Genomic DNA, 72,089 nt, shown 5'->3' with positions numbered 1-72,089 from the left:
ACCCCGGTTCCATTGCTAATCAAAACAAAAATTTCAACCGTCGAAGTCATCACATTATTAAGCACTAACAATTTGGCATGTATAGCTAGACTCACACGCTATGGTAGTCCTAGAACCGACTAAACCATAGCTCGATACCAATTAAATGTAACACCCGAACCCGTGACCGGCGCCGTGTCGGACACGAGGGTTAATGGGCCAAATCTTCTCAAGGTACCAACCAATTTGGCATTTCCAGACAGGCTGGAAAACTGCGTCACTGTCGCCATAAAAATCATATCTCGAGTTTCGAAACTCGGAAACTGATTCCATAAATTTTCCCTGAATTTAGACTCATATATTTATCCATGGATTTATTTCTAGAATTTTTGGTTGGGCCAATTGGTACAGTTTATTAGTTAAAGTCACCAATGTTACAGAAGTGGACTACACTGACCTTCGCGCGTTAAAACTTGAATATCTCTCTGTACAGGGCTTTAATACTGGTGCCGTTTGTTTCTAATGAAACTAGACTCAAAATGGAATCTGCAAATATAAGGTATGACTTCTAATTCTTTCTGGATAATTTATAGTAAATTTTCAAAGTCACGACAGGGGACCCAGAAACCGTTCTGGCCCTGTCTCACGAGAACTTTAATATCTCTCAATATACTGCTCATATGGTCGTTTCGTTCCATCCATATTAAACTAGATTCATCAAGGTTCAATTGCATAATTTAGTCACTATTTAATTCTACTTCTACTATTTTTAGAGATTTTTCAATCTCACCTCACTGCTGCTGTCCGCAACAGTTACTGCAGTAGACTATGCCAATTTCATGAATCTTTCCTTGGCCTTAATCATCCATCAAACATGACACAAATTATGGCCACCTTATCAAAATTAAAGTTTCTAAGACTCGTGGCTATAGGTTCTAGCATCCCACTCGACGACCACATAGGCCATTTTCACATGGCTTAAAGTTTACAACCCACAGTTCAACAAAATATAATAGCCTATACATGCCAAATGTTCTTCAACAACGAAGACAATACCAAAATATTTCAGCCGGTGTGATGACTTCAACGACGGTTCCGAACCGCACGCAACAATACGAGTCCAAGAGACCTAAAATGGGTGACAAGAAAACACCGAGTGAGTTTATAACTCAGTAAGTCATAAGCACTTTACAATTATCCATTAGCTAAATTCATCACAAAGTGAAACAATGAAACAAGGCTAGGTACTTCATCCATATCGGAACTATACCATAATTCCTCGGACCTTTCGGTTCAATCTCATACCAAGCCATACATCCACATTTCATATTTATACGATAAGATATTTGAGGCATTTTCACACACTAACTCATTTTCACCACAATCACACAATTGCAATCATCACATAGATTTAAAGCTTACCAAGCTCAACCCCGAGCATGAACATATTGCCTATTCGTCATGAGCTCAAGGTACTTACCCGATTCGCTGTCCGGGATTAACTCGATAATGTCGCACACTCAGTGCCGATTGTAATACAAGAGCATATAGTGAATCCGCACACTTAGTGCTATATATTTTCAGCTCGCACACTTAGTGCTATAGAATCAAACTCGCACACTTAGTGTGCTGTACAATTTTAAACCCGCACACTTAGTGCCAATCTTGTCACCGTGTCCATTTATACCCGCACACTTAGTACCGTGACCAATACCTTATGCATTTTGCTGCCTTTATACATTCAACAATGGCATCATTCCATACACATACATTTTCATTTACACATCAATTCATTAAACACAATTGCATATATATTATGATCATTTAAATCAATACCAAATATATGCTTAATGACTTACCTCGGATGTTGTCGCATCGTTTTCAATGGCTATTCAATTACTTTGTCTTTCCCTTGTCCAACTTTGATCCTTTGAGTTCTTGAGCTAGTTCACACAAATTTAACTTATTAAAACCTCATTATGCTAGCTTATGGCGAATATGACAAGGAGTTTAAATGGTCATATGGCCACCCTTTTGCTTGGATACACATTGGTCATGCACATTTTATATTACATCAAGCAATTCAATACAATTCATTCAAGCATCAAGGAAAAGCTAAGGCCCTCAATAGGCTACCTAAGGCGAATATACACATCAACATATGTATTCGTTCATGTGGCCGAACATACACGTTCATGTTAAGGCCGATTTCCACACTTGATACATTCAACAAGTAAGGTCGCTTGTATCGACTTAACACCAATTTGATTCAAGTTCACAACTAGGCTAGTATGCATATATACACTAGTAAATCAAACACTAACATTTGTACTTCACCTTACTAGCACTTCTCATTCAAATGACATGAACAACGAACATAGTTTCCTTTTATTTCCTACCATGGCCAAATGCCATACAACACCATACCATGCATCATTACAAGCTTTACCTTTAGCATGCAAATAACATCCACAAATCCACCTTAGTTGAACCTTAACTCATCTTCATGCCTCACCACCACAACATCAAACATCAAACATCAATGATACCAAGAAGACAACACCCATGGCCGAATATCATCCCCATTTCATGGTAAAGGTTTAGACCATGGGTTAGGTGGAACTCAAACTATCAACCAAAAACATGCATAAATCTCATGGATAACATCAACATACCTTAGTCTAGCAAACTCCCATGGCTGATTTTCTCAAGCTTCCCCCCCTTTCTTCTTAGTACATTCGGCCAAGCAAGGAGAAAATGAGAGAATGAACATTTTTTTTTCTTTCTTTCTTTGTTTTGTTTCTCTCATGTACGGCAAGGGGGAAAGCATCCACACTCTTTTTTTTTTATCATCATTTTCTTTTTCCATTTCTTTAATGCTAACTTTCTTAATTTATTGTTTCCTACATGCATCACTAGTCTAACATGTTGGAGACATGTTTCCACCCATAGTATGGCCGGCCATCATACTTCATTTTGGCTAATTTGACATGCAAGGACAACACTTTCCCACATGTATTAATAGGCCACCTTACATTTGCCTAGCACATTTCTAAATTTTCTCACAGAAGTCCTATTTGATAAAAATTCACTTACAATTAACAAAATCCAAACATGAAATTTTCACACATGCATATATACATATAATGAGCATCAATTATGATGGTTAATTATTATTATGACTCGGTTTAGTGGTCCCGAAACCACTTTCCGACTAGGGTCAATTTAGGGATGTCACAACTCTCCCCCACTTAAGAAATTTTCGTCCCCGAAAATCTTACCGGTAAATAGGCTCGGGTGTCGCTCTTTCATAGAGTCCTCAAGTTCCCAAGTGGCTTCTTCCATTCCGTGTTTATGCCACAACACCTTCACTAACGGGATTTTCCTATTGCGCAACTCTTTTACTTCACGCCTCATAATGCGAACCGGTTCCTCTTCATAGCTCAAATTAGGTGAATCTCAATCTCGGATGGAGCAATTACGTGCGATGGATCGAGACCTATATCGTCAAGCATCGAGACATGAAAACGTTGTGAATCCTTTCGAGCTCGGGGCAAAATTAATCGATATGCGATCGCCCAACTCGTTCGGATACTTCATATGGCCCGATGAACCTCGGACTCAATTTGCCCTTACGACCAAATCTAAGCACCTTCTTCCAAGGTGAAACTTTGAGAAAGACCTTGTCTCCAACACGATATTCAATATCTTTTCTTTTCAAATCCGCATATGACTTTTGGCGATCCGGCGACTTTCAAACTTTCACGAATTACTCGAACTCTTTGCTCGGCATCCTTAACCAAATCAACCTCAAGAATTTACCTTCACTAAGTTCACCCGAAATAATGGGGTACGACATTTACGATCGTATAAAGCCTCGTAAGCGCCATCTTAATACTTGATTGAAAGCTATTGTTGTGTTTAATTCAATCAAAGGCGATCTGCTCCATGAACCACTAAACTCAAGGATACAACATCTCAACATATCCTCGAGTATTTGAATTATCCGTTCGGATTGACCATCGGTTTGGGGGTGAAAGGCGGTCTTTGAAATGCAACTTGGTACCCAAAGCTTCTTGCAACTTCTTCCAAAATCGCGAGGTAAATCTCGGATCTCTATCCGACACGATGGAAATAGGCACCCGTGTAATCTCACAACGAGAAACGTACAATTCGGCTAGTTTGTCCATTGAAAAATCCGTGCGTCGGGGATAAAGTGAGCCGACTTAGTCGATCTATCGACAACGACCCAAATCGCATCCTTCTTACTCACCGACAATGGCGGTCCGGATACAAAGTCCATTGTGACTCGATCCCATTTCCACTCGGGTATCGTGATCGGTGAAGTAATCCTCAAGGCACTTGATGTTCCTTTCACTTGTTGACATATTAAACATCTCGAAACAAAATCGAGATGTCTCGTTTCATACCATGCCACCAAAACCGACGTTTCAAATCGTTGTACATCTTCGTACTCCGGGTGGATTGCCATTCGGCTACAATGGGCTTCGTTCAAAATTATTGGAATAAGTTCAATTCTTTGGAACACACAGACGACTTCGAACCTCAAACAATCGTCATCATCGATTTGAAATTCGAGTCCTTGTTCTAACACACTCATCCCGCTTTTGCAACCAACTCATCGTCGACTTTACGAGCTTCACGAATTTGACGTATCAATAATGGTTTGGCTTTCAATTCAGCTACTAACACATTGTCGGGTAGGCTAGACAAGTGTACATTCATCGCTCGCAAAGCAAACAGTGATTTCCGGCTTAAGGCATCCGCAACCACATTAGCCCTTCCCGGGTGATAATCAATGACGAGCTCATAATCTTTTAACAACTCGAGCCATTGCCTTTGTCGCAGATTTAAGTCTCTTTGGGTCATCAAATATTTGAGACTTTTGTGATCCGAATACACATGGCACTTCTCACCAAATAAGTAATGTCGCCATATCTTTAAAGGCGAATACGATGGCGACCAATTCGAGATCATGGGTCGGATAATTTTTCTCATGTGGCTTTAATTTCCTCGACGATAGGCCACAACTCGCCCTTCTTGCATCAATACGCAACCCAACCCAAGTAGGGATGCGTCACTATAAATGACAAACTCTTTGCCCGATTCGGGTTGCACTAGAATTGGGGCTTCGATCAAATAAGCTTTCATTGATCGAAACTTTTCGACATTTCTCCGTCCATTCGAACTTAACATCCTTTTGGAGTAGCCGTCATTGGCGTGGCTATCGTCGAGAAACCTTTACAAATCGTCGGTAATAACCGGCAAGCCCCAAAAGCTCCTAACTTCGGTAACATTCCTTGGTGGTTTCCAATCGACTATGGCGAAATTTTGTTCGGGTCCACCTCGACACCGTCACGGACACCACGTGCCCCAAAAGCTAACCTCTTTCAACCAAAATTCACATTCTTGAACTTTGCGTATAACGCTTATCTCGTAAGATTTGCAACACTAGCCTCGGTGTTCAAGCATGTTCGTTTCATCTCTCGAATAGACCAAAATGTCATCGATAAATACAACTACGAACCGATCCAAGTATGGCCTGAAAATTCTATTCATTAAATCCATAAACACCGCAGGGCATTAGTGAGCCCAAACGGCATCACCAAGAATTCAGAGTGACCGTACCTCGTTCTAAAAGCGGTTTTGGGTATGTCCGATTCTCGGACCCTCAACCGATAGTACCCGACCTCAAATCTATCTTTGAAAACACCGAGGCTCCTTTAATTGATCAAACAAATCGTCAATTCGTGGCAATGGATATTTATTCTTTATCGTCACTTTATTGAGTTGACGATAGTCGATGCACAACCTCATGGTTCCGTCCTTCTTCTTCACAAACAATACAAAGCGCCCCATGGAGAAAAACTCGGTCGAGCGAAACCTCTATCCGTCAATTCTTGCAATTGAACCTTCAATTCCTTTAATTCGTTAATGCCATACGATACGGGGCTATTGAAATCGGCGTAGTACCCGGTACAACCGATGCGAATTCCACTTCTCGAACCGGTGGCAATCCGGTAACTCCTCGGAAAAACATCGAATACTCACAAACCACTCGTACCGATTCGAGTTTCCTTCCGTCTCTTTACTTCCAAACACATACGCAAGGTATGTTTCACACCCTTTTCACATACCTCCGGCGGTCATAGAAGATATTATCATTGGCGCGCCTTTTAAATCGATGAGACTCGACTCGGACTACCTCATTATTTGCACTCCTCAAATCAATGGTTTTCCTTTTGCGATCCACCATTTGCATCATGTACGGTCACCAATCCATACCAAGAATAACATCGAATTCATGAAATGGTAGAAGCATCGGATCGGTAGGAAAACAGATTCTCGAATTATTAGGGGCATCTCTTGCACACTTTATCAACGAGCACGTATTGACCCAAAGGGTTTGACACTCGAATTACGAACTCGAGAGACTCAACGTGTGAGTCTTCTTTGGATGCTAAGGTTTCACATACATATGGGTGAGTAGAGCCGGGGTCAATCAATGCAATCACAATAGTATCAAAGAGAGTAAAAGTACCAGTGATAACGTCAGGGGAGGATGCCTCCTCTCGTGCGCGGATGGCATATGCTCTAGCAGGAGCACGGGTCTCGGATCGGACGGCCGTATTAGAGGCTCCTCTCGATTACCACCCCTACCTCCAGAGATTCTCGGGGCCTACCTCCACCGTCGTTCCACTAGGTCTTGCACCTTGCGTCTTATTCCTCTCATCTAGCTCAAGTGCAATCTCTAATGAAGTGGTCCTTGAACCGCATCCATAACAGCCCTATTAATGACTTACCCCAACATTCACCTAGGTGTCGTCTTCCACATTGGGGCATTCAGGTCTCTCTTGACGATTATTGCCCACACTAGCTATCAAGTAGCTCGGAGTCCGTCAATGGTCTGCTCTAATGGAAATTCCCGATCGTCCTTGACTTCTCGGTGTCCTCCCCGAACCTCTTTACAGCCGAGAACGGAGCTTTACTCGTCGATCTTTTACGGTAATCTCTTGCTTCAAATTCAGCCTTCTTCTTCTCCTTCCCAAGTTCTTCCGCCTTGCGAGCTCGTTCGACTAGTGTCACGAACTCCTTTATCTCCAAAATTCCCACTAGTAACTTTAACTCTTCATTCAATCCTTCTTCAAATCTTTTGCACATCGCAACCTCATCAGCCACACACTCCAGAGCATACCGACTAAGTCTTACGAACTGATGTTCAGTATTCGAGATCTGATCATCCGGCCTTGCTTGAGTTCCAAGAATTCCTTACGCTTCGATCGATGAACCGTTGACTAATGTATTTCTTTGAAATTGGATTGAAAGAAATCCCAAGTAACTCGTTCATTTGGGACTATGGAAATTAAAGTCCTCCACCAATAGTAAGTGAGTCTCGCAACAAGGATATAGCACACTTAAGACATTCATCGGTGTGCATGATGTTCATCTAACACTCTAATGGTGTTATCGAGCGAAACTTCGGCCTTTTCGGCATCATCAAGAACTATGGCCTTGAACTCCTCAGCCCCACGCTTCCTAATCAAGTCCACGGTGGTTTACTCAGCCTCACAGATCGATGAATCGGAGGCATTGCGGGCTCTTGGGGTGGAGTATTTAAATTCGGAATGGTTGGACAGCCGGGTTGGTTCGGGCATATTATGCGACCCACTCATTCATCATGGTGAAGAAGGCTTGTTTCGCCCTTCATTTTGATTATTCGCGGATGATCGAGGCTCAGCGGGCGGTGTCCCTTGCGCAGAGCAGCCGCTACACTTTCAACGTCATCCGCCAAGGGTCTCTCTACCCCGGGTTCCATTGCTAATCAAAACAAAAATTTCAACCGTCAAGTCATCACATTATTAAGCACTAACAATTTGGCATGTATAGCTAGACTCACACGCGCTATGGTAGTCCTAGAACCGACTAAACCATAGCTCGATACCAATTAAATGTAACACCCGAACCCGTGACCGTCGCCGGTTGTCGGACACGAGGGTTAATGGGCCAAATCTTCTCAAGGTACCAACCAATTTGGCATTTCCAGACAGGCTGGAAAACTGCGTCACTGTCGCCATAAAAATCATATCTCGAGTTTCAAACTCGGAAACTGATTCCGTAAATTTTCCTGAATTTAGACTCATATATTTATCCATGAATTTATTTCTAGAATTTTGGTTGGGCCAATTGGTACAGTTTATTAGTTAAAGTCACCAATGTTACAGAAGTCGACTACACTGACCTTCGCGCGTTAAAACTTGAATATCTCTCTGTACAGGGCTTTAATACTGGTGCCGTTTGTTTCTAATGAAACTAGACTCAAAATGGAATCTGCAAATATAAGGCATGACTTCTAATTCTTTCTGGATAATTTATAGTAAATTTTCAAAGTCACGACAGGGGACCCAGAAACCGTTCTGGCCCTGTCTCACGAGAACTTTAATATCTCTCAATATACTGCTCATATGGTCGTTTCGTTCCATCCATATTAAACTAGATTCATCAAGGTTCAATTGCATAATTTAGTCACTATTTAATTCTACTTCTACTATTTTTAGTGATTTTTCAATCTCACCTCACTGCTGCTGTCCGCAACAGTTACTGCAGTGACTATGCCAATTTCATGAATCTTTCCTTGGCCTTAATCATCCATCAAACATGACACAAATTATGGCCACCTTATCAAAATTAAAGTTTCTAAGACTCGTGGCTATAGGTTCTAGCATCCCACTCGGCGACCACATAGGCCATTTTCACATGGCTTAAAGTTTACAACCCACAGTTCAACAAAATATAATAGCCTATACATGCCAAATGTTCTTCAACAACGAAGACAATACCAAAATATTTCAGCCGTGTGATGACTTCAACGACGGTTCCGAGCACGCAAACAATACGAGTCCAAGAGACCTAAAATGGGTGACAAGAAAACACCGAGTGAGTTTATAACTCAGTAAGTCATAAGCACTTTACAATTATCCATTAGCTAAATTCATCACAAAGTGAAACAATGAAACAAGGCTAGGTACTTCATCCATATCGAACTATACCATAATTCCTCGGACCTTTCGGTTCAATCTCATACCAAGCCATACATCCACATTTCATATTTATACGATAAGATATTTGAGGCATTTTCACACACTAACTCATTTTCACCACAATCACACAATTGCAATCATCACATAGATTTAAAGCTTACCAAGCTCAACCCCGAGCATGAACATATTGCCTATTCGTCATGAGCTCAAGGTACTTACCCGATTCGCTGTCCGGGATTAACTCGATAATGTCGCACACTCAGTGCCGATTGTAATACAAGAGCATATAGTGAATCCGCACACTTAGTGCTATATATTTTCAGCTCGCACACTTAGTGCTATAGAATCAAACTCGCACACTTAGTGCTGTACAATTTTAAACCCGCACACTTAGTGCCAATCTTGTCACCGTGTCCATTTATACCCGCACACTTAGTGCCGTGACCAATACCTTATGCATTTTGCTGCCTTTATACATTCAACAATGGCATCATTCCATACACATACATTTTCATTTACACATCAATTCATTAAACACAATTGCATATATATTATGATCATTTAAATCAATACCAAATATATGCTTAATGACTTACCTCGGATGTTGTCGCATACGTTTTCAATGGCTATTCAATTACTTTGTCTTTACCCTTGTCCAACTTTGATCCTTTGAGTTCTTGAGCTAGTTCACACAAATTTAACTTATTAAAACCTCATTATGCTAGCTTATGGCGAATATGACAAGGAGTTTAAATGGTCATATGGCCACCCTTTTGCTTGGATACACATTGGTCATTCACATTTTATATTACATCAAGCAATTCAATACAATTCATTCAAGCATCAAGGAAAAGCTAAGGCCCTCAATAGGCTACCTAAGGCCGAATATACACATCAACATATGTATTCGTTCATGTGGCGAACATACACGTTCATGTTAAGGCCGATTTCCACACTTGATACATTCAACAAGTAAGGTCGCTTGTATCGACTTAACACCAATTTGATTCAAGTTCACAACTAGGCTAGTATGCATATATACACTAGTAAATCAAACACTAACATTTGTACTTCACCTTACTAGCACTTCTCATTCAAATGACATGAACAACGAACATAGTTTCCTTTTATTTCCTACCATGGCCAAATGCCATACAACACCATACCATGCATCATTACAAGCTTTACCTTTAGCATGCAAATAACATCCACAAATCCACCTTAGTTGAACCTTAACTCATCTTCATGCCTCACCACCACAACATCAAACATCAAACATCAATGATACCAAGAAGACAACACCCATGGCCGAATATCATCCCCATTTCATGGTAAAGGTTTAGACCATGGGTTAGGTGGAACTCAAACTATCAACCAAAAACATGCATAAATCTCATGGATAACATCAACATACCTTAGTCTAGCAAACTCCCATGGCTGATTTTCTCAAGCTTCCCCCCCTTTCTTCTTAGTACATTCGGCCAAGCAAGGAGAAAATGAGAGAATGAACATTTTTTTTTCTTTCTTTCTTTGTTTTTGTTTCTCTCATGTACGGCAAGGGGGGAAAGCATCCACACTCTTTTTTTTTGTTATCATCATTTTCTTTTTTCCATTTCTTTAATGCTAACTTTCTTAATTTATTGTTTCCTACATGCATCACTAGTCTAACATGTTGGAGACATGTTTCCACCCATAGTATGGCCGGCCATCATGCTTCATTTTGGCTAATTTGACATGCAAGGACAACACTTTCCCACATGTATTAATAGGCCACCTTACATTTGCCTAGCACATTTCTAAATTTTCTCACATAAGTCCTATTTGATAAAAATTCACTTACAATTAACAAAATCCAAACATGAAATTTTCACACATGCATATATACATATAATGAGCATCAATTATGATGGTTAATTATTATTATGACTCGGTTTAGTGGTCCCAAACCACTTTCCGACTAGGGTCAATTTAGGGATGTCACAACTCTCCCCACTTAAGAAATTTTCGTCCCCAAAAATCTTACCTAAATAGGCTCGGTGTCGCTCTTTCATAGAGTCCTCAAGTTCCCAAGTGGCTTCTTCCATTCCGTGTTTATGCCACAACACCTTCACTAACGGGATTTTCCTATTGCGCAACTCTTTTACTTCACGCCTCATAATGCGAACCGGTTCCTCTTCATAGCTCAAATTAGGTGAATCTCAATCTCGATGGAGCAATTACGTGCGATGGATCGACCTATATCGTCAAGCATCGAGACATGAAAACGTTGTGAATCCTTTCGAGCTCGGGGCAAAATTAATCGATATCGATCGCCCAACTCGTTCGGATACTTCATATGGCCCGATGAACCTCGGACTCAATTTGCCCTTACGACCAAATCTAAGCACCTTCTTCCAAGGTGAAACTTTGAGAAAGACCTTGTCTCCAACCTCGATATTCAATATCTTTTCTTTTCAAATCCGCATATGACTTTTGGCGATCCGGCGACTTTCAAACTTTCACGAATTACTCGAACTCTTTGCTCGGCATCCTTAACCAAATCAACCTCAAGAATTTACCTTCACTAAGTTCAGTCCGAATAATGGGGTACGACATTTACGATCGTATAAAGCCTCGTAAGGCGCCATCTTAATACTTGATTGAAAGCTATTGTTGTGCGAATTCAATCAAAGGCGATATCTGCTTCCATGAACCACTAAACTCAAGGATACAACATCTCAACATATCCTCGAGTATTTGAATTATCCGTTCGGATTGACCATCGGTTTGGGGGTGAAAGCGGTCTTTGAAATGCAACTTGGTACCCAAAGCTTCTTGCAACTTCTTCCAAAATCGCGAGGTAAATCTCGGATCTCTATCCGACACGATGGAAATAGGCACCCGTGTAATCTCACAACCGAGAAACGTACAATTCGGCTAGTTTGTCCATTGAAAAATCCGTGCGTCGAGGATAAAGTGAGCCGACTTAGTCGATCTATCGACAACGACCCAAATCGCATCCTTCTTACTCAATCGACAATGGCGGTCCGGATACAAAGTCCATTGTGACTCGATCCCATTTCCACTGGGTATCGTGATCGGTGAAGTAATCTCAAGGCACTTGATGTTCCGCTTTCACTTGTTGACATATTAAACATCTCAAACAAAATCGAGATGTCTCGTTTCATACCATGCCACCAAAACCGACGTTTCAAATCGTTGTACATCTTCGTACTCCCGGGTGGATTGCCATTCGGCTACAATGGGCTTCGTTCAAAATTATTGGAATAAGTTCAATTCTTTGGAACACACAGACGACTTCGAACCTCAAACAATCGTCATCATCGATTTGAAATTCGAGTCCTTGTTCGAACACACTCATCCCGTTTGCAACCAACTCATCTTCGACTTTACGAGCTTCACGAATTTGACGTATCAATAATGGTTTGGCTTTCAATTCAGCTACTAACACATTGTCGGGTAGGATAGACAAGTGTACATTCATCGTCATAAAGCAAACGGTGATTTCGGCTTAAGGCATCCGCAACCACATTAGCCCTTCCCGGTGATAATCAATGACGAGCTCATAATCTTTTAACAACTCGAGCCATCGCCTTTGTCGCAGATTTAAGTCTCTTTGGGTCATCAAATATTTGAGACTTTTGTGATCCGAATACACATGGCACTTCTCACCAAATAAGTAATGTCGCCATATCTTTAAGGCGAATCGATGGCGACCAATTCGAGATCATGGGTGGGATAATTTTTCTCATGTGGCTTTAATTTCCGGCGACGATAGGCCACAACTCGCCCTTCTTGCATCAATACGCAACCCAACCCAAGTAGGGATGCGTCACTATAAATGACAAACTCTTTGCCCGATTCGGGTTGCACTAGAATTGGGCTTCACCAAATAAGCTTTCATTGATCGAAACTTTTCGACATTTCTCCGTCCATTCAACTTAACATCCTTTTGGAGTAACCGTCATTGGCGTGGCTATCGTCGAGAAACCTTTTACAAATCGTCGGTAATAACCAAGCAAGCCCCAAAAGCTCCTAACTTCGTAACATTCCTTGGTGGTTTCCAATCGACTATGGCGAAATTTTGTTCGGTCCACCGACGACACCGATCACGGACACCACGTGCCCCAAAAAGCTAACCTCTTTCAACCAAAATTCACATTTATTGAACTTTGCGTATAATCGCTTATCTCGTAAGATTTGCAACACTAGCTTCGGTGTTCAAGCATGTTCGGCCATCTCTCGAATAGACCAAAATGTCATCGATAAATACAACTACGAACCGATCCAAGTATGGCTGAAAATTCTATTCATTAAATCCATAAACACCGCAGGGCATTAGTGAGCCCAAACGGCATCACCAAGAATTCGTAGTGACCGTACCTCGTTCTAAAAGCGGTTTTGGGTATGTCCGATTCTCGGACCCTCAACCGATAGTACCCGACCTCAAATCTATCTTTGAAAACACCGAGGCTCCTTTAATTGATCAAACAAATCGTCAATTCGTGGCAATGGATATTTATTCTTTATCGTCACTTTATTGAGTTGACGATAGTCGATGCACAACCTCATGGTTCCGTCCTTCTTCTTCACAAACAATACAAAAGCGCCCCATGGAGAAAAACTTCGGTCGAGCGAAACCTCTATCCGTCAATTCTTGCAATTGAACCTTCAATTCCTTTAATTCCGTTAATGCCATACGATACGGGGCTATTGAAATCGGCGTAGTACCGGTACAACTTCGATGCGAATTCCACTTCTCGAACCGGTGGCAATCCGGTAACTCCTCGGGAAAAACATCCGAATACTCACAAACCACTTGGTACCGATTCGAGTTTCCTTTCCGTCTCTTTACTTCCAAACACATACGCAAGGTATGTTTCACACCCTTTTCACATACCTCCGGCGGTCATAGAAGATATTATCATTGGCGCTCCTTTTAAATCGATGAGACTCGACTCGGACTACCTCATTATTTGCACTCCTCAAATCAATGGTTTTCCTTTGCGATCCACCATTGCATCATGTACTGATCACCAATCCATACCAAGAATAACATCGAATTCATGAAATGGTAGAAGCATCGGATCGGTAGGAAAACAGATTCTCGAATTATTAGGGGCATCTCTTGCACACTTTATCAACGAGCACGTATTGACCCAAAGGGTTTGACACTCGAATTACGAACTCGAGAGACTCAACGGTGTAGAGTCTTCTTGGATGCTAAGGTTTCACATACATATGGGTGAGTAGAGCCGGGTCAATCAATGCAATCACAATAGTATCAAAGAGAGTAAAAGTACCAAGGATAACGTCGGGGAGGATGCCTCCTCTCGTGCGCGGATGGCATATGCTCTAGCAGAGCACGGGTCTCGGATCGACGGCCGTATTAGAGGCTCCTCTCGATTACCACCCCTACCTCCAGAGATTCTCGGGGCCTACCTCCACCGTCGTTCCACTAGGTCTTGCACCTTGCGTTTTATTCCTCTCATCTAGCTCCGTGCAATCTCTAATGAAGTGGTCCTTGAACCGCATCCATAACAGCCCTATTAATGAGACTTACCCCAACATTCACCTAGGTGTCGTCTTCCACATTGGGGGCATTCAGGTCTCTCTTGACGATTATTGCCCACACTAGCTACTGAAGTAGCTCTCGAGTCCGTCAATGGTCGGGCTCTAATGGAAATTCCCGATCGTCCTCGACTTCTTGGTGTCCTCCACGAACCTCTTTACAGCCGAGAACGGAGCTTTACTCGTCGATCTTTTACGGTAATCTCTTGCTTCAAATTCAGCCTTCTTCTTCTCCTTCCCAAGTTCTTCCGCCTTGCGGGCTCGTTCGACTAGTGTCACGAACTCCTTTATCTCCAAAATTCCCACTAGTAACTTTAACTCTTCATTCAATCCTTCTTCAAATCTTTTGCACATCGCAACCTCATCAGCCACACACTCCCGAGCATACCGACTAAGTCTTACGAACTGATGTTCAGATTCAGATCTGATCATCCGGCCTTGCTTGAGTTCCAAGAATTCCTTACGCTTCGATCGATGAACCGTTGACTAATGTATTTCTTTGAAATTGGATTGAAAGAAATCCCAAGTAACTCGTTCATTTGGGACTATGGAAATTAAAGTCCTCCACCAATAGTAAGTGAGTCTCATAACAAGGATATAGCACACTTAAGACATTCATCGGTGTGCATGATAGTTCATCTAACACTCTAATGGTGTTATCGAGCGAAACTCGGCCTTTTCGGCATCATCAAGAACTATGGCCTTGAACTCCTCAGCCCCACGCTTCCTAATCAAGTCCACAGTGGTTTACTCAGCCTCACGGGATCGATGAATCGGAGGCATTGCGGGCTCTTGGGGTGGAGTATTTAAATTCGGGAATGGTTGGACAGCCGGGTTGGTTCGGGCATATTATGCGACCCACTCATTCATCATGGTGAAGAAGGCTTGTTTCGCCTTTCATTTTGATTATTCGCGGATGATCGAGGCTCAACGGGCGGTGTCCCTTGCGCAGGAGCAGCCGCTACACTTTCAACGTCATCCGCCAAGGGTCTCTCTACCGGGTTCCATTGCTAATCAAAACAAAAATTTCAACCGTCGAAGTCATCACATTATTAAGCACTAACAATTTGGCATGTATAGCTAGACTCACACGCTATGGTAGTCCTAGAACCGACTAAACCATAGCTCGATACCAATTAAATGTAACACCCGAACCCGTGACCGTCGCGGTTTATCGGACACGAGGGTTAATGGGCCAAATCTTCTCAAGGTACCAACCAATTTGGCATTTCCAGACAGGCTGGAAAACTGCATCACTGTCGCCATAAAATCATATCTCGAGTTTCAAACTCGAAACTGATTCCGTAAATTTTCCTGAATTTAGACTCATATATTTATCCATGGATTTATTTCTAGAATTTTGGTTGGGCCAATTGGTACAGTTTATTAGTTAAAGTCACCAATGTTACAGAAGTCGACTACACTGACCTTCGCGCGTTAAAACTTGAATATCTCTCTGTACAGGGCTTTAATACTGGTGCCGTTTGTTTCTAATGAAACTAGACTCAAAATGGAATCTGCAAATATAAGGCATGACTTCTAATTCTTTCTGGATAATTTATAGTAAATTTTCAAAGTCACGACAGGGGACCCAGAAACCGTTCTGGCCCTGTCTCACGAGAACTTTAATATCTCTCAATATACTGCTCATATGGTCGTTTCGTTCCATCCATATTAAACTAGATTCATCAAGGTTCAATTGCATAATTTAGTCACTATTTAATTCTACTTCTACTATTTTTAGTGATTTTTCAATCTCACCTCACTGCTGCTGTCCGCAACAGTTACTGCAGTGAGACTATGCCAATTTCATGAATCTTTCCTTGGCCTTAATCATCCATCAAACATGACACAAATTATGGCCACCTTATCAAAATTAAAGTTTCTAAGACTCGTGGCTATAGGTTCTAGCATCCCACTCGACGACCACATAGGCCATTTTCACATGGCTTAAAGTTTACAACCCACAGTTCAACAAAATATAATAGCCTATACATGCCAAATGTTCTTCAACAACGAAGACAATACCAAAATATTTCAGCGGTGTGATGACTTCAACGACGGTTCCGAAACGCACGCAACAATACGAGTCCAAGAGACCTAAAATGGGTGACAAGAAAACACCGAGTGAGTTTATAACTCAGTAAGTCATAAGCACTTTACAATTATCCATTAGCTAAATTCATCACAAAGTGAAACAATGAAACAAGGCTAGGTACTTCATCCATATCGAACTATACCATAATTCCTCGGACCTTTCGGTTCAATCTCATACCAAGCCATACATCCACATTTCATATTTATACGATAAGATATTTGAGGCATTTTCACACACTAACTCATTTTCACCACAATCACACAATTGCAATCATCACATAGATTTAAAGCTTACCAAGCTCAACCCCGAGCATGAACATATTGCCTATTCGTCATGAGCTCAAGGTACTTACCCGATTCGCTGTCCGGGATTAACTCGATAATGTCGCACACTCAGTGCCGATTGTAATACAAGAGCATATAGTGAATCCGCACACTTAGTGCTATATATTTTCAGCTCGCACACTTAGTGCTATAGAATCAAACTCGCACACTTAGTGCTGTACAATTTTAAACCCGCACACTTAGTGCCAATCTTGTCACCGTGTCCATTTATACCCGCACACTTAGTGCCGTGACCAATACCTTATGCATTTTGCTGCCTTTATACATTCAACAATGGCATCATTCCATACACATACATTTTCATTTACACATCAATTCATTAAACACAATTGCATATATATTATGATCATTTAAATCAATACCAAATATATGCTTAATGACTTACCTCGGATGTTGTCGCACGTTTTCAATGGCTATTCAATTACTTTGTCTTTACCCTTGTCCAACTTTGATCCTTTGAGTTCTTGAGCTAGTTCACACAAATTTAACTTATTAAAACCTCATTATGCTAGCTTATGGCCGAATATGACAAGGAGTTTAAATGGTCATATGGCCACCCTTTTGCTTGGATACACATTGGTCATGCACATTTTATATTACATCAAGCAATTCAATACAATTCATTCAAGCATCAAGGAAAAGCTAAGGCCCTCAATAGGCTACCTAAGGCCGAATATACACATCAACATATGTATTCGTTCATGTGGCCGAACATACACGTTCATGTTAAGGCCGATTTCCACACTTGATACATTCAACAAGTAAGGTCGCTTGTATCGACTTAACACCAATTTGATTCAAGTTCACAACTAGGCTAGTATGCATATATACACTAGTAAATCAAACACTAACATTTGTACTTCACCTTACTAGCACTTCTCATTCAAATGACATGAACAACGAACATAGTTTCCTTTTATTTCCTACCATGGCCAAATGCCATACAACACCATACCATGCATCATTACAAGCTTTACCTTTAGCATGCAAATAACATCCACAAATCCACCTTAGTTGAACCTTAACTCATCTTCATGCCTCACCACCACAACATCAAACATCAAACATCAATGATACCAAGAAGACAACACCCATGGCGAATATCATCCCCATTTCATGGTAAAGGTTTAGACCATGGGTTAGGTGGAACTCAAACTATCAACCAAAACATGCATAAATCTCATGGATAACATCAACATACCTTAGTCTAGCAAACTCCCATGGCTGATTTTCTCAAGCTTCCCCCTTTCTTCTTAGTACATTCGGCCAAGCAAGGAGAAAATGAGAGAATGAACATTTTTTTTCTTTCTTTCTTTGTTTTTGTTTCTCTCATGTACGGCAAGGGGGGAAAGCATCCACACTCTTTTTTTTTGTTATCATCATTTTCTTTTTCCATTTCTTTAATGCTAACTTTCTTAATTTATTGTTTCCTACATGCATCACTAGTCTAACATGTTGGAGACATGTTTCCACCCATAGTATGGCCGGCCATCATGCTTCATTTTGGCTAATTTGACATGCAAGGACAACACTTTCCCACATGTATTAATAGGCCACCTTACATTTGCCTAGCACATTTCTAAATTTTCTCACATAAGTCCTATTTGATAAAAATTCACTTACAATTAACAAAATCCAAACATGAAATTTTCACACATGCATATATACATATAATGAGCATCAATTATGATGGTTAATTATTATTATGACTCGGTTTAGTGGTCCCAAACCACTTTCCGACTAGGGTCAATTTAGGGATGTCACAACTCTCCCCACTTAAGAAATTTTCGTCCCGAAAATCTTACCGTAAATAGGCTCGGTGTCGCTCTTTCATAGAGTCCTCAAGTTCCCAAGTGGCTTCTTCCATTCCGTGTTTATGCCACAACACCTTCACTAACGGGATTTTCCTATTACGCAACTCTTTTACTTCACGCCTCATAATGCGAACGGTTCCTCTTCATAGCTCAAATTAGGTGAATCTCAATCTCGGATGGAGCAATTACGTGCGATGGATCGACCTATATCGTCAAGCATCGAGACATGAAAACGTTGTGAATCCTTTCGAGCTCGGGGGCAAAATTAATCGATATGCGATCGCCCAACTCGTTCGGATACTTCATATGGCCCGATGAACCTCGGACTCAATTTGCCCTTACGACCAAATCTAAGCACCTTCTTCCAAGGTGAAACTTTGAGAAAGACCTTGTCTCCAACACGATATTCAATATCTTTTCTTTTCAAATCCGCATATGACTTTTGGCGATCCGGCGACTTTCAAACTTTCACGAATTACTCGAACTCTTTGCTCGGCATCCTTAACCAAATCAACCTCAAGAATTTACCTTCACTAAGTTCAGTCCGAATAATGGGGTACGACATTTACGACCGTATAAAGCCTCGTAAGGCGCCATCTTAATACTTGATTGAAAGCTATTGTTGTAAGCGAATTCAATCAAAGGCGATACTGTTCCATGAACCACTAAACTCAAGGATACAACATCTCAACATATCCTCGAGTATTTGAATTATCCGTTCGGATTGACCATCGGTTTGGGGGTGAAAGGCGGTCTTTGAAATGCAACTTGGTACCCAAAGCTTCTTGCAACTTCTTCCAAAATCGCGAGGTAAATCTCGGATCTCTATCCGACACGATGGAAATAGGCACCCGTGTAATCTCACAACTCGAGAAACGTACAATTCGGCTAGTTTGTCCATTGAAAAATCCGTGCGTCACGAGGATAAAGTGAGCCGACTTAGTCGATCTATCGACAACGACCCAAATCGCATCCTTCTTACTCACGACAATGGCGGTCCGGATACAAAGTCCATTGTGACTCGATCCCATTTCCACTCGGGTATCGTGATCGGTGAAGTAATCTCAAGGCACTTGATGTTCCGCTTTCACTTGTTGACATATTAAACATCTCGAAACAAAATCGAGATGTCTCGTTTCATACCATGCCACCAAAACCGACGCTTTCAAATCGTTGTACATCTTCGTACTCCCGGGTGGATTGCCATTCGGCTACAATGGGCTTCGTTCAAAATTATTGGAATAAGTTCAATTCTTTGGAACACAGACGACGACTTCAACCTCAAACAATCGTCATCATCGATTTGAAATTCGAGTCCTTGTTCGAACACACTCATCCGCTTTTGCAACCAACTCATCGTCGACTTTACGAGCTTCACGAATTTGACGTATCAATAATGGTTTGGCTTTCAATTCAGCTACTAACACATTGTCGGGTAGGATAGACAAGTGTACATTCATCGCTTCATAAAGCAAACAAAGTGATTTCGCTTAAGGCATCCGCAACCACATTAGCCCTTCCCGGTGATAATCAATGACGAGCTCATAATCTTTTAACAACTCGAGCCATCGCTTTTGTCGCAGATTTAAGTCTCTTTGGGTCATCAAATATTTGAGACTTTTGTGATCCGAATACACATGGCACTTCTCACCAAATAAGTAATGTCGCCATATCTTTAAGGCGAATACGATGGCGACCAATTCGAGATCATGGGTCGGATAATTTTTCTCATGTGGCTTTAATTTCCTCGACGCGCAGGCCACAACTCGCCTTTCTTGCATCAATACGCAACCCAACCCAAGTAGGGATGCGTCACTATAAATGACAAACTCTTTGCCCGATTCGGGTTGCACTAGAATTGGGGCTTCATCAAATAAGCTTTCAGTTGATCGAAACTTTTCGACATTTCTCCGTCCATTCGAACTTAACATCCTTTTGGAGTAACCCGTCATTGGCGTGGCTATCGTCGAGAAACCTTTTACAAATCGTCGGTAATAACCGCAAGCCCCAAAAGCTCCTAACTTCGGTAACATTCCTTGGTGGTTTCCAATCGACTATGGCGAATTTTGTTCGGGTCCACCTCGACACCGATCACGGACACCACGTGCCCCAAAAGCTAACCTCTTTCAACCAAAATTCACATTTACCGAACTTTGCGTATAACTCGCTTATCTCGTAAGATTTGCAACACTAGCTTCGGTGTTCAATGTTCGGCCATCTCTCGAATAGACCAAAATGTCATCGATAAATACAACTACGAACCGATCCAAGTATGGCCTGAAAATTCTATTCATTAAATCCATAAACACCGCAGGGCATTAGTGAGCCCAAACGGCATCACCAAGAATTCGTAGTGACCGTACCTCGTTCTAAAAGCGGTTTTGGGTATGTCCGATTCTCGGACCCTCAACCGATAGTACCCGACCTCAAATCTATCTTTGAAAACACCGAGGCTCCCTTTAATTGATCAAACAAATCGTCAATTCGTGGCAATGGATATTTATTCTTTATCGTCACTTTATTGAGTTGACGATAGTCGATGCACAACCTCATGGTTCCGTCCTTCTTCTTCACAAACAATACAAAGTGCGCCCCATGGAGAAAAACGGTCGAGCGAAACCTCTATCCGTCAATTCTTGCAATTGAACCTTCAATTCCTTTAATTCCGTTAATGCCATACGATACGGGGCTATTGAAATCGGCGTAGTACCGGTACAACCGATGTCAATTCCACTTCTCGAACCGGTGGCAATCCGGTAACTCCTCGGAAAAACATCCAATACTCACAAACCACTGTACCGATTCGAGTTTCCTTTCCGTCTCTTTACTTCCAAACACATACGCAAGGTATGTTTCACACCCTTTTTCACATACCTCCGGCGGTCATAGAAGATATTATCATTGGCGCTCCTTTTAAATCGATGAGACTCGACTCGGACTACCTCATTATTTGCACTCCTCAAATCAATGGTTTTCCTTTTGCGTCCACCACCGCATCATGTACTGATCACCAATCCATACCAAGAATAACATCGAATTCATGAAATGGTAGAAGCATCGGATCGGTAGGAAAGCAGATTCTCGAATTATTAGGGGCATCTCTTGCACACTTTATCAACGAGCACGTATTGACCCAAAGGGTTTGACACTCGAATTACGAACTCAATAGACTCAACAGGTAGAGTCTTCTTTGGATGCTAAGGTTTCACATACATATGGGTGAGTAGAGCCGGGTCAATCAATGCAATCACAATAGTATCAAAGAGAGTAAAAGTACCGGTGATAACGTCGGGGAGGATGCCTCCTCTCGTGCGGATGGCATATGCTCTAGCAGAGCACGGGTCTCGGATCGGACGGCCAGATTAGAGGCTCCTCTCGATTACCACCCCTACCTCCAGAGATTCTCGGGGCCTACCTCCACCGTCGTTCCACTAGGTCTTGCACCTTGCGTCTTATTCCTCTCATCTAGCTCCGTGCAATCTCTAATGAAGTGGTCCTTGAACCGCATCCATAACAGCCCTATTAATAGACTTACCCCAACATTCACCTAGGTGTCGTCTTCCACATTGGGGCATTCGGTCTCTCTTGACGATTATTGCCCACACTAGCTACTGAAGTAGCTCGAGTCCGTCAATGGTCGGCTCTAATGGAAATTCCCGCATCGTCCTCGACTTCTTCGGTGTCCTCCACGAACCTCTTTACAGCCGAGAACGGAGCTTTACTCGTCGATCTTTTACGGTAATCTCTTGCTTCAAATTCAGCCTTCTTCTTCTCCTTCCCAAGTTCTTCCGCTTTGCGAGCTCGTTCGACTAGTGTCACGAACTCCTTTATCTCCAAAATTCCCACTAGTAACTTTAACTCTTCATTCAATCCTTCTTCAAATCTTTTGCACATCGCAACCTCATCAGCCACACACTCCGAGCATACCGACTAAGTCTTACTGAATCGATGTTCAGATTCAGATCTGATCATCCGGCCTTGCTTGAGTTCCAAGAATTCCTTACGCTTCGATCGATGAACTGTTGACTAATGTATTTCTTTCAAATTGGATTGAAAGAAATCCCAAGTAACTCGTTCATTTGGGACTATGGAAATTAAAGTCCTCCACCAATAGTAAGTGAGTCTCTTAACAAGGATATAGCACACTTAAGACATTCATCGGTGTGCATGAGTTCATCTAACACTCTAATGGTGTTATCGAGCGAACTCGGCCTTTTCGGCATCATCAAGAACTATGGCCTTGAACTCTTCAGCCCCACGCTTCCTAATCAAGTCCACAGGTGGTTTACTCACCTCACAGGATCGATGCTCGGAGGCATTGCGGGCTCTTGGGGTGGAGTATTTAAATTCGGGAATGGTTGGACAGCCGGGTTGGTTCGGGCATATTACGCGACCCACTCATTCATCATGGTGAAGAAGGCTTGTTTCGCCCTTCATTTTGATTATTCGCGGATGATCGAGGCTCAACAGGCGGTGTCCCTTGCGCAGAGCAGCCGCTACACTTTCAACGTCATCCGCCAAGGGTCTCTCTACCCGGGTTCCATTGCTAATCAAAACAAAAATTTCAACCGTCAAGTCATCACATTATTAAGCACTAACAATTTGGCATGTATAGCTAGACTCACACGCGCTATGGTAGTCCTAGAACCGACTAAACCATAGCTCGATACCAATTAAATGTAACACCCGAACCCGTGACCGTCGCGGGTTATGGGACACGAGGGTTAATGGGCCAAATCTTCTCAAGGTACCAACCAATTTGGCATTTCCAGACAGGCTGGAAAACTGCATCACTGTCGCCATAAAAATCATATCTCGAGTTTCAAACTCGAAACTGATTCCGTAAATTTTCCTGAATTTAGACTCATATATTTATCCATGGATTTATTTCTAGAATTTTGGTTGGGCCAATTGGTACAGTTTATTAGTTAAAGTCACCAATGTTACAGAAGTCGACTACACTGACCTTCGCGTTAAAACTTGAATATCTCTCTGTACAGGGCTTTAATACTGGTGCCGTTTGTTTCTAATGAAACTAGACTCAAAATGGAATCTGCAAATATAAGGCATGACTTCTAATTCTTTCTGGATAATTTATAGTAAATTTTCAAAGTCACGACAGGGGACCCAGAAACCGTTCTGGCCCTGTCTCACGAGAACTTTAATATCTCTCAATATACTGCTCATATGGTCGTTTCGTTCCATCCATATTAAACTAGATTCATCAAGGTTCAATTGCATAATTTAGTCACTATTTAATTCTACTTCTACTATTTTTAGAGATTTTCAATCTCACCTCACTGCTGCTGTCCGCAACAGTTACTGCAGTAGACTATGCCAATTTCATGAATCTTTCCTTGGCCTTAATCATCCATCAAACATGACACAAATTATGGCCACCTTATCAAAATTAAAGTTTCTAAGACTCGTGGCTATAGGTTCTAGCATCCCACTCGACGACCACATAGGCCATTTTCACATGGCTTAAAGTTTACAACCCACAGTTCAACAAAATATAATAGCCTATACATGCCAAATGTTCTTCAACAACGAAGACAATACCAAAATATTTCAGCCGGTGTGATGACTTCAACGACGGCTCGAGCACGCAACAATCTGAGTCCAAGAGACCTAAAATGGGTGACAAGAAAACACCGAGTGAGTTTATAACTCAGTAAGTCATAAGCACTTTACAATTATCCATTAGCTAAATTCATCACAAAGTGAAACAATGAAACAAGGCTAGGTACTTCATCCATATCGGAACTATACCATAATTCCTCGGACCTTTCGGTTCAATCTCATACCAAGCCATACATCCACATTTCATATTTATACGATAAGATATTTGAGGCATTTTCACACACTAACTCATTTTCACCACAATCACACAATTGCAATCATCACATAGATTTAAAGCTTACCAAGCTCAACCCCGAGCATGAACATATTGCCTATTCGTCATGAGCTCAAGGTACTTACCCGATTAAGCTGTCCGGATTAACTCGATAATGTCGCACACTCGGTGCCGATTGTAATACAAGAGCATATCGTGAATCCGCACACTTAGTGCTATATATTTTCAGCTCGCACACTTAGTGCTATAGAATCAAACTCGCACACTTAGTGCTGTACAATTTTAAACCCGCACACTTAGTGCCAATCTTGTCACCGTGTCCATTTATACCCGCACACTTAGTACCGTGACCAATACCTTATGCATTTTGCTGCCTTTATACATTCAACAATGGCATCATTCCATACACATACATTTTCATTTACACATCAATTCATTAAACACAATTGCATATATATTATGATCATTTAAATCAATACCAAATATATGCTTAATGACTTACCTCGGATGTTGTCGCATGCGTTTTCAATGGCTATTCAATTACTTTGTCTTTCCCTTGTCCAACTTTGATCCTTTGAGTTCTTGAGCTAGTTCACACAAATTTAACTTATTAAAACCTCATTATGCTAGCTTATGGCCGAATATGACAAGGAGTTTAAATGGTCATATGGCCACCCTTTTGCTTGGATACACATTGGTCATGCACATTTTATATTACATCAAGCAATTCAATACAATTCATTCAAGCATCAAGGAAAAGCTAAGGCCCTCAATAGGCTACCTAAGGCCGAATATACACATCAACATATGTATTCGTTCATGTGGCCGAACATACACGCTCATGTTAAGGCCGATTTCCACACTTGATACATTCAACAAGTAAGGTCGCTTGTATCGACTTAACACCAATTTGATTCAAGTTCACAACTAGGCTAGTATGCATATATACACTAGTAAATCAAACACTAACATTTGTACTTCACCTTACTAGCACTTCTCATTCAAATGACATGAACAACGAACATAGTTTCCTTTTATTTCCTACCATGGCCAAATGCCATACAACACCATACCATGCATCATTACAAGCTTTACCTTTAGCATGCAAATAACATCCACAAATCCACCTTAGTTGAACCTTAACTCATCTTCATGCCTCACCACCACAACATCAAACATCAAACATCAATGATACCAAGAAGACAACACCCATGGCCGAATATCATCCCCATTTCATGGTAAAGGTTTAGACCATGGGTTAGGTGGAACTCAAACTATCAACCAAAAACATGCATAAATCTCATGGATAACATCAACATACCTTAGTCTAGCAAACTCCCATGGCTGATTTTCTCAAGCTTCCCCCCCTTTCTTCTTAGTACATTCGGCCAAGCAAGGAGAAAATGAGAGAATGAACATTTTTTTTCTTTCTTTCTTTGTTTTTGTTTCTCTCATGTACGGCAAGGGGGGAAGCATCCACACTCTTTTTTTTGTTATCATCATTTTCTTTTTCCATTTCTTTAATGCTAACTTTCTTAATTTATTGTTTCCTACATGCATCACTAGTCTAACATGTTGGAGACATGTTTCCACCCATAGTATGGCCGGCCATCATACTTCATTTTGGCTAATTTGACATGCAAGGACAACACTTTCCCACATGTATTAATAGGCCACCTTACATTTGCCTAGCACATTTCTAAATTTTCTCACGAAGTCCTATTTGATAAAAATTCACTTACAATTAACAAAATCCAAACATGAAATTTTCACACATGCATATATACATATAATGAGCATCAATTATGATGGTTAATTATTATTATGACTCGGTTTAGTGGTCCGAAACCACTTTCCGACTAGGGTCAATTTAGGGATGTCACAACTCTCCCCACTTAAGAAATTTTCGTCCCTAAAATCTTACCTAAATAGGCTCGGTGTCGCTCTTTCATAGAGTCCTCAAGTTCCCAAGTGGCTTCTTCCATTCCGTGTTTATGCCACAACACCTTCACTAACGGATTTTCCTATTGCGCAACTCTTTTACTTCACGCCTCATAATGCGAACCGGTTCCTCTTCATAGCTCAAATTAGGTGAATCTCAATCTCGGATGGAGCAATTACGTGCGATGGATCGACCTATATCGTCAAGCATCGAGACATGAAAACGTTGAATCCTTTCGAGCTCGGGGCAAAATTAATCGATATCGATCGCCCAACTCGTTCGGATACTTCATATGGCCCGATGAACCTCGGACTCAATTTGCCCTTACGACCAAATCTAAGCACCTTCTTCCAAGGTGAAACTTTGAGAAAGACCTTGTCTCCAACCCGATATTCAATATCTTTTCTTTTCAAATCCGCATATGACTTTTGGCGATCCGAGCGACTTTCAAACTTTCACGAATTACTCGAACTCTTTGCTCGGCATCCTTAACCAAATCAACCTCAAGAATTTACCTTCACTAAGTTCACCCGAATAATGGGTACGACATTTACGACCGTGATAAAGCCTCGTAAGGCGCCATCTTAATACTTGATTGAAAGCTATTGTTGTGCTTAATTCAATCAAAGGCGATACTGCTCCCATGAACCACTAAACTCAAGGATACAACATCTCAACATATCCTCGAGTATTTGAATTATCCGTTCGGATTGACCATCGGTTTGGGGGTGAAAGGCGGTCTTTGAAATGCAACTTGGTACCCAAAGCTTCTTGCAACTTCTTCCAAAATCGCGAGGTAAATCTCGGATCTCTATCCGACACGATGGAAATAGGCACCCGTGTAATCTCACAACCGAGAAACGTATAATTCGGCTAGTTTGTCCATTGAAAAATCCGTGCGTCGGGGGATAAAGTGAGCCGACTTAGTCGGTCTATCGACAACGACCCAAATCGCATCCTTCTTACTCATTGACAATGGCGGTCCGGATACAAAGTCCATTGTGACTCGATCCCATTTCCACTCGGGTATCGTGATCGGTGAAGTAATCTCAAGGCACTTGATGTTCCGCTTTCACTTGTTGACATATTAAACATCTCAAACAAAATCGAGATGTCTCGTTTCATACCATGCCACCAAAACCGACGTTTCAAATCGTTGTACATCTTCATACTCCCGGGTGGATTGCCATTCGGCTACAATGGGCTTCGTTCAAAATTATTGGAATAAGTTCCAATTCTTTGGAACACACGACGACTTCAACCTCAAACAATCGTCATCATCGATTTGAAATTCCGAGTCCTTGTTCGAACACACTCATCCCGCTTTGCAACCAACTCATCGTCGACTTTCTCGAGCTTCACGAATTTGACGTATCAATAATGGTTTGGCTTTCAATTCAGCTACTAACACATTGTCGGGTAGGATAGACAAGTGTACATTCATCGTCATAAAGCAAACAAGTGATTTCCGGCTTAAGGCATCCGCAACCACATTAGCCCTTCCCGGTGATAATCAATGACGAGCTCATAATCTTTTAACAACTCGAGCCATCGCCTTTGTCGCAGATTTAAGTCTCTTTGGGTCATCAAATATTTGAGACTTTTGTGATCCGAATACACATGGCACTTCTCACCAAATAAGTAATGTCGCCATATCTTTAAGGCGAATACGATGGCGACCAATTCGAGATCATGGGTCGGATAATTTTTCTCATGTGGCTTTAATTTCCTCGACGATAGGCCACAACTCGCCCTTCTTGCATCAATACGCAACCCAACCCAAGTAGGGATGCGTCACTATAAATGACAAACTCTTTGCCCGATTCGGGTTGCACTAGAATTGGGGCTTCACCAAATAAGCTTTCATTGATCGAAACTTTTCGACATTTCTCCGTCCATTCAACTTAACATCCTTTTGGAGTAGCCGTCATTGGCGTGGCTATCGTCGAGAAACCTTTACAAATCGTCGGTAATAACCGGCAAGCCCCAAAAAGCTCCTAACTTCAGTAACATTCCTTGGTGGTTTCCAATCGACTATGGCTGAATTTTGTTCGGTCCACCGACACCGTCACGGACACCACGTGCCCCAAAAGCTAACCTCTTTCAACCAAAATTCACATTTACTCAACTTTATGTATAACTCGCTTATCTCGTAAGATTTGCAACACTAGCTTCAGGTGTTCAAGATGTTCGGTTTCATCTCTCGAATAGACCAAAATGTCATCGATAAATACAACTACGAACCGATCCAAGTATGGCCTGAAAATTCTATTCATTAAATCCATAAACACCGCAGGGCATTAGTGAGCCCAAACGGCATCACCAAGAATTCGTAGTGATCGTACCTCGTTCTAAAAGCGGTTTTGGTATGTCCGATTCTCGGACCCTCAACCGATAGTACCCGACCTCAAATCTATCTTTGAAAACACCGAGGCTCCCTTTAATTGATCAAACAAATCGTCAATTCGTGGCAATGGATATTTATTCTTTATCGTCACTTTATTGAGTTGACGATAGTCGATGCACAACCTCATGGTTCCGTCCTTCTTCTTCACAAACAATACAAAAGCGCCCCATGGAGAAAAACTCGGTCGAGCGAAACCTCTATCCGTCAATTCTTGCAATTGAACCTTCAATTCCTTTAATTCGTTAATGCCATACGATACGGGCTATTGAAATCGGCGTAGTACCGGTACAACCGATGCGAATTCCACTTCTCGAACCGGTGGCAATCCGGAACTCCTCGGAAAACATCTGAATACTCACAAACCACTTGTACCGATTCGAGTTTCCTTTCCGTCTCTTTACTTCCAAACACATACGCAAGGTATGTTTCACACCCTTTTCACATACCTCCGAGCGGTCATAGAAGATATTATCGCCGGCGCTCCTTTTAAATCAAGAGACTCGACTCGGACTACCTCATTATTTGCACTCCTCAAATCAATGGTTTTCCTTTTGCGATCCACCATCGCATCATGTACTGTCACCAATCCATACCAAGAATAACATCGAATTCATGAAATGGTAGAAGCATCGATCGGTAGGAAAACAGATTCTCGAATTATTAGGGGCATCTCTTGCACACTTTATCAACGAGCACGTATTGACCCAAAGGGTTTGACACTCGAATTACGAACTCAAGAGACTCAACGGTAGAGTCTTCTTTGGATGCTAAGGTTTCACATACATATGGGTGAGTAGAGCCGGGTCAATCAATGCAATCACAATAGTATCAAAGAGAGTAAAAGTACCGGTGATAACGTCGGGGAGGATGCCTCCTCTCGTGCGCGGATGGCATATGCTCTAGCAGAGCACGGGTCTCGGATCGACGGCCGTATTAGAGGCTCCTCTCGATTACCACCCCTACCTCCGAGAGATTCTCGGGGCCTACCTCCACCGTCGTTCCACTAGGTCTTGCACCTTGCGTTTTATTCCTCTCATCTAGCTCGTGCAATCTCTAATGAAGTGGTCCTTGAACCGCATCCATAATGAGCCCTATTAATGACTTACCCCAACATTCACCTAGGTGTCGTCTTCCACATTGGGGGCATTCAGTCTCTCTTGACGATTATTGCCCACACTAGCTACTGAAGTAGCTCGAGTCCGTCAATGGTCGGGCTCTAATGGAAATTCCCTGATCGTCCTCGACTTCTTGGTGTCCTCCCCGAACCTCTTTACAGCCGAGAACGGAGCTTTACTCGTCGATCTTTTACGGTAATCTCTTGCTTCAAATTCAGCCTTCTTCTTCTCCTTCCCAAGTTCTTCCGCCTTGCGTGCTCGTTCGACTAGTGTCACGAACTCCTTTATCTCCAAAATTCCCACTAGTAACTTTAACTCTTCATTCAATCCTTCTTCAAATCTTTTGCACATCGCAACCTCATCAGCCACACTCCCGAGCATACCGACTAAGTCTTACTTAACCGATGTTCGTATTCAGATACTGATCATCCGGCCTTGCTTGAGTTCCAAGAATTCCTTACGCTTCGATCGATGAACTGTTGACTAATGTATTTCTTTCAAATTGGATTGAAAGAAATCCCAAGTAACTCGTTCATTTGGGACTATGGAAATTAAAGTCCTCCACCAATAGTAAGTCGAGTCTCGAACAAGGATATAGCACACTTAAGACATTCATCGGTGTGCATGACAGTTCATCTAACACTCTAATGGTGTTATCGAGCGAACTCGGCCTTTTCGGCATCATCAAGAACTATGGCCTTGAACTCCTCAGCCCCACGCTTCCTAATCAAGTCCACGGTGGTTTACTCAGCCTCACAGATCGATGAATCGGAGGCATTGCGGGCTCTTGGGTGGAGTATTTAAATTGGGAATGGTTGGACAGCCGGGTTGGTTCGGGCATATTATGCGACCCACTCATTCATCATGGTGAAGAAGGCTTGTTTCGCCCTTCATTTTGATTATTCGCGGATGATCGAGGCTCAACGGGCGGTGTCCCTTGCGCAGGAGCAGCCGCTACACTTTCAACGCCATCCGCCAAGGGTCTCTCTACCGGGTTCCATTGCTAATCAAAACAAAAATTTCAACCGTCAAGTCATCACATTATTAAGCACTAACAATTTGGCATGTATAGCTAGATTCACACGCGCTATGGTAGTCCTAGAACCGACTAAACCATAGCTCGATACCAATTAAATGTAACACCCGAACCCGTGACCGTCGCCGTTATCGGACACGAGGGTTAATGGGCCAAATCTTCTCAAGGTACCAACCAATTTGGCATTTCCAGACAGGCTGGAAAACTGCGTCACTGTCGCCATAAAAATCATATCTCGAGTTTCAAACTCGAAACTGATTCCGTAAATTTTCCTGAATTTAGACTCATATATTTATCCATGGATTTATTTCTAGAATTTTGGTTGGGCCAATTGGTACAGTTTATTAGTTAAAGTCACCAATGTTACAGAAGTCGACTACACTGACCTTCGCGCGTTAAAGCTTGAATATCTCTCTGTACAGGGCTTTAATACTGGTGCCGTTTGTTTCTAATGAAACTAGACTCAAAATGGAATCTGCAAATATAAGGCATGACTTCTAATTCTTTCTGGATAATTTATAGTAAATTTTCAAAGTCACGACAGGGGACCCAGAAACCGTTCTGGCCCTGTCTCACGAGAACTTTAATATCTCTCAATATACTGCTCATATGGTCGTTTCGTTCCATCCATATTAAACTAGATTCATCAAGGTTCAATTGCATAATTTAGTCACTATTTAATTCTACTTCTACTATTTTTAGTGATTTTCAATCTCACCTCACTGCTGCTGTCCGCAACAGTTACTGCAGTAGACTATGCCAATTTCATGAATCTTTCCTTGGCCTTAATCATCCATCAAACATGACACAAATTATGGCCACCTTATCAAAATTAAAGTTTCTAAGACTCGTGGCTATAGGTTCTAGCATCCCACTCGACGACCACATAGGCCATTTTCACATGGCTTAAAGTTTACAACCCACAGTTCAACAAAATATAATAGCCTATACATGCCAAATGTTCTTCAACAACGAAGACAATACCAAAATATTTCAGCCGGTGTGATGACTTCAACGACGGTTCCGAGCACGCAACAATACGAGTCCAAGAGACCTAAAATGGGTGACAAGAAAACACCGAGTGAGTTTATAACTCAGTAAGTCATAAGCACTTTACAATTATCCATTAGCTAAATTCATCACAAAGTGAAACAATGAAACAAGGCTAGGTACTTCATCCATATCGAACTATACCATAATTCCTCGGACCTTTCGGTTCAATCTCATACCAAGCCATACATCCACATTTCATATTTATACGATAAGATATTTGAGGCATTTTCACACACTAACTCATTTTCACCACAATCACACAATTGCAATCATCACATAGATTTAAAGCTTACCAAGCTCAACCCCGAGCATGAACATATTGCCTATTCGTCATGAGCTCAAGGTACTTACCCGATTCGCTGTCCGGGATTAACTCGATAATGTCGCACACTCAGTGCCGATTGTAATACAAGAGCATATAGTGAATCCGCACACTTAGTGCTATATATTTTCAGCTCGCACACTTAGTGCTATAGAATCAAACTCGCACACTTAGTGCTGTACAATTTTAAACCCGCACACTTAGTGCCAATCTTGTCACCGTGTCCATTTATACCCGCACACTTAGTGCCGTGACCAATACCTTATGCATTTTGCTGCCTTTATACATTCAACAATGGCATCATTCCATACACATACATTTTCATTTACACATCAATTCATTAAACACAATTGCATATATATTATGATCATTTAAATCAATACCAAATATATGCTTAATGACTTACCTCGGATGTTGTCGCATCGCTTTCAATGGCTATTCAATTACTTTGTCTTTACCCTTGTCCAACTTTGATCCTTTGAGTTCTTGAGCTAGTTCACACAAATTTAACTTATTAAAACCTCATTATGCTAGCTTATGGCGAATATGACAAGGAGTTTAAATGGTCATATGGCCACCCTTTTGCTTGGATACACATTGGTCATGCACATTTTATATTACATCAAGCAATTCAATACAATTCATTCAAGCATCAAGGAAAAGCTAAGGCCCTCAATAGGCTACCTAAGGCGAATATACACATCAACATATGTATTCGTTCATGTGGCCGAACATACACGTTCATGTTAAGGCCGATTTCCACACTTGATACATTCAACAAGTAAGGTCGCTTGTATCGACTTAACACCAATTTGATTCAAGTTCACAACTAGGCTAGTATGCATATATACACTAGTAAATCAAACACTAACATTTGTACTTCACCTTACTAGCACTTCTCATTCAAATGACATGAACAACGAACATAGTTTCCTTTTATTTCCTACCATGGCCAAATGCCATACAACACCATACCATGCATCATTACAAGCTTTACCTTTAGCATGCAAATAACATCCACAAATCCACCTTAGTTGAACCTTAACTCATCTTCATGCCTCACCACCACAACATCAAACATCAAACATCAATGATACCAAGAAGACAACACCCATGGCCGAATATCATCCCCATTTCATGGTAAAGGTTTAGACCATGGGTTAGGTGGAACTCAAACTATCAACCAAAAACATGCATAAATCTCATGGATAACATCAACATACCTTAGTCTAGCAAACTCCCATGGCTGATTTTCTCAAGCTTCCCCCCCTTTCTTCTTAGTACATTCGGCCAAGCAAGGAGAAAATGAGAGAATGAACATTTTTTTTTTCTTTCTTTCTTTGTTTTTGTTTCTCTCATGTACGGAGATATATATATATAGAGAGAGAGAGAGTACACACACACAGTGCTTAATACTCGATTTCGCACACTTAGTGCCATGCGATTTAAGCCCGCACACATAGTGCCATACCCTTCGAGCTCGCACACCCAAAGGTCAGATATTTCCAGCATGCACACTTAGTGCCATATATTTCCAGCATGCACACTTAGTGCCAATCTCGTCACCGTACACACGTATTGCCCAAGACACTTAGTGCCGAAAGCAAACTTTCTACACATTTCACTATTTCTTTTACATTCAACAAATGTCATCACTCCATACACATACATTTTCATTTATATATATATATATCATCCCATTAAACACAATTGCATAGATTTTACAATCATTTAAGCAATATCAAACATATGTGCTAATGACTTACCTTGTTTTGGGTAGAACGGTTCCAATTCGCTACTCGTTTGCTTTCTCCTTTCCTTTGTCCGATTTAGTTCCCCTTTGCTCTTGAGCTAAATCAAACAATTTACCTCTCCATCAAACACAAACATACGGCATTCACATACATTATTATGATTATTGCCGAATACTTAACACAACTAAGCTGAAAATTTACTCAATCTCATCTTAATTTATTGCTACTTATTTATCAAAATTTCCAATACAAGATATTTAACACCTATGCCCATTTATACCCCATATGGCGAATGTATGTATATATGTATATATATACAATGTCAACTATAACATCTTTTAAACACCTAATTTCACCTCATGATCACTTAATCAATTTTTTCCTAATCTAGCATATATTTTCACATCCATTGTATCATCATGTAAAATCACATATAACTACCTTTCTTAAGTTCTACATCTCAAACAACTTAACCCATCCATATAATTAGCATGATAATAGCATCAAGGTATCAACCAAAATGTTTTTGTTAGGCTCCTTAGCCAATTCTAACTCTCCATCAATAGTAAAAATTCAAACCATGGGCTAGGTAGAACTTAAACTAACAACTAAAACATGCATGCATCTCATGGAATATCATCAAACATACCTTAATCTTGACACAAGTATGACCAATTCTCCTTCTAGTTCTCTTCTAAACCAAGCATGAAGCAAAAATCCTTCCTTTTTCCCTTGGTATTTTCGGCCAAAGAATTGAGAATAGATGAACAAATTTTCTCCTTTCTTTTTCCTCTACTCACGGCAACAAGGGGGCATCCATCCACTTTTTTTTTTTTTTTTTTTATCAACATTTTCTTTATTGCTAACACATTATTTAATTGCTCCCAACATGCCTCACTAACCCAACATGTTGGAAACATGTTTTCCTTTGCCCATCACATCCATCTTGGCCTACCACTATAGAATAATTTGGGCAATTTTGACATGCAAGTCCACCTTTGTGTCAACATGCACAAATAAGCCATTACAATTTAGCCTATCATTTTTCACCATGTTTCACCTTGATCCCTATTTAATAATTTCTCATACAATTGGTAAAATTAGAGAATGAAACTTCCACATATGCATGCACACACATAGTAAGCATAAAATACAACAATTAATTATTTTTATAACTCGGGTTTGTGGTCCTGAAACCACTTTCCGACTAGGGTCACATTAGGGATGTCACAAATTTGGTAGGCTCGAGCACGGCCTGAAGTAATCGCACACGAGCGTGTCCCTGCCGAGCCTAAGTTGAGTCCAATTCGAAAAAGGCTAATTTTGAGGACTCTTAGGCATTCCAAAGCCTATAAATACACCCTAGAGGAGTAAGAAAAGGGACACATAGAATAAGGGGCAAGGAATTACCCCAAGAAAGCCGATTGATCCATCTCAGAAGTCAGATTCATCATCAAGACTGAAGATCTCTCCTCAATTTCCCTTCAGGAGTTTTGGGTTTTCCTTATTTTTTGTATTCTTTATTATTCTGAGATGTTTTCTTGTTTAGTTATGAACTAAAACCCCTAAATACCTAAGGGGAATGAAACCTAAGACGAATCTTGTTATTATTTTCTGAATCGTATGATAAATATTTAACTTGTTCTTAATTATGTGTTCTTAATTCTTGTTTTGATATCCCAGGATACTGATTCAAGATAAGCTCTTATTCAGAGGAGGAATAGACCCTGTTTAAGAGTACATTTGTCATAATTAAGCAGAGTTGATTGCGCGCCTAGACATAGGGTGACAAGATTTTGCCATATTAGGGTGAAACCTAATAAGGAGATCCATAGATCGAGTTAATGCAACCCTAGAGTGTTAATTAGAGAAAAGTCTCGGTTATTCAATCTAGGGATTAGACGTTATTAGTCTTGAATAGGGATAATAACATAACTTAGGGATCTCTACGGAATAATTTAAATGAATAAATCGTCCGATTCGGAGCCAGAATAACAAGTACAGTCTAGGTGGATTTTTCCTTAGGTATTGCTTTCATTCAATCGATTTCCCAAAAAGCAGTTTCCTAATTCTATTCTCTATGAGTTCTTAGCTTAGATAATTAGTTAGTTAAAACAAAAACATCTTTATTCTTAGGCCAGATAATAAAAAGACAATCATTACTAGTACTTTTAGTTCCTTTGGGTTCGACAATCCGGTCTTGCTAAAACTATACTATTGTTCGATAGGTACACTTGCCTACATCGTGATAATAGTCAATTTCAAGAACGAGTAATTATAAATATTTAAAACCTATCACGAAATCACGCGATCAACAATAAATGAAGCACTCAATAGTCAATAATGAAAAGTCATTACCATAGGCTTACATGAGAATCAAACCTCCGCCACTATAAATTAAGATGAAACATCAATCAAAAGGTCTTTAGAGGGTTATAACGAGGCTTGGTTAGGGGGTATGGTCACAAGTTGAAAGAAAAGGTTAGAAACGAGATCGAATTGAAAAATTGTCTAACTAGAAAAAATGACTCAATTGTATACAACAGAGCTTTTTCTCATAATATGGAATTTAACTTCTTTAGCTAACAAGATCACTGCTACTAATATGTAAACATGTTTTTTTTTAAGAACAAGTCAAATAAATACAAAATAGAATAAAACATAGCTAAGTAACTATCCCAACTCAGATCTCGACAAAAATAGGGATCAAATTAATTTAGGGGATTTCAACAATAATGGGTTAAGGGTTAATATTGAAGGTAAATCAAGGAATGGCTTGTTAGACTCAAGGGGGTTCACTAGGGGTTAATCGTGGGGGTAGGCTTTTCATGGCATAAGTGGGTTAATCCTAAGTGCCTTAATCATTTTGACATATCAAATCAAATGGTGTGGTCTTGACATGAATAATCACGCAAGTTCTAGAATAACAGTTCAATACTGACGCACTCAAAGCAATAATAAAAGTGAGCATGAAAGAATTAATAGATGCTCAAAAGGCTCAAAAATCTCACAAAAATTATGGCTTTTTGATGTTTAAAACTTGTGAATTCCAACTCAAAGTAATACCTAAACTTTGGGGAAACAACCTAAAATTTTAAATTCTTAAAAATCAACTTATCATGCTCGATTCTCTAATGTCTTAAAGTTTAAACAATCAATGCATAAATGCCTATATTTTAATTCAAGATATATCAATCAACATCATAAATCAATCAAAATTTATCCTAAATATGATATGAGAGCTTTTCAAGAGAACAAGGCAGTCGTTTAGGGATTTTTTTGATAATGAAATGAATACCCCCCACACTTAAGATGTACATTGCCCTCAATGTACAAAGATAGATATATAGAAAAGAATATAAAAAAAAGTTAAGGAGAGAAAGGAAACTTCCTGAGTGATGAATGAATTTCCTTGAACTAGAGTTTCGGAGAATAATCGGCGTGAGGGTGGAGGAGAATATTTCGGTGGTGGTAGAGGTTCATTAGTCCATAAGTCCTGTGCCAAAAGAATATTATATTTGAAGATGGTTATCGTCGTGGTTGAGCAGGACATGGCAGTCGTGGAGAACCTTTCCTAGTGGAGTTTCGAGTCCCTAAGTAATAGTGAGCTTTGGAGCTTTTTATAACTGTGATAGCATCAGGAACTCTTTTAGAAAATATATAAGGAAGAATGACTACTCGGTAGGAAATAGCCGAAATTCAAAATTATTAAATAAAAATTATAAATCCTAATAAAAATAAGATGAAAGAAAAGTAAAAAGTAGTCTCAAAATAAAATAAAAGTAAAAACATAAAATAATAAATAAAAGTTTTTAAACATCTTCATCGCTAGATGGCTCGCGAGGTGGGGGTGGCAATGAGATGTGGAGGTGCTGACAGATCTACTGTAGAGTAGCATCAATGTTGTCAAATTGTTGAAAACACTGCTGCTCGAATTGAGTGAGGCGCTCAGAAATGTCATCATATGAAGCCACTGCATGAACTGGACAAGAGGGTGGTAGTGGCTGAGATGGTGGGTCCTTGTGTTGTAGGGGGACATCATCAGTAATGTCCTTGGGGACCTCCTCCTTCGTAGATTCGGCAAGACAATATTGAGGAGGGTTGGTTCCTTGGCGCTTTTCGATCATCCTCATCCTTAGCATGCTCGAGATGCCTTGTGGAGAAATCTGGCCAATGAGGGTCAAGGATGATTCTTGGGCCACGGTGTTGAAGAGCCCAAAGTGTCGAGCCAACCAAGTAACATAGGGGCCAATGGAGATGACCCCTTTCCTATGCCGCTCTGCCTGCCGCTCCGCCTGGTGTTGAATAGTAAGAGAAATGAAATAGGTAAGGTCAACGATGTGCCCGTGCGACATACACCATAGAAAGTAGGTGTCGTGAGTGTTGACGACGCCAGTGCTCTCTCGCCTTCCTGTTAATGTGTGAGCCAAAATGGTGTGTAGGTACCTCAGAGATGGAGGGAGAGCCGATGCCTTGGAGCGGCTAGGATTATAGGTGTCTGAACCTGGTACTAGTGCTTCCAAGCACCGTGAAGGAGAACGATGGATATGGCAGTTGAGAGTATCTAAGTCATTCTCCTTTTTAAACTCCTCCGTATATAGGCCCAATGCAGTACCAAATTTTGGGAAGCTGAGCTGGCGGACTAATCCACCTAGGTGAAATTGCACCGTGCGGGGATCATCATAGTTCATCATTAGGGTCTGAAGATGAAACATTGAGCATAATTCCATCGTGAGCTCGAGATATGGTGGCTCGATGATCCCAAAGAAAATCTCCCAAGGATCGGTGGTTAGGAAGGCCTGAATTGTATCAACCAACTGAACTTGTTCTACTATAGCCGAGTCGATAGAGCGGCCCGTAATTAAAGGTCAGACCCGGAGTATTTGGAAAAGTTCTTCTTGAGGCCCGATAGGGAATTGTAGGAAAGGATGGCGAATTTCTGCTGCAGGACCTGAGGAAGATGACGCTCCCTTCCTTTTCTTTGAAACAAGGATAGCGGTCTTCTTTCCTCGTGAAGACGACATTGTATACCTGTAATATAAAGAATAATAATAGTGGGTAAACGAATTTGAAAGGGAAAAAACCATGAATTTGAACTAACAATTTTAGCCAAAACTACTAATACTAACCAAACTTAACCAAAATAATCAATTTGATAGCATAATTTCGTGACATTAGTATGGTAATAGCATGAGAATGAGCATAGTAATGGCATGGGTATGACAGTAGAATGAGGCTTTCCTAACAACTCGATTCAACATGAAATGTATGATAAATAACCTAAGAATGCAAATTAAATGATAGAATAATGAGAAAAATGAAAATAGTATGAGAAAAATGAAGATTATTTTGATAATAAGCATTAGAAATAAGTAAAATAGAAGTGGAAAGAGGAAACAAACTCTAAGGGAGAGAGATTGGGCGTAAAAAATGGAGTGGGAAGCGATGCACGGACGTGGTAAGGAGGCCGTGTGGACTTGCAGCGGCTAGGGTTAGGGATTTTGAGTGAAGAAGACAATAAATAGTGAAGGGTTTTTATAGATTTTGGGACACACGGCTAGGGGACACGCTCGTGTTCCCCAATTTTTGTCTGTGTGATTCGTGAATTTTAAATTTAGGTGCGTTTGACAATTGGCCCACGCTCGTGTTCCTTGGGCATGTGGGTGCGCACGGTCGTGTAGGACGGACGTGTCTATCTTCGTTCGCTTCTCCCATGCCTGTGTTTGTAGTCCCATGCATGTGTTAATCTAACAGGTCTGACCACGGTTGCTTCGGACGGGCGTGTCACACGCCCGTGTTAATTTGACAGGTTTGGCCACGGTTTCAAGGCACGGGCGTGTCCCAGGCCTGTGTTGTTTTGGCAGGTTCACCCACAGCCATCTCGCACGGCCGTGGTGATTCATTGTAGCCCGTGCTAGGGAAAATATTTGCCCTGTTGCCACACGGCCTAAGGCACACCCGTGTGCTAGGCCGTGTCTGTATGGGAAACCTATATTCAAGAGCTCCATTAGTAAGTTAGGTGTTTAAACACAAAAATTTAAAGAAGTTAATACAGTTAGTACTCGGGTTGCCTCCCAAGAAGCACTTATTTATAGTCTAAGCTTGACTTACCTCTCCATTGAGTGGTCATGGTGGTTCGAGGAGTTTATACTCCTCATTCCTACTATTAATCTCATCAAAATAAAGTTTTAGGCGAGTATTGTTTACCTTAAAAGTGCCTAACTTGGGATGACTTACCTCTACCGTACCGAATGGTAAAATGTTAAGTACCATAAGAGGAATTTCTTTATTCGGTTTTGCAGTGACAATGTAAGGATCTGCAGCATCTAATAAAACTTTATCTCTAACCTTAAGTTGACTTGGAAAGGTATTGAGCTCGTTCTGGCGTAGTATTGGTTTATCGTGTGTTCTCAGTTTATGCGTTCGCCATTCATCTAGCTCCTCGATTTGTAGCCTTCATTCTTCATGAATAAGTCCTCTACTATTGCTTGAAAATGGTTCATGTACTTCCTTCAAACTCATTTCCTGCAAAGTAGGTTACACCATATTGTTAGTTTTAGTAGAATAGTTTAGACAATCACCTTCAATTTTTGATGTGTTTCCGGAATTGCGAGCTTGAATGGTGATTGTTTCGTCTCCCACACGAAGTGCGAGGTCACCTGTGGCAACATCAATAATCGTTCTAGCAGTTGCTAAAAAGGGCCTTCCTAAAATCAAAGGAGTGTTACTATCCTCATCTGTGTCTAGAACAACGAAGTCAATGGGAAATATAAATTTATCGATTTTAACTAGCACATCTTAAATAATACCCCTAGGAAATCTTATAGTTTTATCAACTAATTGAATGCTCATCCTAGTCTATTTAAGTTTCCAAAGACCTAGTTGTTTAAACATTTTGCAAGGCATGACGTTAATACTAGCCCCTAAATCAGCTAATGCGTTATTAACATCTAAACTACCAATTAAGCAAGAAATTGTAAAACTCCCTGCATTATTATCATCCACAAGATGCATTATTAACATCTTGCCTTGGTTCTGGTTCAAGTGTCACTAACCCTTCCTCATCTTGACTAGTAATCGCGTTGGGTTGCTCCCTTGGGTTAGATTCTGTATTGCTTGGCAAGCTATCTTGTGGTCATTTAGAAATCAACTTGGCAAGCTATCCAATCTGAGTTTCGAGCCCTTGGATCGATGCTTGTTGATTCTTAAGTGTTGTCTCGGTATTTTGAAAATGGGTTTCTGACACCGAGATAAACTTTGAGAGCATCTTTTCAAGGTTCGGCTTATTTTCCTGCTGGTAGGGTGGTTGTTGGAAACCCGAAAGATGTTGTGGCCTTTGATTTCCTTGACCGCCCCACAAGAAATTGGGATGGTTCCTCCAACTTGCATTATAAGTGTTACTATATGGGTTATTTTGGGATCTAGAGTTATTATTACCCATATATTGGACTTGTTCCTCCTCAATGCTAGGGTTAAAGGATTAATATTCTGTGCACGCTCCTCCTCCATTCGAATCGCACCTCATCACTAGATGTACCTGAGTAGAACCATACAAACCATCAATCTTTTTATTTAAGAATTCTACTTGGTTAGATAGCATAGTAACAACGTTGAGGTTGAAAACATCGAATTCAAGTGTTTTGTTATTGATGGTTCCCCCGGCTGCTGCATCAATCATCTGTCTTGTCGAGGGGTTCACACCATTGTAGAATGTTTGAACTTGCAACCATAGAGGTAGTCCATGGTGAGGACACCTTCGTAGTAGGTTCTTGTATCTCTCCCATGCATCGTAAAGAGTTTCTAAGTCCATCTGCACAAACAAAGAGATATTATTATGTAATTTGGCCGTTTTAGCCGGTGGGAAATATTTTAATAAAAAAATTCAGTCATTTGTTCCCAAGTAGTAATTGACCCTTGTGGTCACGAGTTCAACCACTGTTTAGCTTTGTTCCTCAATGAAAAAGGGAATAACCGAAGGTGAATGGCATCGTCAAAAACACCATTAATTTTAAATGTATCGTAGAATTCCAGGAAATTTGCCAAGTGATTGTTTGGATCCTCATCCTACAAACCATCAAACTAAACAAATTGTTGTATCATTTGAATAGTGTTAGGTTTTAGTTCGAAATTATTCGCAGCAATAGCAGGCTTAACTATACTTGACTCAGTTCCCATTAAAGTAGGTTTAGCATAATCATATATAGTACGAGGAGTAGGATTCTGATTTGCTAGTTCAGTGGATATCGCGGTAGGTGGCTGATTGTCTTGATTTTCAGCCAACTCCTCGATTGTAGTTGAGATATCGTCCTCTTGCTCTTCCTCTATGTATCTTAGGCTTCGCCTTATTTATCTACGGTTTCTACGAGCTGTACGATGGATTTCTTTGTCAAAAAGTAGTGGTCCTGACGGGTTTCTTCTAGTTATAAACTATAAAAACCTGCCAAGAGAAAGAAAAAGTAAATTAATAAATAATAATAATAATAAAATAGAATTAACTTGCAAGAAAAATAAAATGGCTAAAGTAATAAAAATTGAGTGTTCCTAATATCTTAGTTCCCCGGCAACGGCGCCAAAAACTTGACGCGTGATATTCGTGACAGGCTTTAAATATTTATAACAAATCGTTCTTGAAACTAACTATTATCACAATGAAGGCAAGTGTACCTACCGAACAGTAGTATAACTTTAGCAAGACTGGATTGTCGAACCCAAAGGAACTAAAAGTACTAGTAATGACCGTCTTTTTATTATCTAGCCTAAGAATAATAGGGTTTGTTTTAACTAACTAATTAACTAAACTAAGAATTCATAGAAAATAGAATTGGGGAATTACTTTTGGAAACAATGATTGAATTAAGACAATACCTAAGGAAAAATCCACCTAGACTTCACTTGTTATTTGACACTGAATCAGACGATTTATTCATTTGACTTGATCTGTAGAAACCCCTAAGTTATATTATTATCCCTCTCGAGACTAACAACGTCTAACCCTAGGTTGAACAATTGAAATCTCTTTCTAATTAACTCCCTAGGGTTACATTAACTCGATCTATGGATCCCCTTATTAGGTTTCACCTTAATCTGGCAAAATCTTGTCACCTTATCTCTAGGCGCGCAATCAACTCTGCTTAATTATGACAATTGTACTCTTAGACAGGTCTATTCCTCCTCTGAATAACAGCTTAACTAGAATAAATATCTTGGAATATCAAAACAAGAATTAGGAACACATAATTAAGAACAAGCCAAATATTTATCATACAATTCATAAAATAATAACAAGATTCGTCTTAGGTTTCATTCCCCTTAGGTATTTAGGGGATTTAGTTCATAACAAAAAAGGAAAACATCTTAGAAGAATAATGAATACAAAACATAAAGAAAAGCCAAAACTCCTGGAGGGAAATTGAGGGGAGATCTTCAGTCTTGATGGTGAATCCGGCTTCTGAGATGGATCAATCGGCTTCCCTTGAGTAGTTCCCTACCTCCTTCTCTCTGTATGTCCCTTTCTTCCTCCTCTAGGGTGTATTTATAGGCTTTGGAATGCCTAAGAACCCTCGAAATTAGCCTTTTCTGAATTGGACTCAACTTGGGCTCGATAGGGACACGCCCGTGTGACACGCCTATGTGCGATTACTTTAGGCTGTGCTCAAACCTGTTAGAATGGCACGGACGTGTGTTCTACCCACGTGAGTCGTGCTTCAATTCTTCCAAATTGACACAGTCGTGTGGTCTGCCCGTGTAGGAAGTCCAGGCCGTAGTGATTTCGTACTTTGGCCCATTTTCTCCGTTTTTGGTCCGTTCTCGTTCCTTTCGCTCTCCTATGCTCTCCTAAGTATAAAACATGAAATTAAGGCATTAGGAGCATCAAATTCACCAATTCTAAGGAAAAAATCATCCATAAAATGTGTTAAGCATGGGGTAGAAATATGTATAAATTACGGTTTACCATGCCTCGAGACAGTTGAAGCTACACGAAAAGAATTATCCAACGCACGATCTAGAGTTAGCCACGATAGTGTTCGCATTGATAATTTGGCGTCATTACTTGTTTGGTTAGAAATGCCATATTTATACTGACCACAAAAGGTTGAAATATCTGATGACTCAGGAAGATTTGAATTTGAGATAGCGAAGATGGTTAGAATTACTAAAAGACTGTGAATTAGTGATTGATTATCATCTGGGAAAAGCGAACGTAGTTGCCGATGCTTTGTGTCGAAAGTCCTTATTTGCTTTATGTGCTTTGAACACAGAATTAGCTCTGTCTGATGATGATTAGATAATAGCTGAGTTGAAAGCGAGACCGTTATTTCTACAACAGATTTTTTAGGCTAAAAAATTTGATAATGAATTGCAAGCAAAATGAGCTCAGTGTGAGTCGACTTCGGATTCAGAGTTTCGAATAGGACCTGATGTCTATTTGATGTTTCATGATAGAATATGTGTACTAAGAAATTTTGAGCTCATTCAGAATATTCTAACTAAAGCACACGGTAGTTGTTTATCAGTACATCCAGGAAGCACGAAAATGTATAACAATTTGAAATAGCTTTATTGGTGGCACAACATGAAACGAGATATCTCAGAATTTGTTTCGAAATGTTTGATTTGTCAGCAAGTCAAAGTTGGGCATCAAGTGTCGTCAGGTTTATTATAGCATATTAAGATTCCTGAGTGGAAGTGGGATAGAGTAACAATGGATTTCGTATTGGGTTTGCCCTTATCTCTGAAAATAAAAAAATACGATTTGGGTTGTTGTTGATAGATTGACGAAATCAGCTCATTTCATTCTGGTATGTACAGATTTCTCACTAAATAAATTTGCTGAGTTGTATATTTTTGAAATTGTGAGATTACATGGTGTTCCCCTATCTATTATTTGAGATAGAGATCCAAGATTTACTTCATGATTTTGGAAGAAATTGTAAGAAGCTTTGGGTTCAAAGCTGCATTTTAGCACTTCATTTCACCCAAAAATGGATGGTTAATCCAAACGAGTTATTCAGATACTTGAGGATATGTTGTATTGTTGCATTCTTGAGTTTGAAGGTAGTTGGGAGAAATATCTACCACTGATTTAATTTTCTTACAATAATAGTTTCTAATTAAGTATAATATGGCATCGTATGAAGCTCTACATGATCATAAATGTTAGACACCATTGTACTGGAGTGAACTCAGTGAAAATAAGATTCACGGGGTTGATCTGATCAGAGAGACTGAAGAAAAAGTGAAAGTACCTCAAGATAGTTTGAAAGTAGCTTCAGATCGATAGAAATCGTACACAGACTTGAAACAGAAAGATATTGAGTTCTAGATTGGGAAAAAGTGTTTTTGAAAGTGTCGCCGTGGAGAAAAATATTGCGATTTGGTCGAAAAGGGAAATTGAGTTCGCGATTCATTGGACCATATGAGATTATTGAGTGAGTTGGGCTAGTGGCATATCGACTATCTTTATCGTCTGAGTAGAGAAAATACATAACGTGTTTCACGTATCGATGCTACGAAGATATCGATTAGACCCTTTGCATGTTATTTCTCCAACTGGAATTGAGATACTGTCAGATTTATCATACAATGAAGAATCAATTCAAATTTTAGCTCGTGAGATCAAAGAGCTGAGAAAGAAGAGAATCGCATTAGTGAAAGTATTATGGCATCGACACGGGGTTGAAGAAGCTACATGGGAACCCGTAGATGCTATGTGAAAACAATACCCGAACCTATTCACTGGAAAATTTTCGGGGATGAAAATCCCTAAGGGGGAGAGTTATAATAGCCCTGTTTTGGCTAAACCAGAACAGTGGTTTCTGAACCAAAAATTCGATGTCGAAATTTTTTTTAATATTATTTTATGTGTTTACAGTATGATAGCATGTATGTGTGAAAGTTTCGTAAAAAAATTTTACTGTTTGAATACTTAATTCGGTAAAAAGGACTAAATCGTGTAAAATGTAAAATGCATGTTCTATTAGTTAAAGGTGTCAAATAGTTTTGGATTTTAATTATGGTGGCCTTAAATGGTAAATAGACCATTAAAATGGTAGGTGATAAACCACAATATATACATATTTTTATCCCATGCTTGGCATATTTTTGGATGATTTATCATAAGATTTAGTGAATTTGATTCTCCTAATCCTTTAATTTCATTTTTTATACTCAGGTGAGCATAGGAAGGTAAAAAGAGTAAGAAACAGGCCAAAAATGGGCAAAATGGGGTTATCTTAGTATTCCATACGGCCTAAGCACTTCCACACAGGTAGTCCACATGCCCGTGTGTAATACACAGGTAGGCCACACGCTTGTATGGAATGGTCGTGTCTACTAAAAACCAACTCAGAATTACACACGGTCTGAACACCATCACACGGGCGTGCCACACGGCCATGTCCCTGTTGAGCCCAAGTCTAATTCTACTTGGAAAAGGCTAATTTTAAGGGTTTTGAAGTATTCCAAAGTCTATATAAACACCCTAGAAGAGGATTAAGAGGGGGACGGAGAGTGGAAGGCAAAAAATACTCAAGGATAACCATCAGAATCAGCTTGAAAGCAGTATCTACTTCAAGACTGAATATCTTCATTCAATTTCCTTAGAAGTTCTTTGGGTTTCTTTATGTTTTGTTGTTTTCCTAATTTTTAGATGTTTTCCACTATTATGAACTAAAACCCCTAAATACCTAACGGAGATGAAACCTAGGACAGATCTTATTACTAATTGAATTATATGATAAATACTTATTCTTATTCTTAATTGTGAGTTCTAATTCTTGCTTTAATATTCTAGGATATTAATTCAGGTTTTTTATGTACTTATTCAGTGGAGCAAAAGTCCCTGTTTAAGAGTAGATCATTCATAATTAAGCAAAGTTGCATGCAATCCTAGAGATAGGACGACATCAATCTGCCAGATTAGAGTCAAATATAATAAGGGGATCCAAAGATCGAGTTAATGTGACAATAGGGGTTTTAATTAGAAAGAGATTTCGATTAATCAACCTAGAGTCAGTTGTTCTTAGTCTCGAGAGAGATATTAACATAAATTAGGGATTTCTACGGATTAAGTCAAGTGAATAAATCGTCTAATTCAGAAGTGATAAGTGAAGTCTAAGTGGATTAAGTCATTACTAGTACTTTTAGTCCTCGTGGATACGATATTTCCAGTCTCACCTAAACTATACTACTGGTCAATAGGTGTGCTTGCCTTAGTCGAATTTTTAGTTAGTTTCAGGACCATCGAGTTTTTGGCTCCATTGCCGAGGTCTAAGATATTAGGGACACTTGATTTTTATTACTTTAGCCATTTTTACTTTTATTGCAATTTACTTTTTGTTTCTAAGTTTAATTTTTATCTTCTAAATTTTTCTTTTTAATTGCTTCTGGCAGGTGTCTCTAGTTTATGACTAGAAGAAACCCGTCAGGACCTTTGCTTTTTGATAGTGAGATCGAGAGCACAGCTTGCAGAAACTGAAAAGAAATAAGGCAAAGTCTACAATACATAGAGGAAGAGCGAGTGGACGATATCCATATTACAACCGAGGAGATGGCTGAAAATCAAAATAATCCACTACCTCCTATGGTTGCCGTAAATTCAGTAAATCAAAATTTTGCTCCTCATACTATGTACGACTATGCTAAGCCCAATTTAACTGGGGCTTAATCGAGTTTTGTTAGACCTACAATTGCTACAAATAATTTTGAACTGAAACCTAACATTATACAAATGATTCAACAGTTTGTTCAGTTTGATGGTTTGCAGGATGAAGACCCAAATACTCATTTGGCCAATTTTTTAGAGTTCTGCGATATTTTTAAAATAAATGGCGTTTCTAATGATGCCATTCACTTTCGGTTGTTTCCCTTTTCATTAAGGAATAAGGCTAAACAGTGGTTGAACTCGTTACCACGAGGGTCAATCACTACTTAGGAACAAAAGACCGAAAATTTTTTACTTAAATACTTTCCGCCGGCCAAAACGACAAAATTGAGGAATGTTATATCTTCTTGTGTGCAGATGGATTTAGAAAGTCTTTATGACGCATGGGAGATATACAAAGACTTATTGAGAAGGTGCCCTCACCATGGGCTACCTCTATGGCTGCAGGTCCAGACTTTTTACAACGGTGTGAACCCCTCAACAAGGCAACAGATCAATGTAGCCGCCGATGGAACTTAAAAAATAAAACACCTGAAGAGGCTTACGAATTTATTGAAGAAATGTCACTGAATAACTATCAGTGGCAAGTAATGAAAACAAAGTCGACAAAAGTAGCTGGTGTATTCAACCTCGACGCGTCACTATGCTATCTAACCAGGTAGAACTTTCAAAATAAAAAGATTGATGTTTGTATGGTTCTACTATGGTACATCCAGTGATGAGGTGTAACTCAAATGAATGAGGAGTGCACAACACAGATTATCCATCCTTCAACCCTCGCACCGAAGAGGAACAAATCCACTATATGGGTAATAATTCTAGACCTCCAAATAATCCTTATAGTAACACTTATAATGCAGGTTGGAGGAACCATCCCAATTTCTCGTGGGGTGGTCAAGGAAATCAAAGATCACAATATCCTCCAGGTTTTCAACAACCACCTTACCAACAAGAGAAAAAGCCAAAACTTGAAGAGATGTTAACGAAATTCATCTCGGTAGCAGAAACACGTTTCTAGAATACCGAAACAGTGCTTAAAAAATAGCAAGCATCTATTCAAGGGCTCAAAAATCAAGTAGGCCAACTGGCTAAGATGATATCAAAGAGACCACAAGGTAGCTTTCCAAGTAACATCGAAACTAACCCCAGAGAACAGCTTCATTCGATTACTGTTCGAGATAAAGAAGGGTTAGTTGAACCTGAACTAGAACTGAGGCAAGGATCTGTGGTAAGTAAAGGTAAGGTTGAGGTGAATCACACAAACATAAACCGGTAAGTAGAGAGCATACACCTCGAGTGCCATATCTCAATGTGACAAGGAAAGACCACACGGTCGAACAATTTGGTAAATTCCTTAAATTATTAAAAAAGTTGCATATTAACTTACCGTTTATTGAAGCTATTTCGTAGATGCCCAACTTAGTGAAATTTCTAAAGGAGCTCTTGGCTAATAAATGAAAGTTAGGTGATGCGTCACATGTGGAATTAAACGTAGTTTGCTTAGCCATTCTACAGAATAAGCTACCCAACAAGTTGAAAGATCCAAGGAGTTTTACAATTCCTTGCTTAATTGGTAGTTTGAATGTTAACAATGCTTTGGTTGATTTAGGGACGAGCATTAATGTTATGCCCTATAAAATGTTTAAACAGCTAGGTCTTGGGAAACCTAAACAAACTAGGATAAGCATTCAATTAGCAAATAAAACCATTAGATTTCCTAGGGGTATAATTGAAGATGTGCTCGTAAAAATTGATAAATTCATATTCCCAGTTGATTTTGTTGTTCTAGACATGGAAGAGGATAGTTATGTCCCTTTAATTTTAGGATGCCCTTTTTTAGCAACTGCTAGAACTATCATTAATGTTGGTATAGGTGAACTCACATTCCGTGTAGGAGAAGATACGATCATGCTCCAAGCTCGTGATTCGGTCAAGACAGCAAGTTATAAGATGATTCTATAGAACATGTTAATGAGACAAATCATGTGGTTCAACCTTCTTTACAGGAAACACATCAGAAAAGAATAAACACACCACGATCTATTACCAACAATAGGACCATCCATGACAAACGATCATTACAAATTGAGGAACTAGATGAATTGCGAACAAGAGTTAAGGAGGCACCGAGGATACACGATGAATCAAGGCAGTGCCATGACAAACCTAAAGATGAATCAATTCAACTTCCGACTGGAGAAAAAGTACTATTAGATGAAACAGACCCTCGTGTTGCCACTTCTGAACCTAATGGAGCAATCCCACTTACGGTGCTCAACGCTTTCCCATACGATATAGTAAAGGTAACTTATTCCAAATTTGGCACTTTTAAGTTAAATAGTACTCGTCTAAAACCTTATTTTGATAAGATTGATAGTAGGGATGAGGGAGTTTTAACTCCTCGAACCACTATGACCATGCAAATATGAGGTGAGTCGAGCTTAGACTATAAATAAGCGCTTCTCGAGAGGCAACCCAAGCACTAACACCACTAACCCATTTATTCTATCTATTTTTTGTGTTTTTATAGAGGTACAGTGACCAACACGACCTGGACATACAGGCGTGTCCTTGGCCATGTGGAAACAGGGCTTAAATCACCTAAACTCGACATGCACCGGCTAAAAGAGGCTACACGGGCGTGCGACACGTCCGTGTGGACCACACAGCCTAGACACACGGGCGTGTCCCAGGCTGTGTGATGAATAGGCATTCAATATTCGCGATTAACATGGCTAAACTCAAGCCACACAGGCATGTGACACGGTCGTGTGGCCCAACACGGGCCTCACACAACCTTGTCCCCTTTTAAACCCTAACCCCTCCTTTCTTTACTCTCTTACTTTGACTTTTTCCTCTCTTCTTCAACTCTCAGCCACCGTAACCTTTACCCCTATTCCAGCCACCGTAGTTCCCTCCCACTCACAGTCTGATCCCCTAACTCAACCCCTTTTTTCTCCTCTTCCCTCGTATGTTAGCCCAATTCCCCTCAGCCCTCAGCCCTCACGCTTCACTAGCCACCCCACGCACACCTTCCATTCCGACCAACCCTCACCTATTCAGCTACCCCCCTTCCGTCGACCACTGTCCGTACCCTCGTCAACCACCCTACACGCTGTCAGTTAATTCTTCCACCATTTTCTTTCTTTTGTTTATCTTATTTATTTTTAATTTTCTTTTTTAATTTTAATTTTATTTATTTTTTATTTATTTTTATCAATCAATTATTTGTGTTCATTATTCTGACTTTAAGTTGGTTCTGATGATTTCTATTTTGATGCATAATAGTTTAGGTCAGTTCTTATTATTTTAACTCTATTATTGCTGCTATTCCATTCTTCATACCCCTTGTTTAATTCATTATGCTAGTCGTATTTGTCTCATTCCACCGATTTGCTTTAACATAGTTCTTTACTTGTTGATTTCTTCTTTTAGTTACTTTTCTTATTAGGATTATATTACACTTTCAGGTACATCATGACAAACATTCGAGGCAAGAAGAATGTTGTCCCCACTTCAAAAAAGCGGAAGGGTCCTGGCGCAACCTCCTCAAGCGCCTCGACCGAAGCTCGTCACCCTCTACTTCAATTTTTGTCAGGCCCATAGGACGACTTGTTTTAGTTTCTTTGAGTACGACCATTAGGAGTGGGCCGATGTATTGACTGGGCTACATTGGAGTAGGTCGGACTAGCTGATGAGGTTCGTGCTTCCATTACCACTACCCCATGGGATTGGTTCTTTACGATTATCAAGCCCACCTATTCAGAGCTTACCTTGGAGTTTTGCACTACTTTCCATCTACAGCATATGATGAATACCCATGACGAGGTCAGTCCTATCACTTTCTGACTTGGTGGCTTAGTGTGACATATGAGCGTCTCTGAGTTTGGTGCAGCTTTGGGCATATACACTGATGAGTTTATAAGTGCCGATAACTTTCTTTGCCTCCACTGTCACATCCATCACTCACCTCCGTGCTGTTGGACTGATCTCACAGCTAGTCAGATCCCTTATGACGCTAGTCACTCCAAGGCGACATCTCTTTCTCTGACTTTACGATACATCCACTCCTTATTAGCTCACACATTAACTGGCAAGAGAGAGAGCACAGGAGTTGTAAGCACTACTGACACATACTACTTTGTAGCATGGCGACTGGTCATATCTTTGATTTGGTATACTTCATAGTGCTTACTTTTCACCATCAGACGAACCACCATAGGAGGGTTCCATCTGTCTTGGTCCCTACGTAACTCGTCTCGCTCGACACTTCGGCTTCTTCGACACTCCAAAGATGTCATCAACACTCACATTAGTAGGCCAGATGACTCCTCAGGGTATTTCTAGTATTATCCATATGAGGATGACAGAGTGACGTCGTGGATTCGACCCTCCTCAGTACAAACTCGTTCACTCTGATGACTAGGATGAGCGAGAGGAAATTACCGATAATGTCCTTCCCCCTCACGAGGACCCACACCCACCGCCGCCACCACCGAGTCATCGACCTCCTGCTTCCACTTTTATCGATATATCCAAGTGACTCACTCACTTCGAGCAATAGTGTTTTGCGAGGTTCAACAGTATCGAGTCAACTCTACAGCAGATCTGCCAACACTTCCACATCTCACCTCCACCACCACCACCTCGTGACGCTGACACATCTGATGATGAGGACCTCTGAGTCCATTTATTTTTATTTTATTTTATTTTTATTTTTATTTTATTTATTTTTCTTAAGATTTATGTTTTATATTTTGAACTATGTTTATCTTTATGGTTATTATCAAGTAATCCCTTAATTATCTTCCACAGTTGTGTTTATTTTCTTATTAGTACCTCAGAATCATGCCTTTTAGTAGCCTTATCTACAACTCTAGCTTTCATTATTCCAAGGACTTCATCCAAATTTTAGGGTAGTTTCATTTCTCTCCCTCTCTTCTGATATCTTACTTATATTATTATTATTATCTATCTTCGTACATTGAGGATAATGTACATCTTAAGTGTAGGGAAGTTCTTTATATGTTTATTAGAAAATACCTGAATTTTTATCTCGTTCTCAAATAATTTCCTCATACTATTATTAAAGTGAATTATGATTGATTTATAATTTTTATTAATATGTTTTGAATTTAATCATAGGGAATTGTGCATTAATTGTTCAAAATTTAAAGACATTAGAGAATCAAGCATGATAAGTTGACTTTTAGAATTAAAATTGCTAGGTTGTTTCCCTGAATTGAGGTAGTATCTTGAAGTTTTGAATTTATAGGATTGACATCAAATACCCATACTTTTCGTGAAATTTTGAGCCTTTTAGAGCATATATCTTTTTTGCTCACTGATTTTGTTGGTTGTGAGTGTGTCCATATTGATTTGTTATTCTAGAACTTGCTTCGATTATGCATGTCAAGACTGCACCGTTGATTTGATATACTGAGATGATAAAGGCACTTAGGTTTTAACCCACTTACCCTATAAAAAACCTACCCACATAATTGACCCTTAGTGAACCCCGCTAACCCACAACTTAACCCTTTTTGATTCATTAAGAATTTTTCCCTTTTTATTGACTCCCTTTTTATCGAGATTTGATTTGATTAGTTACCTAACTATATTCGTTCATTTTAATTGTTGAATGATTCCTTATTATTGACTTCCCATTATTGTTCTTATTCTTAAAAAAAGTATATTCATATTCATATTATAAAAAGCTTGGATAAGTTAAAGCTATTATAGTGAGAAAAAACTCACTTCATTATTTCCGAATGGTTTTAATTTTGGAAATTGTTTGTAATTCAGTAATTAGCTTTATTATTCTAAGTTTGGTTATTTATTAAATTAATCTTGATTTTAACCCTCTTTTTCAACCTTTATCCACATCTTTAACCCAAGCCCCATTACAACCCTGTTAAAGACCTTTTGATTCGTGTATCATCTCATTTATAGTGGTGAAGATTTGATTTTCATGCAAGCCTATGGTAATAACTTTTCATGTTTGACTATTGAGCGCTTAATTATTGAACCTTAAACACTTTAAGTGATTTGAGTGAATCTTTAGTGAGGATGTCAACCCTTGTCGATTTGGAATTAAAGGTAATTACTTAGATAAAGGGGGATACCTATGATTTTATGATTAAAATGCTCAACTTGGATTGTTTGAAACTTTGATGTTCTTTTAGTTTAATTCTCAATATATGATTACTTGTGGTTTACTTCGATACTGTATTGATGAGAATTATAAGTTGAAAAGAATTTATTTAAATTGAGAGTTGAGGATTTTTCTTGAGGACAAGCAAATGCTTAAGTGTGGGGTTATTTGATAAACCTCAATACATACTGATTTTTATCCCACGCTTGGCATATTTTTGGATGATTTATCATAAGATTTATTGAATTTGATTCTCCTAATCCTTTAATTTTATTTTTTATACTCAGGTGAGAATAGAAAGGTGAAAAGAGTAAGAAACAGGCCAAAAACGGACAAAATGGGCTTATCTCAATATTCCATACCGCCTAGGCACTTCCACACGGGTAGTCCACATGCCCGTGTGTAACACATGGGTAGGCCACACACATGTGTGGCATGACCATGTCGACTAAAAACTAACTCAGAATTACACACGGCCTGAACACCATCACACGGGCGTGCCACACGGTCGTGTCCCTGTCGAGCCCAAGTCTAATTCTACATGAAAAAGGCTAATTCTGAGGGTTTTGAAGTGTTCCAAAGTCTATAAAAACACCCTAGAAGAGGATTAAGGGGGGACAGAGAGTGGAAGGCAGAAAATACTCAAGGAAAGCCATTAGAATCTGCTCGAAAGCAGGATGTACTTCAAGACTGAAGATCTCCATTCAATTTCCCCAGAAGTTCTTTGGGTTTCTTTTTGTTTTGTTGTTTTCCCAATTTTTAGATGTTTTCAATTATTATAAACTAAACCCCCTAAGTACCTAAGGGAGATGAAACCTAGGATGGATCTTATTACTATTTGAATTATATGATAAATACTTGTTCTTATTCTTAATTGTGAGTTCTAATTCTTGCTTTAATATTCCAGGATATTAATTCAGGTTTTTCATGTACTCATTCAATGGAGAAAAAGTCCATGTTTAAGAGTAGATCATTCATAATTAAGTGGAGTTACATGCAATCCTAGAGATAGGACGACATAAATCTACCGGATTAGAGTCAAATATAATAAGGGGATCCATAGATCGACAATAAGGGGTTTTAATTAGAAAGAGATTTTGATTAATCAAGCTAGAGTCAGTTGTTCTTAGTCTCGAGAGAGATATTAACATAAATTAGGGATTTCTATGGATTAAGTCAAGTGAATAAATCGTCTAATTCATAAGGGATAAGTGAAGTCTAAGTGGATTCTTCCTTGGGTATTGTCTTCTCCATCGGTTTTCCAAAGAATATTTTCCAACTTTTATCTCTGTTGTGTTACTAGTTAGTTAGATAATTAAGTTTAGCTTAGAAAAAATCCCTTCAATTCTTAGGCTAGATAATAGAAAGATAGTAATTACTAGTACTTTTAGTCCTCGTGGATACGATATTTTTGGTCTCACCTCAACTATACTACTGTTTGATAGGTGCGCTTGCCTTAGCCGAATTTTTAGTTAGTTTCAAGACCATCAGTGGGTGGACAATATTAGACATTAAATGGATGACTTTAATGGTATTTCGTTAAGGTTTTATAGGTAATTAGCATAATTAACATATAATAAATAAAAACAAAATGAATTTTTGTCCATCTTTCTCTCTTTTGGCCGAATGTTGATGAAAAAGAAAACATTTGATTGAGTTTTAGGGTTTGGCACTTGTAAGTCTAAATTGGAAAGTGATTTTGGCTTGATTTTGAATAATTTTTACGTTTTTGAGATCGTTGCTTCGTATTCTAGCTAGCTTGTACCTTAGATTTCAAAACTGTTAGAGATTTTGAAAATTTCCATTGTTGAATCTATGTGTTATTTGGTGTTTGAAGATGAAATATGAATTTTTGATGATAGATTTTCATGTTTTGTAAAGTGATTTTTGATGAAAATGCATAATAGGGATTTAATTGTTAAAAGTACAAATTAAGTGGCTGAAAAGTGAAATAAATGGAAGTTTTGGGCTGCTAGGGATCTATAAATAATTCTGCCAAGCTTGGGTTTATTGAAATAATGTGAATTTTGTGTTTTGTGAAATAAGGATTAAATTGTTAAAAGTGTGAAAGTTTAAGGGCGAATGTGCAAATAGGCCTAAATACATGTTTTAGACTAAATTGAATGAATGGTTGATTAAATAAGTTAATTTTGAATTCATATAGATTAAGAAAGAAAGAATTCAGATTTAGATCGGGGAAAAAGCAAGGTTATCAAGTAGTCAACCCGATCCGTCAATTCCGAATACGAGGTAAGTTCGTATGTGATGATTACATTATAAATATATGTTAAAATGTTTTAATATTGCATAATTCATTAAAACGAGATTATGGATAATACATGAATTGTAAAAACACTCTACGAATGCCTTCGAAGATAGAAACGAAAAGTATGAAAGCCTAGTTAAACCTTAAGAATAGTTTTGGATACTATGGACATGTCAGTAAGTGATACGTTGAGTTGGCTTTAGGCCATGATATTAGCACTTTGGGTGTGTATTTTACCAACTTCACTTTGGGCCATGCATATCAGTTGATTTGGCTTCGGGCCATGATAATAGTTCTTCTGATAAATTACCTTTATTTGGCTATGGGCCATGGTATAGGTACTTATCGTACGAGACTCCTGAGTATCTGATTTCTATTTCGAATGGTTCAAACGGTAAAGGAATAATATGGTTGACAAAGAGGTTAGTACAAAGTGGTACAGGTATGTGCAGAACCTATTTGAGTATTAAATAGTGAAAGTTCAATAAGTTTGTATTAAATCATGTTTTGAGACATGAGAAAGGTTTGTAGTTAATGTGTATATGGTTTTGTCATGTGTAATTGGTTGATTTGCATTTATTCGATGAATTAAGTTATTCACATACGAGCTTACTAAGCTATGAAGCTTACTTCATGTTATTTTTCTATGTTTTTTAGTGAATCAAGGCTAGCTCAGATCCAGGAGTCGTCGGGACCATCATTGCACTATCAAACATCTAAGTTGCTCCTTTTGAATTATACAATTATGGAATATAGCATGTATAGGCTAGATGTGGTATTTTGGTTGTGATTACAGCCATGAGATTTGGCTTTGAATGATGTTGATATTGATATGTGTTTGGTTATTAGAAATGGTTGTTAATGACTTTTGCAAGATGTTTATAATGCCTTGTGAGATTGTAACATCCCGAAATAGGGCCTAGTCGAAAAAGTGGTTTTAGAACCACAAATCTGATATCAAAATATTTATTTTATGATTATTATGAGACCTAGAATATGAGTATATGCATGTGTTAAAGTTTTATGAAGAAATTCTAAGTATAAGGTGTCCAATTGAAAATTAGGGACTAAATTGAATAAATTGCAAAACTTGGATTCTAGAAGTAATTTGTATGAAATTGCTTTAAATTATGAATTATAAGGTCTTGAAGAACAATTTGCCCAAATTCTAAATTTTTGGACAAAAATGGGCTTCCATGGATAAAATTTTAAAGAAAAGGCATAAGGGTATTTTGGTCATTTGCATTTTAAGGAATTAAAATGGGAAAAATCAAGCCAAAATCAGCCATTTTTCTCCTTCATCTAGTCGAAAATTTGGGGTTCTCCATAGCTAGGGTTTCAAGCTTTTCAAGCTCAATAGTAAGTGTTCCCAAGCCCCTTTTTTCATGCTCTTTGTATTTTTGAATTCCCGGTAGCTTACTCGCACTATTTCTACCCATATTTCATGCTAGGATTCATGTTTAAAAATTTACCCATGCATGATTTGTTTGTATTTTGATGGATTATGGAGGAATATGAAAAATGAAGGTGTATTAAACATGTTTTCCTAGTTGATTTTCATGAAAGACCCTGTAACACCCCTATCCCGTATCCGTCGCCGGAATGGGTAAAAGGGGCATTACCGGACTTGAAACTCATATCCGAACAGTAAAAATTTTGAATTTTTTTATTTTTTATTTATAAAGAACGTTCCTTTAGGTAAATACTAAAGACAGTCAGGGATACAATTTAACTTCTATAAGTACACATTCAAAAGATGCCATTTTCATATGGCTTATATACATTAACCAAAATATTCTTCGGCCACTGGTCTATTCTTTACATGCCATAAAATAATTCAAAACATAACAGTAACAAGCAGTGGATAGTGATAGTGTGACTAGTTGCTGACGATCCCCGAGCCTGTAGCTTCCAAATGAGATCTATAAAACAGAGGAAACAAAGTAAACGGAGTAAGCATTACAATGCTTAGTAAGTTTTAAGTAGTGTCAACAGATAACAATCAAATTATCACATAGTTATTCGTATTTTTATTTCACTCTTCCTTCGGGCATACCATCCCTTTACCGAATATGCACATCTCATCATATATAATAGGCAGATAAATTCTCACTTGATAGTGATCTCTTATAAACATAGGTACATTACACATTTTCACCTAACTTTCCACATTGACCAAACGCACAATAATCATAGAACAGTCTTATTGTTTTACTCACATATGCATCACATAACGACCTTGTGATTTTGTCCAAATCAAGCTTAAATATAATCTCAAAATACATACCTGACAAACTTAACGCATTGAACATATTTATTACCAATTGTTACTGTGAAGTCGTATAATCTTATACTTTACTCGAATCTTTAGCGAAACCTTTAGCTCGAATAGTCCCCACACGTAGTTATCGGGTCTTACCCGGACAAAATCTCCACACGCAGTCATCGGGTCTTACACGGACATAATCTCCACACGTAGTCATCGGGTCTTACCCGGAATATATTTCCAAGTTTCATGTACATTTAATTACATGTTACAACATTCACATCGACTGTCATATTTGTAATTCATTTGCCTCATCAAATATCTAATAATACACACCTTTCACATTTGGTCATTCGGCCACAATATACACACATCTCCTACATATTTCACACTAGCCATTCGGCTTTACCACATATACATATCTCATACATATTTCACATTAGCCATTCGGCTTTACCACATATACATATCTCATACATATTTCACACTAGCCATTCGGCTTTACCACATATACATACCTCATACATATTTCACACTGGCCATTCGGCTTTACCACATATACATACCTCATACATATTTCACACTGGCCATTCGGCTTTACCACATATACATACCTCATACATATTTCACACCGCCATTCTACTTTACCACATATACATATCTCATACATATTTCACACTGGCCATTCGGCTTTACCACATATACATATCTCATACATATTTCACATTAGCCATTCGGCTTTACCACATATACATATCTCATACATATTTCACATTAGCCATTCGGCTTTACCACATATACATATCTCATACATATTTCACACTAGCCATTCGGCTTTACCATATATACATATCTCATACATATTTCACACTAGCCATTCGGCTTTACCACATATACATATCTCATACATATTTCACACTAGCCATTCGGCTTTACCACACACATATATATTTATCTTGTACATCAATTTTAGCAATAGCTTATAAGCAACTCAAATAGTTTCATCATTGTTTATAACAAATTCACATATTCACTACAAGCTGTTTTCCTGAGCAATAGTCACTAAATTATTTATAACTGGAGCTAAAAAACTCAAAATTAATTGCCATTAATTTTCCCTGAATATAGACTCATATATCTTCCACCCATAAAATTTTCATAATTTTAGGTTTTTCCAATCAATACCAGATTTTTCTTAAATTTTCCCCTGTTTCACTATTTGACTAATCTGACCACTCTTCACTACGAATCAAATTTCTCATTGTACAAAATTCAAAAGATGTTCTATTTGATTTCAATTGAAACTAGACTCATTGAGGAGTCTAAGCATATAAATTTTATCTTATAACCATTTTTGTACAAATTATAATGATTTTCTAAAAATAGAACAGGGGATTTCAGAGTCATTCTGACACTGTCTCACACAACTTTAAATATCTCTTTGTAGGAAATTTCTTTGCTTACACGGTCTCTTTTATAAGAAACTAGACTAATTAACCTTTGATTACATATTTTATTGAGCCTATAATTCCACACCAACAATTTATAGTGATTTTCTAAAATCACGTTACTGCTGCTGTCCTAAGCAAATTATTACAATTTGCTCTTAAATTTCCAAGTCCAAACACTTATGAACTTACCATTTGAGTTTAAGACATATCATGGCCACATCATATCTTATTAAATCAACTCATTATGTCCTATTATGATTGAATTTACTCAACGTTTAATCACTTAAAACTTACCTCGGAAGTTGCTTAGAGCGATTCTGACGGCTATTCGATCACTTTTTCCTTTCCTTATCCAACTTTGATCCTCTAGGCTCTTGAGCTAAATCAAACAATTTACTTCCCAAATTAAACATAGTCATCGACATCCATATACATTTTATACTAGCGAAATGTACCATCAAGATATACTTTACTCAAATAATTTACCTTGGCCGATCATGTATAATGTTTTGTAGCTTAATGAATTTAACATACATTATGTATTTATAATATTTGTGCAGCCAATTATCCATGGTCATACACACACAATCAAAAATAAATAACAAATTTTCATATCCTTTATGCCCTAAGCCGACTACACTTGTCATGTTCACCTACATTTTTCAAGTACAACATTCTCATATTCGGCATTAGTATCAAGCATAATAGCCAATTCTTCCCACCTTGAATCTATGCATCTATTTAATCATAGTTTGTTCAAGCACTCATACAACAAGATACATCCAATTTAACAAGAAACAAAACCTTATTTCTCCATAGCTACTATGGTCGAAAGTACTAGGCATCTCAATACAGAAATTTTTAACATGGGTTGCCTAAAGAACTTGGTGATGAGTTCAAATTAATCTAACATTTCAAGCAACTTAACACATCCATATAACTAAAAATTCTAAGTTTAAACACAATACAACATTTTAGCACCATGGCGAATACTTCATGAAGTTGTTAAGACCCATCCTTTTATTAAGCACTCAAACTCAATCATCTTCATGCCTCATCACCACAACATCAAACACCAACCAAGAAGACAACACCCATGGCCGAGTATCATCTCCATCAAATAGCAAAAGAATTTAAACCAACATCTAGAAATATGCATGAATTTCATGGAATAACATCAAACATACCTCTTCCTAAACATCAACCAACCCAACATGAAGCAAGAGAATCCTCTTCTTCTTCCTTCCTCAAGTCACGGCAATGGGGGAGCATGGATGAGACAACTTTGTTTTCATCACCCCTCCCTTTTCATTACTTTATTACTAACCTTTTATTTTATTATTTCTAACATAAAACATTAACACAAAATGTTTATAATATGCTTTAACCCATAGCATGGACGGCCACTACCTAAAGTTTTGGGTAATTTGACATGCAAGGACAAGCATTTTCTTACATGCATCAATAGGCCACTTTAACATTTGCCTAGCACATTTCTAAATTTTCTCACACAAGTCCTATTTAATAAAATTCACTTACAATTAACAAAATTCAAACATGAAATTTTCACACATGCATATATATATATATAATAAGCATCAAATATGACGGTTAATTATTTTTATGACTCGGTTTTGTGGTCCCGAAACCACTTTTCGACTAGGGTCACATTAGGGGTGTCACAACTCTTCCCCCCTTTAGGGATTTTCGTCCCCGAAAATATCTACCGATGCCTGGTTTAGGATAACGTCCTCTTATTGAATTATATCCATATAAATATTAGCTCATCGATAGCAATTGTAATTCATTCTTGATTTAGCATCGATCTATAAAATCATTTTCTTATCTTAAAACAAATACATAAACATTTCTACAAGTATGCACATATATCTCATTTTCTTGATTTCATAAGCAATAATCACTTAATTTAATCCACAAATGCATTTCAAACACATATTAAGCACATATTAACATGTATAATTCACATCATCAACCCACATATTTGTAACCCACATTTTCATTCATGTATAAGTCAGAACTTTGACCGAAAGTACACATATACTCAAACATCCCAATAAAAATCTTTTATAACTCCATCATATCTCACTATTCAACTTAACCTATTTCCAACAGAAAATCAACTTCCACATACCGAACATTGAATTCATTTAGCACATTCAATCACATTAACAATACCAGTATACAATCGATTTGGCATAAAGCCTCATATAGTATACCGGCATGGGATTTATTTTAGCACATAACCCATATATCCAAAATTATCAGCATTCATCAAAAATTCTTACAGACTTTCAAATGTCGAACTTAATCGAAATAATTTCTTGAACATGATTAACAAGAATAGGGGTCATTTAGCAATAGCACATATGACTTCATATACCAAGCATTCCATAAACTAAATCTGTAACACATTTATAACATGAATTCATTTCTTAACAATATATCCACCATCTTAAATCAATGCCTTCGTTCCATACGAGGTCTTACATGAATCTTGTTTTACTCACTTAATGTCTACTGATCGATCTCGCACACATAGTGCTCGGTTCAAGAACTCGCACTCTCAGTGCCTCTAATCATTTGCACATATAGTGCCCCTATTCATTTGTTGTTACACATTGAAATGACTTAACCAAGTCTATAAACATCATGTATGTACACTTTTAAACATATCCTTTTATTTAAATTTGAATTCGTATAGTAATGAACACTTAAACTTTGCTCAAATTACCAAGACGAAGCCTACTAGGCACGAAGGCCCGAATACACATCACCAAAGATGATTGCTCTTGGGACCTAGCCGGATATAACACCAGCATGAATGCTCTTCAGACTTAGCCGGATATAACACCAGACGAATGCTCTTGGGACTTAGCCGGACATAACACCAAAGACGAATGCTCTTGGGACTTAGCCGGACATAACACCACCACGAATGCTCTTGGGACTTAGCCCGGATATAACACCAGCACGAATGCTCTTCGGGACTTAGCACGGACAATACGAATGCTCTTCGGGACTTAGCCCGGATATAACACTAGCACGAATGCTCTTCGGGACTTAGCCCGGATATAACACCAGCACGAATGCTCTTCGGACTTAGCCCGGATATAACTCTCAATTCTCATGTACATATACATATATAACAATACACATTAGTATATCATTTACATTACTTGAATACAAACACAACATGCTTATCGACCATTCAACTTTCAGTTCCATAGCCACATACAAAGATCACATTTATAGTCGTAACACTCTTTCAAAATTGCATCACTTATACCCTTATAATTCAATCCAAATCAAAATTCAAATACGAGTACATGATACGTACCTGATCAACTTAATGATTTAAGCATATCCAACTGAAGTTATATCGCAAATTCTCATAGTCAGAAGCTTGCTACAGCTTGATCGAGATCAAAATTCATTACAATACAACAAACACATTTTAATAGTCAAAAATCATCACACTATCACTTTATCACTTTATGGCATGTATAAATAGACTCACGCGTGCTACGTTAGTCCTAGAATCGACTAAACCGTAGCTCTGATACCAATAAAATGTAACACCTTTATCCCGTATCCGTCGCTGGAATGGGTAAAAGGGGCATTACCGGACTTGAAACTCATATCCGAACAGTAAAAATTTTGAATTTTTTTATTTTTTTTATTTTTTTATTTTTTATAAAGAACGTTCATTTAGGTAAATACTAAAGACAGTCAGGGATACAATTTAACTTCTATAAGTACACATTCAAAAGATGCCATTTTCGTATGGCTTATATACATTAACCAAAATATTCTTCGGCCACTGGTCTATTCTTTACATGCCATAAAATAATTCAAAACATAACAGTAACAAGCAGTGGATAGTGATAGTGTGACTAGTTGCTGACGATCCCCAAGCCTGTAGCTTCCAAATGAGATCTATAAAACAGAGGAAAAAAAGTAAACGGAGTAAGCATTACAATGCTTAGTAAGTTTTAAGCAGTGTCAACAGATAACAATCAAATTATAACATAGTTATTCGTATTTTTATTTCACTCTTCCTTCGGGCATACCATCCCTTTACCGAATATGCACATCTCATCATATATAATAGGCAGATAAATTCTCACTTGATAGTGATCTCTTATAAACATAGGTACATTACATATTTTCACCTAACTTTCCACATTGACCAAACGCACAATAATCATAGAACAGTCTTATTGCTTTACTCACATATGCATCACATAACGACCTTGTGATTTTGTCCAAATCAAGCTTAAATATAATCTCAAAATACATACCTGACCAACTTAACGCATTGAACATATTTATTACCAATTGTTACTGTGAAGTCGTATAATCTTATGCTTTACTCGAATCTTCAGCGAAACCTTTAGCTCGAATAGTCCCCACACGTAGTTATTGGGTCTTACCCGGACAAAATCTCCACACGTAGCCATCGGGTCTTACCCAGACATAATCTCCACACGTAGTCATCGGGTCTTACCCGGAATATATTTCCAAGTTTCATGTACATTTAATTACATGTTACAACATTCACATCGACTGTCATATTTGTAATTCATTTGCCTCATCAAATATCTAATAATACACACCTTTCACATTTGGTCATTCGACCACAATATACACACTTCTCCTACATATTTCACACTAGCCATTCGGCTTTACCACATATACATATCTCATACATATTTCACATTAGCCATTCGGCTTTTCCACATATACATATCTCATACATATTTCACACTAGCCATTCGGCTTTACCACATATACATACCTCATACATATTTCACACTAGCTATTCGGCTTTACCACATATACATATCTCATACATATTTCACACTAGCTATTCGGCTTTACCACATATACACATCTCATACATATTCGCTTTACCACATATACACATCTCATACATATTTCACATTAGTCATTCGGCTTTACCACATATACAGATCTCATACATATTTCACACTAGCCATTCGGCTTTACCACATATACATATCTCATACATATTTCACACTAGCCATTCGGCTTTACCACATATACATATCTCATACATATTTCACACTAGCCATTTGGCTTTACCACACACATATATATTTATCTTGTACATCAATTTCAGCAATAGCTTATAAGCAACTCAAATAGTTTCATCAATGTTTACAACAAATTAACATATTCACTACAAGCTGTTTTCCTGAGCAATAGTCACTAAATTATTTATAACTGGAGCTACAAAACTCAAAATTAATTGCCATTAATTTTCCCTGAATATAGACTCATATATCTTCCATCCATAAAATTTTCATAATTTTAGGTTTTTCCAATCAATACCAGATTTTTCTTAAATTTTCCCCTGTTTCACTATTTGACTAATCTGACCACTCTTCACTACGAATCAAATTTCTCATTGTACAAAATTCAAAAGATGTTCTATTTGATTTCAATTGAAACTAGACTCATTAAGGAGTCTAAGCATATAAATTTTATCTTATAACCATTTTTGTACAAATTATAATGATTTTCTAAAAATAGAACAGGGATTTCGAGTCATTCGACACTGTCTCACACAACTTTAAATATCTCTTTGTAGGAAATTTCTTTGCTTACGGTCTCTTTTATAAGAAACTAGACTAATTAACCTTTGATTACATATTTTATTGAGCCTATAATTCCACACCAACAATTTATAGTGATTTTCTAAAATCACGTTACTGCTGCTGTCCTAAGCAAATTATTACAATTTGCTCTTAAATTTCAAGTCCAAACACTTATGAACTTACCATTTGAGTTTAAGACATATCATGGCCACATCATATCTTATTAAATCAACTCATTATGTCCTATTATGATTGAATTTACTCAACGTTTAATCACTTAAAACTTACCTCGGAAGTTGCCGAACGATTCTGACGGCTATTCGATCACTTTTCCTTTCCCTTATCCAACTTTGATCCTCTAGGCTCTTGAGCTAAATCAAACAATTTACTTCCCAAATTAAACATAGTCATCGACATCCATATACATTTTATACTAGCGAAATGTACCATCAAGATATACTTTACTCAAATAATTTACCTTGGCCGATCATGTATAATGTTTTGTAGCTTAATGAATTTAACATACATTATGTATTTATAATATTTGTGCAGCCAATTATCCATGGTCATACACACACAATCAAAAATAAATACCAAATTTTCATATCCTTTATGCCCTAAGCCGACTACACTTGTCATGTTCACCTACATTTTTCAAGTACAACATTCTCATATTCGGCATTAGTGTCAAGCATAATAGCCAACTCTTCCCACCTTGAATCTATGCATCTATTTAATCATAGTTTGTTCAAGCACTCATACAACAAGATACATCCAATTTAACAAGAAACAAAAACCTTATTTCTCCATAGCTACTATGGCCGAAAGTTCTAGGCATCTCAATACCGAAATTTTTAACATGGGTTGCCTAAAGAACTTGGTGATGAGTTAAAATTAATCTAACCTTTCAAGCAATTTAACACATCCATATAACTAAAAATTCTAAGTTTAAACACAATACAACATTTTAGCACCATGGCCGAATACTTCATGAAGTTGTTAAGACCCATCCTTTTTATTAAGCACTCAAACTCAATCATCTTCATGCCTCATCACCACAACATCAAACACCAACCAAGAAGACAACACCCATGGCCGAGTATCATCTCCATCAAATAGCAAAAGAATTTAAACCAACATCTAGAAATATGCATGAATTTCATGGAATAACATCAAACATACCTCTTCCTAAACATCAACCAACCCAACATGAAGCAAGAGAATCCTCTTCTTCTTCCTTCCTCAAGTCACGGCAATGGGGAGCATGGATGAGACAACTTTGTTTTCATCACCCTCCCTTTTCATTACTTTATTACTAACCTTTTATTTTATTATTTCTAACATAAAACATTAACACAAAATGCTTATAATATGCTTTAACCCATAGCATGGCCGGCCACTACCTAAAGTTTTGGGTAATTTGACATGCAAGGACAAGCATTTTTTAACATGCATCAATAGGCCACTTTAACATTTGCCTAGCACATTTCTAAATTTTCTCACACAAGTCCTATTTAATAAAATTCACTTACAATTAACAAAATTCAAACATGAAATTTTCACACATGCATATATATATATAATAAGCATCAAATATGATGGTTAATTATTTTTATGACTCGGTTTTGCGGTCCCGAAACCACTTTCCGACTAGGGTCACATTAGGGGTGTCACAGACCCTTATAGGGATTATTTTGCAAAAGATGTAAATGTGTGGTAGAAATGAGAAAATAATGGAAAATGTGGGCTACCATAAGAAGGAAAAGTGTTCAGCTAGGCTTGGGTAAGATAAAAAGTGCATGTGTTTCATTATATGAACTTAGGGACTAAATCATAAAAATCTGAAAGGTTAGGGGCAAAACGGTCATTTGGACCGGGGGTAGATATTAAACTTGAAATGTATAATGTGGGGTATTAATGAGTTGATTTTGCTGTTATAAACCCCGAGGAACAAATTCAGGAGGTCGATCGTGGTAAACACAAGGTTTCAGAATAACCGAAATATATCTCTGAAACGAATACCAGGTAAGTTCGGATAACTTAAAGTAAACCCCTAATATGTATAATTGAATGATTTATGAATGCATGATGATTTCATTTATTATTAGCATGTAATATCATAGAAATGCATATTTGATGGTAACATGTGAAAATGTCTCGGTTGAGGTTGATAAAAGGGAATTAGATGGATAAACCCTCTTTGATATGTGAACTGAGATCCTACATGTGTTGCAGTAAGGATTTAGCCCAGACGGGTAATTCGTGATCTCAAGTATGAAAAGGATCTAGCCCGGACTGGTGTTCCTTAAATGATCAAACCTCCCGAAGAATATGAGTGCATTATGGATTTAGCCCAGGCGGGTAATCCGATTAGGGTCTGAATTTAGCCTGGACTGGTAATTCAGATCCGAGCTCATTAAGGGTGTTTGTCACTATAAGGGATTTAGCCTGGACTGGTAATCCTAACATCGTCTTATGAGTTCATGATATGGGGGATTTAGCCTGGACTGGTAATCCTGCCATGAGACGTGAGGTTCACGGGAGTGCATATATGTGAAATGATCATTCGTAAGAATTGACGGATAATGGGTATTCCATCGAGATTTCCGAGAAACTCAATGAGATTAACATGAGATGTATATGTGAATAACATGATGAATGATGAGCTCATCTACATAAATTACATGATGCTTTGTTATGTGACTAACTCATTGATTGAGTGCACATGATAGGGAATCATTTTATAATTGATGATTTCATGATTTAAGTATGGATGTATGCTAATTACTCGGTAAGTTTACTTTCCGGTTATTCGAGCTTACTAAGCATGTAAATGCTTACCCCTCTTTTTTTTTCCTGTCTCACAGAGCTCGAGGACTCGAAAGGATTGGAAGACAATTGGAGAGTCAACACACGATTGGAAGACTTTGTTTATTTTGTTCAATGGCATGTATAGTATTTTTGAGTATTTTGTTATATGTGTCATTTGATTTGCCAAATGAAGGCATGTAAAAAAAATATGTTTGTCTTTTTGTATATGGCCATGAAAATTGGCTTAATTGAAGTAGGCTATTTTATGCATGGTTTAAATTACGAGTGATGGGTCGTTACCAATTGGCAATGAGTCACATGAACGAGCCAATTTTGGATGAATTAAAATGACATGGGAACCCAAAAATACTAAATGGGAAATAACCTATCTTGTATGGAACCAATGATACGAGGTTTCCACATAATTGGTTTTATTAAGATCATTTACAAGTGTAAAATCATGTTTTCTCTCAAACTTTATAACCACTAAGCTCAGGTAGTAGGAAGGGGTGACTAAAGGCTTGGAAATAACCTACACAGGCGTGTGTCCCTTTATGTTAAGGAAAATTTTCTGAGGAGCCCAAGGTTAATCGAATGTGCTTGTATTTGTCCCGTACTGCCTCTTGATATGTTATAAGTCTCGAAGGCCTATACAAGGGACGAGATGTTCATGATTAGAAAGTTTTAAATTCAAATGAAATTTTATGACCCGAGTTAGTATACTAAAAGTGTAAAGTTTCGGTAATGCCTCAAACCCTATCCCGGTGCCTGATACGGGTGAAGGGTGTTACAGAGATGGTTTGTTTTTTCATGGTTGTAACCAAGAGATTATGGAAGTTAAAATGGTTATTTGAATTATGGTGGATGAAAGCTTGAGAAAGGTCTTATTGTGGCATGATTTTACATGTCAAATTGGTAGTTGAATGGTATGTATTACAATGAATGAATTGATTGAGTTGAGGATGAATTTGGTTGTGAATATTAAGTTGGTATATATATACATATTGTATGAATTAAGATTAAAGATTATGTTTTTTGGTATATATTTGAGTAAGTGAAATGGTTGTATTTGTATAGCATGGATTGTGCATGAATTGGGATTGATTTGGCTGCCCTTTTGTGTATGGAAATCGTATATTTTGCCTTGTGTAGGTACATTGAAGTTGGGGTGGTAAATTGGCCTTGTAAATGGTCTATTTTTGTCCACACGGACAAAGACACAGGCGTGTCTCAGCCATGTGCGACACACGGTTATGGTATACGGTTGTGTGTCCCCTAATGATGCTTAGAAATCAAGTCAATGAGCTACATGGCCTAGAAACACGGGTGTGTTGTCGACCATGTGGCCAATTCAGTATACCTACTAGTTCTCACACGGCCTGGCACATAGGCGTGTCCTTGGCTGTGTGATACAAGTCAGTATGTATGCCCTGTTTCCACACAGCCTGAGACACAGGCGTGTCTAGAGCCGTGTGAGGCACACGGCCTGTTCACACGGGCGTGTGACCCCTATATGGTTGAAATTTTTTTCTAAGTTTCCAAAATTTTCATATGTTATCAGTTTAGTCTCAAATCACTTCTAAAGCATGTTTAGGGCCTCGTTGGCCCTTATAAGGGATAATGTGTTTGTGATTGAATGGTATTTAAGTATGAATGTATAAACGTATAAGTTATGTATGTTAAATGATGTGTATTGATCGGTAATACCTCGTAACCCTACTCCGGCGACAGATACGGGTTAGGGGTGTTACAATGAAGTCATATAACAAGAAGGTGAGACCAAGGCAGTTCAGAGAAAGGGATTTGGTACTGAAGAAGATTCTGCCATATGTTTATGATCATCAAGGAAAATGGACGCCAAAATGGTAGGGATCATATGTGGTAAAGAATGTTTTCTCTAGTGGAGCATTGATTCTCGCTAAAATAGACAGAGACAAGATGTCAAACCCTGTAAATTTTGATGCAGTGAAAAAAATACTTTGCTTAAAAACTAAGCTTGATTATTCTTAAAGAGTTATTCACATTAAGTAATATTGGCTTCTTCTTCTTTTTTTCCTTTTCTTTGTGCTTCACGTTGAGGCTACAGTTTGCTTTGTATTCTTGCATTCTCCTTAAGGTTAATTACTTAGTAAGTTAACCATGTTCAAAGTGATGAATGACATTTGTTTTTGAAATATCCTTCACTTGAAGAAAATATCATCCTCTATTAACCACTTTAGGCCATCTTGTTTGTTCAAAATTGACCCTTATTGAAGGCCCACCCTCCACATTGGAGGACAAATTGTGAGGTTTTAGCTATGGTTCGATGATTTTACAACATTATGAGGCAAACATGATATTATACGCAATTCAAATTGAAAAGATGGGCGCATTCCCAAGAATAACTTTTGTGATGAGATTAACCATATTTTGAAATGATAAATGGTGTCCATTCTCCCCCTCACTTAGAGAAAATTATATCCCTTGCAACCCTATTTTGAGCCTGATGTATCTTCTTTTTGAACCCTAATTAAAGTCATCCATCAAACATCATGAATTGACAAGAAAGATCATGAAGAATGAAAGTAAAATTCTAAGTTCTTGATCTCATTAAAAAAAAGAAAAAAAATAAGAAATAGGGAAAGCGAATAAGAAATAAAAAAGAAAGGAAATAGGAAGGAGTAAGAACAAAGAAAAGTGATTGGGAGATGGAATGAACAATCAAAAATTCAAAATAACTCTTTATGGTTTCTATACTCTTTCACATAATAAATATTTTAGCCTAGAAAACCTTTCTCTAATTGACCCTTAACCCTTAGACCACGTTACAACCCTTAAAAGAGCATGGTCCAGGGTTCACAGTCGGAACAGTCCAAAGTCAGGAACAGGAAATTTGGCTTCACGAGAATTAACAAGTTGATTCTCGATGTAAGAAATTTATGTTTCAAGGGTGGATTTATGAAATCCGTAGTACCAAGTCTGTTAAGTGAATTATTATCTAAGAATTTAATTTACGAGTCATAAAATCATTTTGAAATTTGTTAAGGTGATATCCCATGAAATTAGATTTTCATGATCTATTGTGTGTGGATAGGGATTTGATCTTTTTCAACCTAAAAACATAATTCTCAAAATGATGACCTTTTATAAAAAAATTCAAGAAAGGAAGAAAGGAAAACATTCATTGTGTTTTGAGGCCTAGGTGTGAGGTCTATTTACATTTCTTCTTCATTCTCATTTCAAGGATTTGGTTATGAAGTCTGAATTTATCTTGTTTCACTCTTCATGTTTTGATGGTTTGATATCTACATTTCTAGTTTTGGATAACGTAATATGTTTTGATCTATTTCGGTTTTGGTAATTGCGATGTTAAGTGGGATTTGATAGTTGTTAGGTGTCTATGTTTTTGTACGTTCCTTGCCATGAACAAAGAGGGGCAGCTGTAGACACCCTTTTTTGTCCAAGCCCATTTGGAGGCCCATTTACTCCTTTTAAATTTTTGTTCT

The 72,089-nt window shown here is 38.6% G+C and overlaps 2 non-coding genes across 2 annotated transcripts; one reads left to right on the top strand and one right to left on the bottom strand.

Moving 5' to 3' along the window:
- The first annotated feature begins 42,087 nt into the window (after positions 1 to 42,087).
- On the top strand, positions 42,088 to 42,193 carry LOC128279765 (small nucleolar RNA R71). Its single transcript, XR_008269961.1, has one exon. It is a non-coding gene; the product is annotated as a small nucleolar RNA R71 (small nucleolar RNA).
- A 6,145-nt stretch (positions 42,194 to 48,338) lies between these two features.
- LOC128280252 (small nucleolar RNA R71) lies at positions 48,339 to 48,445 on the bottom strand. The gene has a single exon (XR_008270432.1). It is a non-coding gene; the product is annotated as a small nucleolar RNA R71 (small nucleolar RNA).
- Between the last annotated feature and the right edge of the window lie 23,644 nt (positions 48,446 to 72,089).

This window comes from Gossypium arboreum, chromosome 8 (assembly GCF_025698485.1).
Source record: "Gossypium arboreum isolate Shixiya-1 chromosome 8, ASM2569848v2, whole genome shotgun sequence".
NCBI lineage: Eukaryota > Viridiplantae > Streptophyta > Magnoliopsida > Malvales > Malvaceae > Gossypium > Gossypium arboreum.
This window is presented reverse-complemented; position numbering and strand designations above follow the sequence as displayed.